General features: G+C 37.5%; 9 protein-coding genes and 1 non-coding gene across 16 annotated transcripts; 5 read left to right on the top strand and 5 right to left on the bottom strand.

The window, feature by feature from the left end:
• The first annotated feature begins 8,518 nt into the window (after positions 1–8,518).
• LOC113760918 (coronatine-insensitive protein 1) lies at positions 8,519–13,931 on the top strand. The gene is made up of 3 exons (XM_027303670.1): positions 8,519–9,317; positions 11,796–12,303; positions 12,787–13,931. The coding sequence occupies exons 1-3, from the start codon at positions 8,836–8,838 to the stop codon at positions 13,606–13,608; spliced, it is 1,812 nt and encodes a 603-aa protein (XP_027159471.1). The 5' UTR covers positions 8,519–8,835; the 3' UTR covers positions 13,609–13,931.
• Positions 13,932–18,896: 4,965 nt separating this feature from the next.
• On the bottom strand, positions 18,897–21,814 carry LOC113762020 (transcription factor DIVARICATA-like). Of its 2 annotated transcripts, XM_027305256.1 has the most exons (4): positions 21,397–21,814; positions 21,055–21,239; positions 20,415–20,812; positions 18,897–19,873 (listed from the first exon to the last, which is right to left on the bottom strand). In XM_027305256.1, the coding sequence occupies exons 3-4, from the start codon at positions 20,798–20,800 to the stop codon at positions 19,423–19,425; spliced, it is 837 nt and encodes a 278-aa protein (XP_027161057.1). In that variant the 5' UTR covers positions 20,801–20,812; positions 21,055–21,239; positions 21,397–21,814; the 3' UTR covers positions 18,897–19,422. The 2 variants fall into 2 exon arrangements, with proteins under 2 accessions (XP_027161057.1, XP_027161056.1); XM_027305255.1 differs by having other exon boundaries at positions 20,415–21,239.
• Positions 21,815–22,299: 485 nt separating this feature from the next.
• Positions 22,300–22,372, top strand: TRNAR-CCU. Its single transcript has one exon. It is a non-coding gene; the product is annotated as a tRNA-Arg (tRNA).
• A 1,127-nt stretch (positions 22,373–23,499) lies between these two features.
• Positions 23,500–27,041, bottom strand: LOC113762280 (laccase-4-like). Its single transcript, XM_027305664.1, has 6 exons — positions 26,911–27,041; positions 26,116–26,267; positions 25,724–25,968; positions 25,507–25,635; positions 24,332–25,249; positions 23,500–23,964 (listed from the first exon to the last, which is right to left on the bottom strand). Exons 1-6 carry the CDS (start codon positions 27,001–27,003, stop codon positions 23,834–23,836), a joined length of 1,668 nt encoding a protein of 555 aa, XP_027161465.1. The 5' UTR covers positions 27,004–27,041; the 3' UTR covers positions 23,500–23,833.
• Positions 27,042–28,939: 1,898 nt separating this feature from the next.
• Positions 28,940–29,679, bottom strand: LOC113755472. Its single transcript, XM_027299480.1, has 2 exons — positions 29,657–29,679; positions 28,940–29,572 (listed from the first exon to the last, which is right to left on the bottom strand). The coding sequence occupies exons 1-2, from the start codon at positions 29,677–29,679 to the stop codon at positions 29,050–29,052; spliced, it is 546 nt and encodes a 181-aa protein (XP_027155281.1). The 3' UTR covers positions 28,940–29,049.
• An 828-nt stretch (positions 29,680–30,507) lies between these two features.
• On the bottom strand, positions 30,508–33,292 carry LOC113763375 (sedoheptulose-1,7-bisphosphatase, chloroplastic). The gene is made up of 8 exons (XM_027307147.1): positions 33,045–33,292; positions 32,810–32,932; positions 32,478–32,663; positions 32,014–32,095; positions 31,695–31,916; positions 31,443–31,543; positions 31,285–31,356; positions 30,508–31,170 (listed from the first exon to the last, which is right to left on the bottom strand). Exons 1-8 carry the CDS (start codon positions 33,156–33,158, stop codon positions 30,889–30,891), a joined length of 1,182 nt encoding a protein of 393 aa, XP_027162948.1. The 5' UTR covers positions 33,159–33,292; the 3' UTR covers positions 30,508–30,888.
• Positions 33,293–37,763: 4,471 nt separating this feature from the next.
• On the top strand, positions 37,764–41,212 carry LOC113762375 (uncharacterized protein At2g39920). Of its 2 annotated transcripts, none has more exons than XM_027305804.1 (5): positions 37,764–37,913; positions 38,441–38,590; positions 39,094–39,541; positions 40,155–40,355; positions 40,622–41,212. In XM_027305804.1, exons 2-5 carry the CDS (start codon positions 38,521–38,523, stop codon positions 40,875–40,877), a joined length of 975 nt encoding a protein of 324 aa, XP_027161605.1. In that variant the 5' UTR covers positions 37,764–37,913; positions 38,441–38,520; the 3' UTR covers positions 40,878–41,212. The 2 variants fall into 2 exon arrangements, with proteins under 2 accessions (XP_027161605.1, XP_027161607.1); XM_027305806.1 differs by having other exon boundaries at positions 39,094–39,529.
• Positions 41,213–42,910: 1,698 nt separating this feature from the next.
• LOC113755483 (glucan endo-1,3-beta-glucosidase GI) lies at positions 42,911–44,125 on the top strand. Its single transcript, XM_027299489.1, has one exon. The coding sequence runs from the start codon at positions 42,911–42,913 to the stop codon at positions 44,123–44,125; it is 1,215 nt and encodes a 404-aa protein (XP_027155290.1).
• Positions 44,126–45,520: 1,395 nt separating this feature from the next.
• Positions 45,521–49,577, bottom strand: LOC113762247 (uncharacterized protein At2g39910). 3 transcript variants are annotated; one of them, XM_027305616.1, is made up of 8 exons: positions 49,390–49,577; positions 48,715–49,240; positions 48,540–48,626; positions 47,826–48,016; positions 47,345–47,450; positions 47,092–47,156; positions 46,006–46,113; positions 45,521–45,883 (listed from the first exon to the last, which is right to left on the bottom strand). In XM_027305616.1, exons 1-8 carry the CDS (start codon positions 49,425–49,427, stop codon positions 45,757–45,759), a joined length of 1,248 nt encoding a protein of 415 aa, XP_027161417.1. In that variant the 5' UTR covers positions 49,428–49,577; the 3' UTR covers positions 45,521–45,756. The 3 variants fall into 3 exon arrangements, with proteins under 3 accessions (XP_027161417.1, XP_027161416.1, XP_027161415.1); XM_027305615.1 differs by having other exon boundaries at positions 46,006–46,107; positions 47,255–47,450; XM_027305614.1 differs by having other exon boundaries at positions 47,255–47,450.
• Positions 49,578–50,629: 1,052 nt separating this feature from the next.
• On the top strand, positions 50,630–54,076 carry LOC113762248 (LIM domain-containing protein WLIM2b-like). 3 transcript variants are annotated; one of them, XM_027305618.1, is made up of 6 exons: positions 50,630–51,031; positions 51,252–51,490; positions 51,773–51,872; positions 51,966–52,000; positions 52,121–52,210; positions 53,549–54,076. In XM_027305618.1, exons 2-6 carry the CDS (start codon positions 51,356–51,358, stop codon positions 53,756–53,758), a joined length of 570 nt encoding a protein of 189 aa, XP_027161419.1. In that variant the 5' UTR covers positions 50,630–51,031; positions 51,252–51,355; the 3' UTR covers positions 53,759–54,076. The 3 variants fall into 3 exon arrangements, with proteins under 3 accessions (XP_027161419.1, XP_027161420.1, XP_027161418.1); XM_027305619.1 differs by having other exon boundaries at positions 51,348–51,490; XM_027305617.1 differs by having other exon boundaries at positions 50,631–51,031; positions 51,255–51,490.
• The last annotated feature ends 719 nt before the right edge of the window (positions 54,077–54,795 follow it).

Below are 54,795 nucleotides of genomic sequence, written 5' to 3' on the forward strand. Positions count from 1 at the left end.
TTTTTCCTTCTTATTCCTTTTTTTAAAAATTTTTCGCTAATAAAACTGTAGAACTACCACTATTGCTTCTAATTTCTATATAACCAAATATCGAACTAGTGATTTTTTTTACGAGTTAATTTTATATGTAATCCAACATTTTGATGATCTTTGTTTTCTATTTTTTGGTATTAAAATTAACAATAAATAAAAATAAGCCCAAAAGCACTATTAAATTATGATAATTCCACTACTTAAAAAATTCATAAACTCTAAATGAATTATTTCAAGGGATAATTTCAAAAACCTCTCTTGAGCTTTCAAACAATTTCACTCAGCTCCCCTTAGATTTAAGAAATTACACTTACCTCCCATAACATGGTAAAGTACCTAAAATGCCTTCACTTGGTAGAAAATCCTCAATTTAAAGCAATAGATTTACAAAATTCTATTTTTCTATCTCTTGTCTATTTTTGCTCCTTTCTTTTCTAGTTAATATACTATACCCTTTTTATTATCTTCTATTTTATGGATATTAGCAAATTGGAATTGCAAAATTGACAGAGTGAGTAGATTATGTACCAAACTAGACGGAAATGAAGAGGCTCACATTAATAGATAAATAAATAATGAAATTGATTATTGAAATAGAAAGAAGAACAAAAGATGTGGAATTAGTCATATTTTGCTTATTGTCAATAAATTTTTTTATAGAATGCCAATAATTGCATGAGAATTTCTTTCATTGGATGAGAAATTTTTTGTTATGATTTTATTGTGGAGTAAAATTTATTCTCTACTTTTGAGGTATTAATATTTTTAAGGTCATAAGAGAGTTGTAATGGTGGTTTTAGACTAGATGAGCTTGTATTGAATAGGTATTTGGGTATTGAGATTTAATTTTGGGGTATAAAATTGGTTGTCAATGGTATGTGTGTGTATTTTTATTTTTATTTTTTTGCATGGCAAGCATCGATATTGTATATGCAATTTGAGATTTTTTGGACAGATACTTAGGTGGCGTTTGGTAAGAGGGTTTCAGAATGGAGAATTGGAATAAATTCCATAATTATTGTTTGGATTACTACTATTAAAATTGAAATTTTGGAATCATATCTAAAAATTTGAAATTCCCCAATTCCCTAGTAATTTGGAGGATTTTGTACAAAACCCAAGTCTGATTCCCATTTAGAAACAGGGCCCATTCTGCCACTCGTTAAAAAAATTAATATATAATTATACGCATGTATATAATTATATATAATATATATTATAATCATAATATTTAATTATAATTATATATTTTATTGTAATATTAGTATATTATAAAATATATTATTAATTTTTATAATATATTTATAATAATAAATATAATTATAATTATTATATACACATATATAATATATTATAAAAATATATAATATAATTATTTAATTAAATATAATTATATTTATATAATATATATTATAAATTTATTAATATTATATAATAATATATTTATATTCTTTATAAATATAGTTTATTAATAATATATAATAAATATTATATATAATATATAATATACATTATAATTATATAATATATTAGTATAATTAATATATATCATATAATTATATTATTATATTATAATATTTGTATAATTGTATTTAATTATATATAATATTTAATTTAATTAGTTACAAACTTATAATAATGATATTATTAGTTATACGTATTATATAATGTATATTAGTATATGTAATATAATTGATATTATCACTTATATTAATAATTATACATGTTTACTAATAAAAATTGTTAATTAGTTATACTAAATTTACTAATATATTTAGTTAGTGAAAATTTCTTATATCCCATTTCAAAAGAGCCAACGAGCCAAATATCAACTATAGTAATGATATACATTCCTGGTACTAAACCAAACAGTTGTATTGGAATAACTGACTCCATTCCAAATCCAAAATGAATGATCCCAAATCCGAATCCAATTCCAAATTGCGAACCAAACGCCACCTTAGATTTGGAGTTTATGGTTTGATGGTTGTTAGGAATTATGTCTGTCGATTTGTACAAAGTGTGGAAAAAAATGATTGAATATACTATGTTTTTCTTTCTTACTTTTGTAGTAAAGGGCAATTTAGGATTTTTTTAGAGAAAATCTAGTTTGTTGGACCAATATTGTTATATAAATAATAAAATAGGAGAGATATATGTAATTTTTAAAACCTGAAGGAAGCTCTCTGCAATTATTAAAAACCTTAGGGGAGGTTTGCGAAATTATCCCTTATTTCAACACTTTATTTTCTATTTTATAAATCTAAATCCATAATAAAATACCATGAAAAGTATCATATCATAGTAATAAAATTATTATTATAGTTGTTTATCAAATAGTAGATTTTGACATGAAAAATTTGGCATATTTTCCTTATAATTATACTAAATAATTTTATAATTATATAGAAAAATAAATTAAAACTCATTACGCATGGACATTTTGGGGTACTCATTTAAAAATTTGATCAAGTCAGTATTATTTTAAGGTTTTGTTACTGAAACTATCAAATTAAGGAAGGTAAGTTTAATTTTTCAAATCTTAGGAGAGCTCAGTGAAATTGTTAGAAATCTTTCTGAAATTATCCCTTAATTAATTACTAAAACTGTTTTGGGCGGAAAATACATAATACTAGTGTATAGCTTTTGGTAATCCATTTCTTTATCAAACCACCTATGCTATGCAACCAAAAAAAAGAAAGTCGCATACAGTGAAGGATAATAACTAGAAAACTATCAGAGGTCTTCCAGACTAGGATAGGGAGCTTTAATTATTAATTGTCAATGGTCTGGGCTCATTTTGTAATTTGTGGAGTAGTAAAGTTGGAAAGATGGATGGGATTCCATGATCGAGATTAAAGAGCAGATGGGAGGTATAAATTCGTCTTTCTCTTGCTCTGTGGTGTCCCTTTGCTTGTTCTCCTCTGCACTGATTACATTTCTGGTCCCCTGTTTTCACTTCACTTCTTCTTCTTCTTCTACTTCTTCCTCGCCCAAATTATTTCCTCTTCTTTTTAGGGTGGGGCAAACTACTTAGATTCCAATCACTCTTAACGGAGCACTAAGTAAATTTTTGTGGGCTGAGCCATTCATTTTTATTAAATTACTAGTATGCTATCGTACTTTGATGTGGGGAGAGAAAAAGACAAAGAAGAAACAGAAGGCTCCTGGTGTAATGGATCTTGGACGGAGAGTTGGAGACCCGGAATCGCCCCAGCAACGTTGCTCCGAAACACTAGTACTACAACAACAGTAGTATATTTACATTAGTGGACATGCTGAAAATCCGCAGGTCTATGGCCTTGGTGATATCTTTCATTTCACGTCTTTTTTCTGGGCGTGGTTCGCTAAAATCATACTCAAATCAAATACATAGGGAGTGGAGTACTCCTTAGTCTGTTGCCTAGGCAAAACATAAATAGAAAAAGCTCTGCTCCGGTCAGCTAACAAGCTATTTCATCAATTTTGAGCATCATAAAATTCCTGTCCATCAACCAACGGATATGGGTCCCCCTCGGTTAGCTCGGGTGGCCTGTGTAGCCTCATTAGGTGAGACAGGTCTGGGGTTCGACCCTGAGCCTGGGCAACCGGGGTATTTTCCTGAGGATCGGTGGGGCCCGCTCTCCTCGGGGTTGGTAGGATTAGTCGGGGTGAGCCCGGACACCTTCCAACTGAAAAAAAAAAAAAAAAAAACCAACGGATATGGGATACGGGAAAGGGGATAAAGTCTTGCCTCTCATCACTGTGTTACCTCTCATCACTGTGTTACTATATGTGATTTCTTAAAATTCATACGAGTATATAGTGTACTCATCTAATCGAATGGTGATTTAATACTCGTCGGTTCTCCAATTAATTTAGTTGGACCTTCCCTTTCCTATAATAGACTAGAAATAGGGGTAGAAGCCTATGTTGTCGTTTGACCCAAACCCAAAATTTTTTTTTTATTTCCTTGTCCAATAGCATGAGCAGTTCTTGTACCACTATCGCAAGATGTTTTCTGAATGATAGTTTGGGGCTCAAATTCTCGATAGATGTATGTGCTTAGTCCTTGTGACGATTAAATTGTAGATTGTCTCATGAGGAAATATGCTGAAATGGAGCAAGAATGCAGGCCTAGTACGATAATTAGACAACTAGTGATTATTCAATGACTTGAATGCGACGTGCCGGATGACTACGTTCGAACACCTCTCAATTACGTGCTGAAGGATATTGAGGAGGAAATAGAGGGGTATTTTAGGGGCCTGTTCACTTCTTCTAATCCTCAGCTTTTTGACATGGTTTTGGAAGGAATTCCTCAGGTGATTACGAGGCAGATGAATCAAAGACTGGTGAGACCTGTTTCTGAAGAGGAAGTCAGGAAAGCTGTTTTCTCCCTTCATCCAAACAAAGCTCCTGGACCTGATGGTATGACGCCTATTTTCTTTCAACAATTTTGGAATACCATCAAATTTGATCTTATAAATGCTGTCTCTAGCTTTTTTCACTCAGGTAACCTGTTAAGTGCCATTAATAGTACCATGATAACTCTCATTCCAAAAGTTGATAATCCTGTTTGTGTGTCTCAGTTCAGACCAATCAGCCTATGTAATGTGGTTTATAGGATTATCTCTAAGATTCTAGTTAATAGGTTAAAACCTTTGTTGAAGCATTGCATCAGTGATAATCAATCTGCCTTTATACCTGGGAGACAGATCATTGATAATGTCATAATTGCTCATGAGTCAATTCATTGTTTGAACAATATGAGGAGTGGATCTAATGCCTTTATGGCCCTAAAACTAGATATGTCAAAGGCATATGATAGAGTGGAATGGCAGTTTGTGGTGAAAATGATGGAACAAATGGGATTCTGTCAAACTTGGATTAAGTGGATTTTAAAGTGCATGTCTTCTGTGACTTTTTCTTTTAATATAAATGGCGAGAGCAGAGGTTTTGTGAAACCAACTAGAGGAATTAGGCAAGGAGATCCCTTATCTCCTTACCTTTTCCTTCTTGTTACTGAAGGTTTCTCTAACCTGTTGAAAAAGGCAATGCAGGAGCAAAGGTTGACTGGGTTCAGAGTGGCTCGGGCTTGTCCAGCTTTATCTCACCTTTTCTTTGCAGATGATACTCTTATTTTTTGTAAAGCTAATAAGGAGGAGGCTGATGAAGTGATGCAGATTTTGAAGCTATATGGGGAAGCCTCAGGTCAGATTGTAAATGTTGAAAAATCTTCTGTTTTCTTTGGGAAGAATGTAGGAGAGGGTAGGAAAGTGGAGGTACTGAGAGGGCTGGGGGGAATGAAGGTTGCAAGACAGAGCAGATACTTGGGCCTTCCTATGGTGATTGGAAGACCAAAAAGACAGGTGTTTAGTTATATAAAGGATAAAGTTGTGACTAGAATGGGTGGCTGGAAGGAAAAACTTTTAAGTCAGGCAGGTAAAGAAGTGATGTTGAAGTCAGTAATTCTGGCCCTTCCTACCTATGCAATGAGCTGCTGTAAGCTGCCAAAGTCTTTATGTAAGGACATATGTAGAGAAATGGCTAAGTTTTGGTGGGGGGATAGTGAGGAGCAGAAAAAGATTCATTGGATTGAATGGGGGAAGTTGTCTGATGTAAAAGGGAAAGGGGGTTTGGGTTTCAGGGATCTCCAATGCTTTAATAAAGCTATGTTAGCTAAACAGCTTTGGAGAATGTTGACTAATCCTGGATTGCTGGTTAGTAGGGTGATTAAGGGTAGATATTTTAAAGGTTCATCAATTTGGAGAGTGAAGGAAAGGGGTAGGGATTCCTGGATTTGGAAGAGTGTTCTGAGTGCCAGGGATTTGCTAAATACGGGTGTTTGTAAAAGAGTTGGTGATGGAACCTCTGTTAATATATGGAATGATAAATGGATAGTTAATAGTGAGAGTGGAATGGTGCAATCTAGGAAACCAGAAGGGTGTCAGATAGTAAAGGTGCAGGAGCTCATTAGCAATGGTAAGTGGAATATGGACTTGTTACAGACGCTTTTCAATGAGGATGACTGTGCTAGAATAGGGAGCATCCCTCTGAGTACGTGTGGTAGTAAGGATAGATTTGTTTGGCCTAGGTCCAACTCGGGGAAATACACTGTCAAATCTGGTTATGTGCTGGCTAAGGAGATGTCAAGCAGGAAGAGGGGCACACAGGTAGGAGGGGGAGATAGCAGTAGAAATGAGGCAAACTCTGGAGCTTGGAAATTTTTATGGGGTTTGAATATAAAACATAAATTGAAACATTTCATATGGAAGTGCTTAAGGGGAATACTACCAGTAAATGAGGTGCTGAAAAGGAGAACTGGAAAAGGAGATGACAAATGTGTTCAATGTGGAGAACAGACAGAGACATTGGAACACATGCTGTTTTTTTGCAAGAATGCTGAATTTATATGGAAAGCTGCTCCTATTAGGTGGGATGGTTTGCAGGAATTCAGACACAATTTCTGGCATTGGTGGAATGGTCTTATGGAGGCTCAAAAAAGGGTGGAGGGGAGAGACCATATTGCTCTTACTATAAACATCCTGTGGCAGGTGTGGAAGGCAAGGAATGGAGTTCTTTTCAATAGAGAAAAAAGGTGCCCGGGTCAGACTGTAAATAAAGCAGTGCAAGAATGGTTGGAGTACAGGAATATTGGTTCTGAAGCTAATATGAGCAGAGGAACTGGGGATGGTGCAGCTATGGTAGGTGGCAAATGGACTCCTCCTCCCAAAGGTTTTATTTGTATGAATACTGATGCTAGTTTGCACATGCAAGAGAGGAAAGTTGGATGGGGGATAGTGGCAAGGAACGATGATGGTGCCTTGGTGGGGGCCTGGGCAGGGAGTGAAAATAGAATTGGGGATCCGGCTGTGGAAGAGGCTATGGCAATCAGGAAGGCCTTGATCATTGCAAAGCAGAAGGGTTGGGGGAAGATTGTGTTACAGTCGGATTGCAAAGCAATAATTGACAAACTTAACGTAAAGAGTGCAGAATATCTAAGTGTGGGAGTCATTCTGTTTGATATTTTAAAGCTCAGAATGGACTTCATTGAATGTTCCTTCTCCTTTGTCAGAAGGGGAGTGAACTCTGTAGCTCACCATTTGGCTAAATATGCCTTACGAGTGGTAGATGAGAAGGTGTGGCAGGAATCATTTCCTGACTGGCTATGTAGTTTAGCTAGTAAAGATGTAGGAGCACATGCTCCTGTTTTGTAACTTTTGATTTGGCTAATGAAAGTGTTATCGTTTGAGAAAAAAAAAAAAATTGATGTTAACTTTTTGTACCGTTGCTGAAAATGGACTGCATTCGTAATTCCCTCCTACCTCTCGAATTTAAAAAAAAAAAAAGAAAAAGGAAAGGGACTACGTTACCTTTAGTATTGACCAAGGTAGAGAAAAGCCTTTAAATCATTTTGAGTTTTGGTTTAGTGGTCATTAAAAATGGACCATATTCCTCTTTGACCTATAGATTGGGGTCAGAATTTTACTTATAGTGAAAAAAAATTCAAAGAAAGTGCTGAGCATACCCCCTTACACAATTTCTTTAGGACAGATTAGATTATAAAAATATTACTGTTATGGCAAAAAAGAAAAAAAAGGCGCTTCCTATAATACCGCCTCCTAATCCATCTTAATCTAGAAGGATGTGAGAGAAAAAATGTCCCTAAAATATGATAGATTATAGAATAAAATTTCTATAATCTAATCTATTATAATTTAGAAGGAGAGGGACCCAAGAGAAAAACGCCTCCTATAAAAGGATAAATTAGGTTATAACTCCTATAATAGGATAAGCTCCCTATAATAGGATAAATTAGATTATAAGAATGTTATTATTATGTCAAAAAAGAAAAAAAAACCACAGCATGATTTGCTTGCTTCACAAAATCGCTTGTTGTGTTATGACCGTATTTGCTTGCTTATTTAGCAGTAGTACTACTGTTTAGGTACCTAATTCCTTTTCCCCATGAGATGGTCAAAATTATTCTCAACAAAGTAGCTACATGCTCATTTCTTTTAGTATTCCTCAATGTAAATTAACTTTATTACTACTGCTATTATTTATGAATCAAACTACTTAATAATCAAAATAAATAAGGTTAATTTGAAATTGGTTCGTGAAGCAGCTAAATCAACTAAATAATTTTAGTATTAAAGTTTGAAACACTTTACAAAAAAAAAAACTCCGAACTTGAGTCAAATAATAATCAATAAAGCCAAAAAAAAGAGAGAGAGAGAGGGGGGGTGGGGGGAGCATGCACCCATATTTAATGATCCGGAGGCGAACGGGGAACCGCAGCAAAAGAGCCAAGGCTTACACAAACACCCCCGCTTCAACCCCAGGTAAATAGCAGCTCAAATAATAATGCCGGCGCAAACAGAATCTACGGGCAATTAATCCCGAATCTCGTCCCATTTCCCCATTTACCCCCTGCCACCTCATCACTTCACTGTTCTCGCCAATAACTAGTACCAGTGAATATAAAATTCTCCCATTTCCCGGTGCCCCCACCACCATCACTCCTCCCCATCCCCTCTCTCTTGAGTCTTACGTCCACTTCCCCATTGGTTACATTAGCATTTCGTCTTTTTCCTCCACCATTTTTTCTTTCCCCTCCGGCCCCCACCACCTCTTATTCTTTTCTCTTGCCTCTTCAGCCGCACATTCATCCGTCTTAGCCTCACCACCCACCAACCCCCCCGTTTCTTGAAATCGATGTACTAGCATTCCTCCTCCTAGTCTGGAACTAGTGCTCAAGTACTAGCGATTTTCTTTCTAATTTTTTTTCTGACATCTGTTTCTATGTGAATCGTTGGTATGGGGGATCGGAACGCTGCGAGGATGAATATCAGTGCATGCGACACCGTTTACGGGTTAGTCATACCCTATCTCACGGACTCGCGTGACAGGGACGCGGTGTCTCTGGTGTGTAGGAGGTGGTATGAAATTGACGCGATTACACGTAAGCACGTCACCATGGCGCTCTGCTACACGGCCACGCCGGACCAGTTGTCACGCCGCTTCCCTCATCTGGAGTCCTTGAAACTCAAGGGGAAGCCACGCGCCGCCATGTTCAATTTGATTCCCGAGGATTGGGGCGGATACGTCACCCCTTGGGTTAGGGAAATTGCTAGATCTTTTCCAAAGATGAAATCGCTTCACTTTAGGCGAATGATTGTCAGTGATGCGGATCTTGAGCTGCTTGCCACCACTAGAGGTAGGGTTCTGGAGGTTCTTAAGCTGGATAAGTGCTCCGGATTTACTACGCATGGGCTTCTCCATATCGCTCGGTATTGTAGGTAATACCGGTTTTCATCTATTTCTTTTTATACATACATACATACATGCGCGCGCGCGCACACACACCCGCACACTCTGTGTTGTCTGTATTGTAGTTAATGATCTATTTTGACTTCTCAAATGTGTTCTAGTGAATTATTTTCTTGATTGTATGTTTGGGCGAGATTCGGACGTAGTTTTCGGTGGTATTCAGTGTTTGTAGATTTGATTTTTATGTGGTTAATTTAAATTATGTTAATACTTTTTTCTTTGGTGAGTATGTTGTTTCTGAATATTGGGTTAAATTGATTAAAGGATTACCGTATATGTTGATTAATGTCAGGTGCTGAAGTCGTGTAGGACTTCTAGGGGTTAAGGCAGAAGGACTATGTGGGTTAAGTAATTATGCATTTTCTATTAGCCGCAAGTCTGAATAAAGGTGCTGATGAATATGTAAGTTTAGAGAGGAAAAGAAGAAGTGAAAGAAAGATATTCACGCGAAAGTCCAATTTTGGTATCCAAAAGGGATAGCACTTGGCGTCTGCCTATTTGGTTATGGACCTTTTAATCATCAGTCTCCGAGATTTTTCCCTACTCTGGAGCCTGCTATTGGATATATTCGCCTGACTGTTCTGGAGAACTCGTACTTTGCTCTTAGTATCTTATACCAGTAATAGATGGCATAGCATTTTGAGCATGAGAATGTGGACTATAAACCAGCGTGTATATTCAATACCAAAATGATAGTTATTTGCCTTCATATCCTTGATTTTCTAGTCTCATGTACAAAATCAAAATTTCAACTAAGATTACGTAATTTTGAAACTTTTGTTAATCTGAATATGGAATTTAGAGTTTCTCGTCTTTTCTGCTCTCTTAATTTTTTAAACTTGTTTGGAGAGAATAGCCTCTACTTTTCTTGGGTTCATCACTGTCATTTAATTTGTAGAAAATAGCCTATATTATTCTAGCGGTTCATTTGTATATAGGAAGTAGCTTGTATTCCATCTTTTTATGTTCTTGGTGTGGTTACTGCAAGGAAATGGACAATAAAACTTGACGCTTAGGCCAGTCAAATAACTTGGAACACGCTAAATTGAGAGTGGCTGGTTCCCTCTTGAGAAGGTATGCAATATGAATCGAAGAGAATGCATGCTTAGGACTAGTCAGTCTTTGTAGACCCTTTCCTTCGAGGGTTGATTTTATGAGCCATTTTTTTCAAATTGCCCTTGCCTTCCTTAGTGGCCGATATTTTTTCAAGTCTAACTCTTTACACTGTCTTGTTAATACGACTTCCTGTGTCCAGCAAATCTTGAAATTAACTTGAATATATGCTGCTAAGCAGCTTGTCGAGCAACAATAGAGAAATCTCTGTCATGCATTTTCATTATCAACATATCAGCATGCACGCATCATAAATGTCTGTCAGAGTGTTTGGGCTCGTGAATGTTGACCAGCATCTAGTGTGGTCAGCTTTAAGTGTTGACCCTTTTTTGTGCACCTCTGGTACTTGCAATTTGGTGTATTTTAGGAGAGTAAGGTGCAGACATAATGCATGGCGTCATTTAAAGTGAGTGTATCATTGAACAGTGAAGTTGACCTGAGTTCAGTAGACCCCAGGCCTCATTTGGCATAGACTGCAGCCCTTCGTCGAGAAGAATAGACATGCATGTTGCAGTCTAGCTTCATTTCAGAAGAGGTATTGAACTGATATGAGCAGACACTGGCATTTTATGTGAGCTATCTATCTTTATGCACTAGCTACAGTCTGGTGCTATGCAGGGTGTGGAAACTGCAGTTGTCGTATCCTGACATCCAGCAAGAGAGCTACATTTTAGTCTGGGACTTTGATGTAAATTTAATGCAAATTGGCCATAAGTTTGTGGCTGATACTTGCGTATCTAAATGTGGAGTTAGCACACTGTCTATGCTTAAACCCTAAGCTGAAGGACCTCATGGCTTAGGAACTTGGAAGATAATTCTATGACTGATTTTGGACTAATGGTCTAAACAATCAATTTACAGGCACTAATGAAGGAAAAAATTGATATTGCTGGCTTCTTGTTGGCTATGTTTGCCTTGTTTGCCATAAACTGCTTCCTCTCTTTCTTGGTCATTATGCTTTCTTTCCTTTTATGTATGAACTGTAGGAAAAGACTTGGATTTGGTGGCATTGTAGTGTGAGTTCCCCTTGTAGTTTGTTCAGTCCATAATCGGCGCCTGAGATGGTAAAAAAGGATGGCTTCTGTTTGGGAAAAGACCCTGAAATTTACTCTTGTGCTTAAAAGTGATAATTTAACAAGTGAACAGACGAGTTAGTTACGAGTGAACAATTCTTTTGGTTTTACCTTCAAAGCATTTTTCCATGCACTTGTAATGGTATTTGTTTATAGAATATCTTGAGTTTACTTGTCTATGATTGTATGGGTTTTCTTCTCATATCTTTCCCTGTGCTTACCCTCATGTTCCTTTTTCCAATTGCCTTTCTGTCTTTGCAGGAATTTAAAGACCTTGTTTTTGGAAGAGAGCACCATCATAAAGGAGCATGATGGTCAGTGGCTCCATGAAATTGCATTGAATCACACAGGTCTTGAACATTTGAACTTCTACATGACAGATCTTGACAAAGTTGAATTTCAAGACCTTGAGCTAATTGCCAGAAGGTGTCCTCTAGTCTGTTTAAAGATTAGTGATTGTGATATTTTAGATCTTGTTGGCTTCTTTCGAGCTGCAGTTACCCTTGAAGAGTTTGCCGGTGGTTCCTTTAATGCTCAACCAGAACTGAATGGTGATGGTGATTCGAATGACCAACTAGGAAGATACTCTGCTGTGACATTTCCTCAAAGATTATGCCAGTTGGGTCTGACATACCTGGGAAATGGTGAAATGCCAATTGTATTTCCTATTGCTGCCCGCCTTAGAAAATTGGATCTTCTTTATGCTTTTCTTGACACAGAAGGCCACTGTATCTTATTGCAAAGGTGTCCTAAATTGGAAATTCTTGAGGTAAAACTGAAAGTTCTGCCACTGCTCCCACTATAAGTAGTTTTACCTTTTTTTTTTTTCAATGAAAAAGATAATGTAGGAATCTGTATGTAACAAGTTCTCATATCTGGTTCTTCATGTAGGATTGGCACTTTCATTGATCTATATGCAATTTTTTTGCATATAAATTGATCTTAGCTGTTCCGTAATTGATGGAATTGTTTGTGATCTGTTACTTTTAGTCCCAGACCCAAATAAACAATTGATTTGAAAAGTATTAGCTTTTTATGTACAGCTTAATGGAAGGTGGCTTGGTGCATTAGATTTAAGTACCCTGGGATACAATATATGTTTTAAAGAGTAATGAACTTGCTTTCAATTTTTACCGGTGGTAAAAATGCTTTTACTAATGTTTGTGGTAGAAAGTGGAAGCTTGATGTACTGAACTACTTAAGCGTACCGAACTACTTATGATATTTCTCTCTCTGTCTTCTGTGTGGACAGACGAGGAATGTGATTGGAGATAGAGGATTGGAGGTTCTTGCTCATTATTGCAAGAGGTTAAAAAGGCTGAGGATTGAAAGAGGTGCTGATGAACAAGAAATGGAGGATGAAGAAGGTATTGTTTCACAAAGAGGATTAATAGTCCTTGCTCAGGGATGCACTGAACTGGAATATTTGGCTGTATATGTTTCTGATATTACAAATGAGGCTCTGGAGTGTATGGGGAGATACTTGCAGAACCTTTGTGATTTTCGCTTGGTATTGCTGGATGGAGAAGAAAAGATAACTGATCTTCCACTTGACAATGGAGTTCGATCTCTGTTAATTGGTTGCTCTAGGCTTAAAAGGTTTGCTCTGTATCTTAGGGCTGGGGGTCTCACTGATGTTGGTCTCAGTTATATTGGGCAGTACAGCCCAAATGTAAGATGGATGCTTCTTGGTTGTGTAGGGGAATCAGACGCTGGTCTTCTGTCATTTTCTAGAGGCTGTCCTTGCCTGCAAAAGCTGGAAATGAGGGGCTGTTGCTTCAGCGAACAAGCACTTGCTCTCGCTGTATTGCAGTTAAATTCCCTGAGGTATTTGTGGGTGCAAGGTTATAGGGCATCATCTGTGAATGGGCAGGATCTATTAGCCATGGTGCGCCACTACTGGAACATTGAATTGATTCCTGCAAGGGGTGTTCTTGTTAATAATCCAAATGGTGAAGATGTTGTACATGATCATCCTGCTCATATACTTGCGTATTATTCACTTGCCGGACAGAGAACTGATTTTCCGGAAACTGTTGTACCTTTGGAGCCAGCAGCTTTTCTTGCTATATGAACTTGTATATACACCACCATCTCGGAGATTTTGTTGTTCTTTCAGTTGAGTCTTCTTGGTTAAGCCTGCTGTTCATAAATTCAAGGTTTTTTTTTCTGGGGGACAAGTTTTTCCTCTATTCATTTCAATATTCCTGTACGTTTTTGTTCCCTTGTAATAAGCAAGCTTTCTGGTGATCACAAGGTGACTTTACTTCCTGACTCGCTATACTTAGCCGTTACTTAAAAAGTTTCAGGAGATGACGAGTTGTTGCGGCCTTGTAGCAGTTTCAGCTGTCACACATATGTGTTCAGTTTGTGTGGGAAGTAGGCAAATTTTTTCGATCCCGTGCCAAATTTTGAACGAAAATTTGAATATGGACGATCATTCGGGTCCAATAAGCTTTTACCTATCTGCCTTAAGCTTATTGTCATCCAGGAAATGGTTCAAACTCTGGCTTTTTTCCATCAGACTCTTAAGACCATTTGCCATTTGTCGGAATAAATGAATGATCCAGTAAGTAGGTGCCATGTATACTCGCTCCTTCGCAAACGATGGGGAATTGACCTGCGTTGCATTCTATTAGTATTTGAGTTGACATTCTCATATTTATTGCAAAACGATGCGTTGCAGGGTTCCTATATTCCGATAAGATGCCATTGACTTCGCCGGCCACCGATGTTAACATGTGACTTGATCTAAAATCTAGTTGTATCCAACAGCAACGATCCATGCAATTATCAGGAGAAAAAAAAAGGAAGAAATAGAAGCAACGATACTGACAGTAAATTTGAAGCCAAAGTAGACAAGGGGGGATTGATTCCCGAATATATGATACGATATTGATTCCGAATATATGTGCATTATTTTGATTCGCAAACATGAAAATAAATCAATGTCCCCTTTAGAATTTGATTTCACGCTCCCCAGCCTTCGGAAGAGATTAATAAGCATTTTTAATTCAAAAATATGCTTCTATGGAGCTTTGCCACAGGTCTTGTGTTAGAGAACAGATAATCCCAATTAAATTTTCTGCAACCTAACGACCCGACCGGCGTTACTGATTTTCTCGTGTGAAGTTTTATTTTTCTTTTCAATAAAGGGAAAAGTAAGTTTTTTTGTGTGTGTGTAAAGTCTTTGTTGACCTACTGGAAAAAATAAAAGTTCACTAGAATTGGGAAATGTTTTAAAGAACGGCAAATGAACATTCTCAATTTTAGTTCGAGATTTTTTTTTTTTCCTGATTAACAAAAATATCCCTATTAAGTCACTTTATGATGGTACCGTGTTTAGGTTGAGTTGAGGAGAGCAATTTTAATATTTTTATCAAAAATTACTGTTACACTAAAATTTACTAGTGTTAAAAAAGATTGTCGTTGATTCGCCAACTTTACCTCAAATTAATACGAGACACTAAATCAATAACTACACACCACACCACTATCGGACTCATTAAGTACATGAATGTGCATGAATCACAATGCGGACTCGAACTCGAGTAGGTCACTACGCTATTCGAGTTCGACTCAAATTTGACCAGCTTTTAAAAGTTGAACTTGAGATCGAACTCGATTTTAATTTATCTTGCTTGAATTTGAATTTAATTAAATGTAATCGAGTCTAATCAATCTTAATTGAACCTATTCGAGTCTAATCGAGCCCATATAATAAAAACTAACATATAATTTTAAATAAAGGATATAATTGACATTTCATAATAACAAATACAAAAATAAAAACATATATTATAAAAAGCTCAATTAGGCTCGCTGAGCCTTCGAGTACAAGAATTTTGATCTCAAACGAGCAGTTCAAACTGGACCTTGAGCAAGGTTAAAGCACGCTCAAATTTAGCTATTGACTGAATAGCTTGTAAGTTCGAATCGAGTTATTTGGTTTAGCATCACTTCTACCTTTTTCATTACCTAAATATGAAAACTTCTACCTTTTCCCTTACCAATTTTTTCTTTTAATAGCGAGAGATTCTTTTAATAGCATATTGATATTATTAGATTATTCATGAATGGTCTTTCGGCTGTTTCGTTTAGCTCATTTTTCAAATGCAGTCTTTTTTTTTTTTTTTCATTTTTGGATACAGCAATTTTCTTCCCCAAAAAAAAAAGTTGGTTATAAGTAGGAGGACTAAGAACTTTTGGTGCTAAACTGTTGCGTCATTTTTCAATTTTTAGAATCTCATTTGTGTCTTCATTAAATATCTATTCTACTAAGAATAAACCATTCAACTCAAAATAACTTCCATCTTTTTCCTGTGTCAAAATTCTCCATTAACTTGTACACGCTTCTGCGTTTTCCACTAGTACTTGACAATAAGAAGCCTTGAACTTCAACCTCTTTCCTTATCCTAGTTGATCTTCAGGAGAAAATAGGAAAATGGAAGGCTCCTCCAATTTGCTTGCAAAGATTTCGTAAAAAGGTAGCACTATCGTAAAAGAAAATGCTGAGGAAAAGGAAGATGATAACGAATAACAGCGGTAATGACGAGAGATTTTTCAACAGCGGATGAGGATTGAGGGATGACAAAATTAAACCATGATTTGGAAATGACGCGATGGAACGTAGGAAAAAGTTGCAGTACTCAAGCATGAAATAGAAAAAGCTTAAAAAATAAAAAAAAGATATCTTTTCAAGGGTTGGATCCCGAGTAAGATCTACTTTTCCTTGCCACGCTATAAAGTTGTATCCTACTGTATTCTCTGGTGATAGGATTTGCAGGGCTGGTGGGACGAACAAATGCAGCATCCAGATTCATATCTTTAAATGGCCCATCAGAATGAGTCCTGAAGCTTTAATGATATGAGAACTAAACTACATATGCAATTTATAACAGTCAAGAAACTATAGATATTGACGCAAATGAAAAACCTTGCTCATCAAATCAAGAGCAACATTTCTCACGTCTCAGGCGCAGCCCGCAGTGGCTTTTGTGCTGTAATATATGCTTTCGTGAATCGTCTTTCATGTACATCTGCAGTGATTATAAAAATTTTGGACATGCGATCCATGAAAGTGGCATTTATAAAAATAGAGTAAGAAAGTTAAATTATTTCAAGGTGAGCTACTTTGTGGTTCATGCATGCATTTTACCAATAATTTTAGTTTCGTCCTTCACTTTAAAAAGGCTTGAACAACTGTGTATATAATAGCAAAAACGTATGCAAGTTGCCTTTGAACTTTCTATTACTAAAGTTGGAGAGATGGTCGTTCTTCTTCTGCTTCTTGCCATTTTTTACTTTTTAGCTGCAAGGCTGCGGCAAGAGTTGAGGGCAGCAAGTACCGAGCACTATTCTATACGCGGGCTAGCTAGATATAATCACAAGACGACATTTTAGGAAGCACCATATTTGTCTGCTTCATTTCTCTTTGCGGAAAGCCAACCACTTGCAGTTTTAGTGATCAGTCCACTTAATTTCCAGTCCCCATAAAACCCTCCTTCGTACCAGATGAACTCACTATGTCATAGCTAGCTCGTATATCATTTTGAAAAGAAATATATATATAAAGGAAGAAAAAGCTTCAAGCTATATATTGGTATCTCACTTTTCACAAGAATTTGATGAAACTGTTACCCTGTCAGTATAACATTAATCATTGGTTCGAGGAGCATCCAAAAGCGGGACAAGTTAAAAAGTAAAATTTGGCCTATGGAGCCAATTTGTAAAATCAAGGTTCACATCGCACCATATTATTCATTATTAGGTTGAGTTTATTTCCTGTTTGGCATCTCATTACATAATGCCTTCAGATACGTAGTGCCATTAAATCAACTTTACCTAGTATTATTGTCGAAAAGAAAGGCTAATTTCTAACATGTCATGAAGGGTTCGATCAAAACATTCAAGAAAATAATGATAGAGCACAATCTGATGATATGTTTAGTGGTTGAATACAGAATGTACGTATCTCCCTATTTGCAATGTGGACTAGGCTAGTAACTACTAACTACAAGTAGAAAACTATAAATAATTGAGACATCTTGTGGGCACCCCTCTCTTCCGGGGCTTTGTGAATTGTGATCAGTAACTCTAAGCGATATGGTTTTTCTTGGGTTTTTTTTTGGTTGGGGTGGGGTGGGGTGGTTTGCTGTTCTGGGTTGCATTGATATGATTTGCCAATTTCGTCCCGCTTTCTTGAGAAAGCTTTAGTATGAGATCCCAAATTTTGAGAGAGTGAAACCCATCTTTTCAGAAAAGGGAAAAAAGAAGAACAGGAAAAGCAACAAAGCTTAAAGCTTACTTAGCTTCCCATATTTGATTTAACAAGAAGAAGGTTATCAGGTAAAATGCCATAACATGGATTCGCATTTAGCACATCATGACTGGAGAAATAGTGGCTGGCAAACACAGGATAATAACTTGGCTCATACGGTCAAATAAATTCAAATTTTACAATTTATTTTTAACCAGACACCCACTTTAGAACCAGATGAACAAAATGATGGCTTCAAAGAAAAACTTGGAAGAACCATTCATGCTAGCCAAATTAGCTAATAGCTAGGAGGAGCCCAAGGTCAAAGGAGAGACAGGATTTTATTCTGTTTAAATCATCATGCTATTCTACATTCGATGCGAGTGTGAAAGCTAAATCTCAAAAGGATTTTATTAGATGTTTTTCTTTTGTTTAAAAAAAAAAAAGAAAATTTTGGGGGGGGGGGGGGGTTGGCAAAAGTGTGATTCCAGATTCTGAAAAGCTAATGATATCTCTAAAGACTTGAAAGAGAAGCTCAACCTGTGCCGCTAAATAGGAAAGCCACAGACGACCAATGGCTTGAAAAAGAGAAAAGATGCAATTTGGACCCAATAAATAAACCAAGAGAATTAAATCAAACGCCACATTACACACATCACATGGATCTTTTCTTTTCTCTTCTCTGTGTTCTACATTGAATTAAAGTAGAAGATGCGTTTTTTAAGTAGTGGAATGCAGAGTCAGCTCGACAAAAAGTGATGGTGATGGAGCTGAGTCAACTTGGCCAAAGTGAACAGTCTTGAGCATGGCGGAAAGCGGCCAAGGTGAAATTAAAACGAGCAATCGCCAATCAGACGCTGTGGAATTCCAGAGTGCTGCCTGAGTCATCTAATTCGCCTACAGACTCCATCTGACTGGGCAAATCACAAATATAGGCTTATGGTTATGGGGGTTGTGATTGAACATAACATAATGGTCGTGATGCAACTGTTCCACAAGTAAAACCACAATGCAAATTTCATAAATTATCACGAACCTTCCTGAGAGGAAATGCCAGCTTTCCCGATTAACTTACCAGAGCCACAAAAAAACAAAAAAAAAAAGAGCCTAAAAAAAGCTATCAGCTTCTTTTTCCTGTATTTGTAGGCAATAATATCACGTGCTTACATCATCAATGATAAGATTCGCTAATGAAACCATAAGGAAGCTACTGGTCTAGTCCCGAAGGAATTAGAGGAACCACTGTGATAAATGAAATGATTATATGATGAAATGGAAATTGAACTGTTAGCTACATCCTTAGCTGCAATGTGATGTACAGATCTTTCTTTTGTTGGACATTGGTGCTGTGCCTGAGAGATGGCCGGCCGTCGTCTACTTCATGATTATACACTAGCTTGGAAAATGAAAGGACAATTATGCAAAATGATTGATCCACTCGAATTTTCAGGAAGTGGAACTTACAGACTCTTCACCTACAGTCTCAAGTATGAAAGATACCTAGCAGGATAATGCCCTTTTCTAGATGTCATGGATTTACAAGAATACATGAAGAAGGCATAGTCCTTAATACGAGAATGAATTCAAGTTTTGCACTTGATTTCATTGACCGGAGTGGCATTTTGTCCTTCACCCAAGTACATACTTCGTTGGTTGGATGTGGAACTTCGAATTGGCAGAACGGATCCCAGCAGCATAACGACCTTGTGTAGCAATATCAAATAGAGATCCTAAGGACTCATTAGGGTCCAACGAGTCAAAAACCATCAACACTCCATCATTTGAGTTGTTCCAGTCAAACAACATGTTGGATGCATTGGTGGATTTCTGCACAGGTGAAAGCCCGGACTTGTCTGGAGAAGGCGATTTGTTATCCTCAGATGGAGTCTTATTTGGAAGTTGAACTGTTGTTATGTCATGGATGCTTGGTCTCTTCTTGTCTTTCCCTCCTGAAAGCTGCCTTAGAAAGTATTTCTGAGCATGGCTGGCAACTTGGGTTGGAGTCTTGGATATCACAAAATTCCTGGATATGTTCCTCCAGTCCCCCTTACCATGAGCTTGAAGCCCCATTAGAAACCTCCTATTTTGGTTGCCACAAAGAAGAATGTCAACATATCTAGCCCAAAAATAAGTTCTTGAAGCTCAACACGGAAAACTATTGGGTTGACCTACTAAGAAGAGTAAAGATTTGAAAAAAAAATATTTTTTTTAGAAGCATCAGCCCTTAAGAAAAATTCATCTAGTAATATTTGCTGATCTTAGTTCTGAGCTCCTATGTGGCTTGAACTTGCACCTTGATCAGTTTTCTAGTTTTGTAGAGTCACACTGCTAGTTATAAAACAGCATCGTTTATAAAATTTCCACGCTTGTTACTACATAAAAAGTGAAAGCAAAGCCACATACATCACCAACAAAGTTCATACTAATAGATGATAAGATCAAGTGCTCGTAACTAAAAGTTTTCTCCTATTTTGTGGCTACAGTGTTGGTCCAAACTGACGCTTTAACCATTCTTTCGTTTGTCAAGCAGCGAATTACGGTATTTATGCAACAGAGATGACCATAGAAATTGCTTCCAATAAGAAAAAGTAAAGGAAAAAAACAGAGTTTCGAAGATTCACCTATGCTCCTCTTCTGTCCAGGGTATCCCTTTCTTTCTTTCTTGATCAATAGATCTTCCTCTTTTCCTAAACGTGGCAAAGCCGCCTCGATTATCCATCAATTCCAGAGTGAAAGAAGAGGCCAAGTACCCAGGAACTGGAACCAAACCAGCTTCTATATCATTAACATCTGCCACCAATTCCTGGTACTGATTAATCACATCGCACACCGACTTTCCAGGGATCATAGCTGCCACCCTATACCATCTATCTGGAGATTTCTCATCAATCATTGCCAGAGCACTTTCAAATCTTTTGTTCTCCTCTTTAGTCCATTTTGTGCTCTTAAGCTCTTTCAGCAACAAGTCTGAATTCACTATGTAGGAAGCTGGATACAAGGTTTCCATAGCTAGCAATATCTGAAAGCCTTCTTCAATTAACCACAAGCATATTTTTGAAGATATATATTCCAAGAAGACAGATAAAAGTTGGAATTTTTTCAGTGAACCAAAAGGCACTATTTCAGAATCACTTATCGAGAATCAGAATAAGCCCTTTTCAATAAACAGCACAAAACGAAGAATCTAGCAGAAGAATTCCCCCCACCTTTACAGAATCAATGGAATCTTGGAAAAAGTACAAGTTGGCCAACTGATCTTACCTCTTAGAACCCTCAACAATTCCAATGTCAAGTCACTCAGCCACTAAACACAATCCACAAATAAGCAATCCCTTGAAAAATGAAAACCCTTGCTTTTTCCGTTTCTTAACCAGAGTACAAGTACCAAGGGGGAAAAACTAGAAGAATAAACAGCGGTGAAAGAGTCCCTTGATACTCTGCTCAATCTGCAAGAAAAACCAAACCCAGAAGAGAAATGAGAATAATTCTGAAAAATCGAGTGAGGATGGAGCGGGAAAATTCGTAACGGGTCAAAGAAGAGAGAAAGAAGTAAAGGAAAACAGGTACAGTAAAGAGGGAAGGGAATCAAAACAGCGATAGTACCTAGTAGTAGGCGGTGGGAGCAGTGGTAGAGAAGCGTAGATGGGGGTGGTGATGATCGTGAATGAAAGCAAAAGAAAGCAGAATGAGAAAGAGGAAAGGTGACATCAAAACTATGTACGAACGTTGGTTGAAATTGAAAGCTATCAATCTCAAACTCTTCAGGTCTGAATACGAAAGACGAGACAATCCATGATAGTTGCGGTTGATCAAAACTGTTGCAGTCTGGTGTCGTTTATATAGTGCTGGGACTGCTCTGCTACTTGGCAGTTATTACTTAGTAGTAGCGATCTGGTCTGGTCTACATGCTCAGCTTAGGTTGGCCCGGCGGCTCTCAGATGGAAATGGATATGGATCATGATTCAGAACTAGCGGCAATGGCACAAGTTTTTTATGCTACCCACCACCCATTTCACCTCGTGGTGGGCATCCGACACCAAATAATTATGAATTTCCTTCTTAGGCTTTTCAAATCTCTTTTATTCTGTTCTTTTGTAAGATTTAGAATTTTTATTCCAAACACTAACCCGCGTTTGTTTATTTTGGACAAAGTATATATATATATATATATATATATATATATATATATATATACAAATGAGAGCTATTGAATGTATTTTGTATCAAGTAAGAATAATGCATTCGAATCGAGTCGAACTCGAACAGTGTCATATTTATAATTCTTTTTATTTTACTAGCAAACTCCAGCCGTTGCTCCAATTTATATGTCTTCTGAGTACACGAGAGATCAAATAATTCAGATCCACAATGGGAGCTTATTGGTATAAATGTTTCTGTTTTGGTTGCATTTATCAAAATCATTTCAAATGCGACCATGAGATATGTAGATTATTTTATGTATATGATTTAGATATGTTAGTCAGCCAGAGGTCGGTCAGTACATCTGCGCCTGTAGCTCAGTGGATAGAGCGTCTGTTTCCTAAGCAGAAAGTCGTAGGTTCGACCCCTACCTGGCGCGCTGGTATTGGATCTTTGGAACCACCTTTTGCCCTTTTTATTTTCAACATCTTAAGAGTAGAGCCCCTCTTTCTGCCCATTGGCCACTGGGCAAGTACTACTCTGTTGGCAAATTTTCATTTCATAATTGGACTTTCGACTACTTAAGGAGGCCGTTTGAATTGCCCTTTTTGAAATTTTTGTAGAAAAATATATTAAAAAAATTTGATGTATATGAGATTGTGAGATAAAAAAGGTAATTAAAAAATATATTTTATGAAAAATGTAAAATTTTTTTAACAAAAAATGGCAATTAAGCACCGAGTCGATAGACCCCCCACCCCTCTTTTTGGTTAATTCCATTTTGTGCCCTCGAGAATTCAACTATACTTTAATCCTCACTTAAGTTCTAAAACTCTAAATTGGAACACTTTAAATCCTAAACTACATCTGCTTTTATTTTGGTCCTTAAGCTTCAATTAAGGACAATTTTATTCCTAAATTGTACCATATTTTCAATTTGGATCCCCCAAGATCCTTTCTTCCCTCTAATTTTGAAATTTTTTATGGTTATTGTTTAATGAGAATTGAGATGTAGTAAAAGGGTGCAAAAGGGGAAGTAACCCCATTTTTCCCCTAGAAAGTACAACGTGATTGTTTTTTTTTTTGTTTTTGTCTACATAGGGGTGTCCGGGTCAATCCTTACGGGACCCGACTAATCCCCTGCGACCCGGCCAGGCGCCCCAACCCAGCCCAAGCCCGATATGTGCGCGGAGGAAGTACAACGTGATTGCTTGATGAATGCTTTTACTAACTAAAAAATTTGTTTCCAAACCAGTCATTTTCTCTTCTCCTGTTCTATTGTATGGCCAGTGGACCAAGACTACTTTGTCGGCAAAATTTCATTAGTCAATTGGGCTTTTGGCACACTTCATTTCGCAAAAGGAAGCAATTGGTGTGATCAGATCTTTATGAAGCTCGAAAGTTTCATCTGAGTGCGTATCCACTATTTTGGACTGATTAGCCGAACAAATGCATACGCGCAACGATTTTATCTTTCACGGGGGAATTATACTGGAGAGATAAGTACTAAGTACTTAATTATTTATTATGACAAAAAATTGCTCAATAAGAAATGTGCTTAGGACGTGATTTTCAATGGGTTTTATAGAATAAATTTTATCAAACCTTCCACAAAATGCATCAATTTTACATACATACTTCACGGGCAAAACAACAAGTGCAGGACAGAACTAAATATAACGGCGGGAGATTATTAATTAGGTGTTTCTTGATTGATTGAACTCGCTACTTTAAAAAAAAAAAAAAATCAAATTTCTAGCCATTTATTCCCTGAGTCCATAATTTAGTCGTCTTTATGTGCATCTTGGACCAATATGTACTCCTCTCGTACTCTTTGAGAAAATAATAGCAGATAAACAGCCCCTCTAATGGCGTCCTTGAGCCAGGCGGTTCCGGATGATTAGCATTTTGGAAGGTCAGTTGGAGGGGGTAAGATGGATTCATTAGGGCCATTACCATTCTCCACCAGAAATGCCATCTTAAGCCCCCATGTCGTGTGTACTTCTAGATGACAGTGCATAAACCAAATACCTGCAGAAACCAAATTTGTAGCACAAATCAGGACAAAGTCGATTCAAAATATTCTTCCCATCATATATATATATTAAAAAAAAAACTCCGAAACACTGATTGCTTTCTAAGGGTCTTGCTTGAGGTAGAATCTATATTTGAAAAGGCTCCGTGCCACTTCAAATCTATATTTGCTTTCAGGAACTACTGAGAAATTTGAAAGGCCTTGTGGTGCACTCTCATCTTCATGAAGTACACCACCGCTTACTTAGTCCTTACCGTACATTTAACTCGACGGCTATTCAATCTTAAGCATAAAAATTTCTAACATCACAGAATCATGGTAAAAATCGGAAAGTAGGAATACAAATGAGCTTTGAGATTTTACCTGGATTATCCGCCCTGAATCTGATTGCGGTCCATCCACCAGTTGGTACACTGATGGTGTTCCTCTCAACAGGATCAACTAGATTAAATTTTTTTGGATCAGTATTCGGATTAAAATTGCCTAATCCCTTTCCAACCACAAAAAAATTAAAGCCATGAAGGTGAGTTGGATGGCTTTCTGGTGCGACAATACTGTTGCCTTGGATTACTACCTGAACGGTAGAATTGAAGGCCAATTTGAAAACTTTGGTGCCATTTGTTGTCTGTATATTTGTTGGTGGAGTACCAGTGTAATTGTATGGTGTAGGAGGGTTTCCTGGAAAATCTTCTGTATAAACTCCGCTTATTCCATAGTAATGTGCTTGAAGTAGAGCCGTCGTTGGCAAAACAAAGGTTACGTTATTGATAGCTGCCACAACCCGGCTTCCATTTTGGCATGTAGCACAAGGGTTGATACCAATTCCAATAGTGAACAGTAATGAATGATCGATTTCCAAGGGGACATTGGTAGGATACTCTTTTGAATTAAGCGATCGAAGAGATTCCATAAAACTGTTACTTACTGGAGTTGCATTTCTTGGAGGAATGGTGGTGAGAGCAGTGGGGGAAAAAGCAGCAGTGCTTTTGTAGCGAATTACACCCGTTGCAGTTTGGTTGTCAGTGGCCACAGTGGTGTCCATGAAGGGAGATATGGCTATCAGATATTTTCCAGCATCCTGATCTGCGGTTAAGATTGCAGTTGTAGTTTGACCTGGACCGATGAATACGGTATCTGTCTTAAAGGGCTTGACATAACTAGCATCAACTTCCACAATGGTCAGTTGGTGCCCTGCAATCTTGAAAAAGAGTTCTTCATTTAGTGCTGCATTAACTATCCGGAGCAAATAAGTCTTTCCGCTTTCAACATGTAAGGTGTAACCTGCAAATTTATCAATATCAAGTTAGAGAACGAGATGCAGAGTGGAATGGATAAACATTTCCCTTTATATTCAGTATTCAACCTTATCGCTAGTAAATCTCTATGCTATTATTGTTTGTGGTAAATTTATGATTTCAGTATAAGATTAATTTAGCCAGAGGGGTGTAAATTGCTTGAACTTTCAAAGCACTTTCTTGCCGGGCAAATTTCTTATTTTTTATGCGTCGTGGAATTTTAAAGATTCTCCAATCAAGTACCATTCGAAGAGCAATTTGGAGCAGGTCCAGGAAGGCCATTAATAGTGTGCGCATCTGATACATTAGGTGCCACACCTAACTGCAAAGACTGGTTGATCACAGCTTCTACATCTGACTTCCACCATTCCCCTGCATTTTTGGATCTTGAAGATCAGACTTTGAACTCAGTTTTCAAGTACAGTTGCAATATCAAATCAAACAATATTTTTTGGCTCACCTAATACTATGATTTCCTCCTTGTCAGGTTTGGGAAATGGATAAGGAACACCCCTTTTGGGGAGGATGACAATGGCACCATGAGCTGTTGCCCTTAGCCAGTTAACATGTCCATGCCAAAGAAGTGTACCTCGTTGCCCTGTGAGGGTGAAGTTGTAGGTATAGCTCTGCCCCGACTGTATAGGGCATTGGGTGATGTATGCAGGTCCATCTGACCAGCCTGTCCTAAGTTGTCTGACTCCATGCCTGTAAATTTGCAATATGAAATTATGAACTTAGTAATAGATCAAACAATGTTCTAATTATTTAGTGTTTGCTCTTCTCTTGCATATAAAAAAAGTCCCGAAATGTATGAAATAACTTGAGAATTCAGATGGGAAATTCAAATCATACCAGTGAATTGTTACGTTTTCTTGAACATGATTGACGACCTTCACAACAAGTCTGTCATCCTCCCTTGCGTAGACGGTGGGACCTGGAAACTTCCCATTGACAGTGACAATGGACTTAGTTGCACAAAGTCTTGTTTTTTTCCTCTGCACCACCTGCATCGAAAACGGTATTGCTCAACAAGTGTGAAAGAATTCCATGATGCTATCAACAATCAAGCCTCTGTATGGAGTCAGTTTTGCTTCTGTAGTGGTAACCCTCTCTCCGTCACCACACCGGAAAGTGTGATTGAAGAAAGGTTGAAGGGTTAAAGTGAGTAGACAAGTGTTGTGAACTACGCCAAGAACAAGTGCGATTTTTGAGGAAACAAACAAGTAGAAACGCCAATGTGATCATAGCTCAGAAAGGGGAAAAGAACTATTTAATGCATGGGAATTATTTCCCTTACATGACTTTCTGAATGGCAACACCCCCAATTCTTCAGATGTATATATTAATCCCAGTCCACGGCCTAGAAAAGGCTCTAATGTTATCTTTCCCTTGTGCGTGTGTATAGTCAGCCGTAAACTAATGGCAGAAAGCTCCAATGTCAAACGTTTTGTCTCTTTTTATCAAGTAGACCATGTCTGAGATAGCTTAGATCAAATGTGCCAAAACTATTAGTTAACAAGTTTAGAATTTCCTGCATTTCCTACGTAGTATTAGTTAACCAGTACATAATGTCTGCCTACATCTTTTAATGATATGCATGGTAATCGCAGGTATTTAGAACCTTCAAAAGAAACCGAAAGAACTCACATTGAACTTGTAGTGGCGAGTCACTGACTCCACCGATACGGGAAAGAGTACTAGAGCTGACAGCACCACCACTGCCTGAAGCCAAGATGCCATCCTCTGAGTGTGTGTTTGTGTGTGTGTGTGTGTGTTTTTTGTTTGGCAATTCCAAGTGCTGCTTTCTTTTATACAACTACGAATCATTGATATATATCCGTAGCATTATAAGAGGAAGGGATTGTCCTGTTGATGCTATGTCGTTTTACCTGGTTAGGTGAGCATAGGAAACCAGCCATGCATTTTCAAGAGTTTCCTTGCAAAATACATAAAGTAGTTATGTGTCGACTGTCCACAAGTGTGGATGAAAATATACCTCTTCGCCATTCTAACCTTCTACACTGACTGCAACTGATGTTCAGTATCCGGGCTGCTTGAAACGTACTTCTGCTCTGCATCCCTCTCTTGACTATTGAGTTTTTTCTTATATATGGTCATGCCAACATACATGATGAATCAATTAGTCTTGGACCATGAAACTAGTTTCTAGAAGAGATTAATCTGTAAGATGAGCGGGTGCTTTCTTGCTTGAATTGCCAGAAAACAGCATTTTATTTTGTGGTAGCAGCTTTATTTACCAACTTACGGTTGCATTTGGAGATGATAGAACATTGGGCTGGGTTAATTAAGAAAGATTACCAAGTTTGTTGGGTCATTGATCATTAGAGCTATGATACATCAATAAGCAGGGAAATTAAGGAGATTCACTTATCATCATTCCTGTAATGCAACTGGAAGAGTGCAGCGTATCTCTAAGTAGGGAGTTTTTTGGGAAAAAAAACCAGCATTCTTCCAGAAGAGTATGCCCAAAACCTACCCAAGGAACATGGTCATGCATGATGATATTTTCCACATGGTGTTTGGAAGGGCTTAAGTCGTTAGTTGATGAATAATTTTCAATGATGGGAAAATCAAGGTAGAAACGCCACCTCAATGACTTAAAAAAGGGATTAGATGTACAATTAGATGAGGGTTAGTGGTAGTAATAGCTCATCGCTCCCACCAATTCCCGATTTGGGCAATCAAAATCACATGGGACAAGTCCATAGCTAAATCGTCATAAATGTTGGTGATTTAATTACAGGAAAAGGATTTAAATCTAGGGAACCAATGGTATTTAAAGAATCCAACCTATAAATACCAAATAAGTTATAATCCTATACTTTTTTCCTTTTAAAGATAGTTACCTTGTCGGTTTATTAATATGTCCATCTTTAATAATATCCACTGTTATCAACAAGTATACTACTCTATTTGCTAATTATTCTAGTTGGAAGAATAAATATGATACTAAAAGCAATGTTGAATCTTCCATTGCAAAGTAAAAAGAACAGTAAGGGAGTTTTAGGCCTATCTTTATATGAGGGAGGAAGGGAGTTTTAGGCAAATGGCAGATACTGAAAAGATTCAGGATTTGCACTGTTCAAGTACTGAAAAAACTCCCGGACGGGTATCTTCCAAGTCAAGTGCTTTTAACTTTTTCCGTTGAAAGAACCACTCCTTAGAACGGGGGTCGTGCTGGCTTCTTAGTCTGGAAGAATTAGTTGAAGCCGCTTTTCTGTCATCCAGTAAGTGAAGGCATTATTGTTACCAGTCGCTCAAGGATGACGAGAAATCACTAGGCTGCTGCGTTTTCTCGACGAATTGCTGAAAACTGAGAACAACAAACCATTGTTGGTTTGGTTTTTGAAAAGAGACAGACTTTTATATCAGAAAACCTCGTTAATTACAATAGTTTGAGCAACATTTCTTCCCTGACTACATTCACTAGCCAAACAGGAGGAAAAAAATTCCCTCCATGAGGTTTTCTTATACGAGTTTAAGGTAAATTTTGCCAAAATAGACTAGTGACTGACGCAGTTGTGTAATTCCTTCTGATAAAAGAAACCTCTCGAGATATCCCCCAGCACTGTGCCTTGCCTATCCATTTGTTTGGACGACTTTAGTTGGTATTCTTGTATGTAACGAAATTCTGTGATTTAGATGAGTTTTTCTTTTTTCTGCATTTTTAAGGTCTAAAATGCTTCACAATGCCATTAGTAATACACATCACAAATGTTAGGTGCGGGGTCCGAGATACAATGGGTGTGCACCTGACGGTGGGATCTACTTGCTATTTCCATCCGAGGTTTCTATGGCACCAACAATCCTCTTGATACAAGATTTATAAAGGAAAGCTAAATAATCTATGGTATAATCCTCGGAGGCACCCTCCACGGGATCAATCTCGAAGGACCAGTCAACAAGGGTGGAATCCTCCCCATACTCCACAAGTTTTAATGAATTTATAGACCCATCCAAGCCCACATTGCTAGCTTCCATCTGATAAACGTAGCTGTAGGATGAAGGGTTGATGGCCAGCAGCCTTTCTTTAATCCAGGACCTATCTCCGTCTTCTTGGGGAAACATGAAGCCTGAAACCAGTCTGACGTAGCCTGGAACGCCTTCCTCGCCACCCAAATCTGTGCATCTTTCAACCATCGGCATCCAGTCCTGCAGCCTACAACTTCGAGATACGACTGCCCACACTTTATTTATGGGCGCATCAACTAGCCCTCCGACTGATCCACGCCATTTCTTCTTGTTTTTCAGGTCATCTTTTTTCTGTAATTTTGAAGGATTAGAGTAACTTCATTACTGAAGAGCTTTACCGCATAACTTGGGTGGTGAACTGATCACTACTGTGAAAAATTCCATGGCAAACACCGTAAACCTTAATTTGAGAATGTGTATCATCTCTGTGACAAATATTTATTGCGCTATATTTTCTTGCCCCAAGAGGGATTGCTACAAATATTATGCATGTACGCACTTTATTGCATAGAACACAAGTTTTTGATGCATAGTTTGCAGTAAACTGGCTTAGTTACTCTTTGTGAATGGCAAGAGACGCGACTGTGAAAGGAGAATAACATCTGTCGACTTCTATCAAGCTCTTTTATTTTCTTTGTTCTTTTAATTTCTTGGTATCAGGCAAGAGCCAATATAAGATTAGTGTTCTGCAGCGTAAAGTGGTGCAGTTAGAACGGAAGATGCATAGTCGCAGCAATTCATTAAGAATACCAAAGTGCAAACCAAAAGGTGAACACGTACCCTTTCCGTGTTTTCCATATAGTTTACGCTAGTTCTTCTGCAGGAAAATCAGCAAATCCTTCCGCCTTAATGGAGTGTTTTATAGGGAAAGTATATTTGTGGAATGGCAACTCTCCAGAATAATAACTAGTTGGAACAGAGTTTGTAGTGAAAAACCTGTTTATAGCTTGTAAAATTGTTATCATGCTTTTTTTAACAAGATCCTATGTAACAAAGGAAATCTCGGGATATGCCCCGGAAAGACGAGGTCCGCTGATTACAAGATAACTAGCTGGACAAAATTCTTAGGTTTCTCCTATGTTGAAAAGGATATAATGGATGACTCTGCATAATTCATTTAAAGGGAAAAAAAAGTAATAATAAATGACTCTGTGTGATTCATTTCAAGAAAAAAAGAAAAAGAAAAAAGATTTTATCAATGACATCTATAGAAACCAATTGAGCTTTTGCACGTCTGTGTGAAATGGGGACTTACGAAATCATCATCAGGACTATTATTTGGTTCACATCATAATTTCGTAGAATTCGGTCTGATACGATGCTTGAGTTTGCCACGATGAATTATACAGAATTGCCTTGGTTTTGAGCAATTCGTGTTTGATGATATAAATTTCAGGAAGAAAATTAAGCCAACGAAGAAGCTACGCCCAGACTTTTTTTTTTTTTTTACGTTCCCGGGACTGCAGAAAGCCCACAAAACCTACCTTTCTGAAGCGTCTACATAATCAAGAACTTAATTAACTATTGTATGTTTGACCCCAAAAAAAAAAACTTTTGTATAAAGGTCAAAAGCACCTTGGTGTTGCCCTGGAAGAAAGGAAAAGACACGATCTCATTTGGGTTTGGCGTTGCTCAAGCAGCAGCTCCAACTGGCTCTGGAGCCTTGAGCCTGGAGGAACCATATAGCGTTTCCTCAAATCGAATGATCTCATTTTTGGACCCGTAAGCCACTTGAGTTCTGTCGTCAAGACTGTTGATAACCTTGTCCAGCACCGACTTGTTTCCATCGCTGCTGTATCCACCAGCTTTCTCGATCAAGAACCCCAATGGAGCCACTTCGAATAGCAATCTCAACTTAGCTTTGGCAGATGGGGATGCCACATTTGTGAATATGCCCTTTTCTTTCACAATTATCTGCAAGTTTTAGCATGAATATTAACATCTGAAACTTCCACACAGTAATTACATGTTAATCTATCATAAAATAGAGTATCTGTTCGTGTGAAGATCAGCAATTATGAGTTAGACCTGGTTGACATCAGGCACCATTCCTCCTGTGTACCGCAAGGTATATTTCTCTCTGACATAGTAGTCGATTAGCTGACATTGAGAATTAAAAACCCATGATTCATTACACTGTCAATCAATATAATATACTATAAGGAAAGTTCAGAGGATAGTGAAACCTTGGCGTAGTCAGGGTTGTCAGATGTAGCCCTCAAGTTTCCAGGGGAGAACATTTTTCCTTCTCCGATTTCTGTTGTATCTTTGACATGTTGCCATTTTCCTGTCCATCAGATAAGATAAAATCAAGAGGCAGAACATCAGAACGATATTCTTATTCTTTTGTTTGGTCAGAGATCAGAGAGCTGCCTATAAAGAATGCAAATGATATGGGCAATGAGGCAGTTATACAGACGTGTGATGGCCATGCATACCTTCATCAAGGAGGAGAAATTCATGGGTTCCTGGAAGGTCTTTAAGAGCAAGAACATATGTTGTTCGAGGTCCAAAGATCCCCATGGCTGCAGCAACTTGATCTCTTCCAGTTACACCTGTCAGCTTATCTCCAGGCCATACTCCGAAAATTGTACCCACTGTGAAGTTTGTATCAACAATGCTGGAACCATCCAGTGGGTCAAAAGCGACGCTGAATCCACCTGGTTACATTTTTTGAGCAAATATAATCATGATGATGCTTTCTTTTTCACGGCGAAAACAATCACTAATTTCTTGATCAGTAATCGTATATGTAACCTTCAGCTGGGCCTTCCATGTCTTGGAGCTCGGGAACTTCCTCCGAGCAACCATATTTGACAATGTGCGAGTACTTCAAGGCCTAAAGCATTGGGGAAATGGGGAAAAAAATTTAAGCTGCGAATATTGGGGATGATAGAGTAAATTTTGAATCATAAATCCGTTTTGATCGATTCAAAAATCTAGAAGGTACAAAAAATTTCTAGATAAATGAGTTTCACACAATTGGAGGTTGAGGTCCAGAGGAACCAACTGCTTCCCCTGCCCCTGCCCCCCTTTCTCCTCTGGAGTTACATTCCAATTGCAGATATACCGCTCTTAAGTTTAGATTTGTAGTTTATCGAACAATAAAATGATCAGCATCAAAATTCTGGTAATTAAAAAGTAGCATTCTCAACATGCACCAAACAGTTGGCCCATAAGCTCAATCCTGAAGAAAAAGGCTCACAAGTTGACGTCTTTACCTCAAATAGAACATTGTTGGCAAGTAAATCAACTGCAAGCTGCTCATCACCGAAAGAGTTAACACAGGCCGTTCCTCCACAAGAAGCTGTTCTCACTTTAAAGGAAATTGTTCTCAAAGCTTCTCCCATGCACATCATCAGCCTAATCAGGCCCTTGTCCGGCGTGGCTTTTGTAAGAAACTCCTCCTAAAAAATTTAATATTCTCAATTAAGCTAATATAAGCCAAACTATCCCTTCTCAGAAATTGCACTGCCACCTTATCCGTCCCGTGATGTACTTAGAGAGCTAATTTGCTGCAGTTCAATCTCAATTGTTCTTCAGATGAACTTACCAGGCTATCACCAATCTCGCACTTAGTCACAAGTGATGAGTTTTTTGACTTGGAAGCCTTGAGTGATGATCTTGGTGGCATGATGCGCGAGGATTCCCCGAATAATGAGCTTGATTTCAGACTCTGCAAGCAACTTTATTTAATGAATCAAGAATGTTGGATAACCGCACTCAAATAAAGTCAGCAGCAGGCTAATTTTTATCAGTGCAAGATATAAATACAAAATAAAACATACCCTGGAGCTGAATGATGGAGAAACTGAACGTGGAGATACTAGTCCAGTTGAATGCTGAGAAGAAACATTTGGCAGGAGTGCTCCACGAGCACAGCAAGCAATCCCGGTCTCCATAATCGTTTAATTTTGCGGAATTCAAGTTAGAAAGTTCGATGAGGAAGGAAGCTATGCAAGAGCTTTAGGCTGATGGTCGTAGATAGTGTATCAGCCTCTAACTGATTCATGGGCATGGACACTGAACTGAAGATAAGCAGTTAACTGGGTTTCTGCCACGTGGCGTCTGATAAATAGATAGGCTAATATAGTGGACTGGACAAGTTAATTGCCATCGTTCATATATTTGTGGCTCGCATATTTATGCCTTGTGATACCTAAGAGATATGGCTCGGAATGGCCCCCATGATTTTGTTTTGCTTCGATTGGCAACTTAGCTTCTATGTTTTCAGATTCGGACCGGGCATTGACTCGGTCGAGCTCAGGGGTCAGGGGTCAAACGGTTCGATCGAGATTGAATCGAATAACGCCATAAATAAAAATTATTTAAAAATTAAAATATTGTATGTAAAATACTTAAAAACATGTTAATATTAATAAATTTATATTCATTTATATTTGATGTTTCAAATATATTTAACAAGAAAATACAAAGAAATTAGAATAATCAAGCAGCAATTTATATTATTCAATGAACATTAACAAGTTTAGAATTAAATTATGGATTTGATTGAAAAATAACACCAAACTTTAGGAAAATATTTATAAAATATAAAATATTTGAGATATATTAATAATTTTTAACAACTTAGGGGCCAAAACATAATATTGAAAATGCTTTGACCTTAAAAAAAAAAAATTGGGCGGCAGGACTGAGGCTGAGGTCTCCAACTCTGCTGTGCATGCCATGTCAAGTATCTGCTTCAATTAAGAAGGCCACCATTATATCTTTCCATCGGGCCCACCGGCCTTGTTTGAAATGCAAATTTTCCTCTTAGCGGACTGGAAGCTTTGATATCAAACCGGTTCATCCAATTTGCCGGTCAAATCTGGTCAAGTCCGATTTTTGATCGGACTTGACCAAGTTTTATACATCCAGTTTTTTAGAGTAATTTGGACCGGACACTTGGCCGGTTTCTGGTTTGACGGCCGGTCCGATTCGAGTTTAAAAACACAGGTTACCTTACAACTAACAAATCTCTCCATACATGAGCAATCAAAAATTTTTGTTAAGTTGATGTCAACTAGGAAACGAGCAACATTATATTCACAATTTAACATCTAGGAAAGAAGTTTTGGAAAATCATTACAATTAATGTTACACTTCTTTTATCACCACAATGAGAGAAATACATTTGATTAAGAAGTATAATGTTACAATTAATGTTACACAATTGATTTTATACTTCTTTGACATGGTTTAAATTAAGTGAACACATTTTCCAATCATTTTTTTACCTCATATATATCAAATCGCGAGAATACATTTTCTATAAAAAAAAAAAAACTCCAGAATATTGCAATCCAAACATGACTTAATTGGAAATACAAACCAACAGTAAAATAATGCGTAGATAATAAACTAAGTAGGCGTCTATAGGTTGTGTTCATTTTCATGCATGTTTGCATGAAGTGTGGCCGACTGAGAGTAGGGTATGTTGGTCGAGAGGCGTAATTGGAACATGCTGCTAAAGTCACGCCATCACCCTGCGGGTATCTAAAGACGTGAGTTAGACTATAATAATTTGTAGGACTGTCAATGGAATCGGATCAGTCCGAGTTTGACTTGATTAGCCCCAGAAAAAAGGCCGATGAGCCAATTTTTCAGTGAACTGGTCTGAGATTGACTCTAAAAATTAGGTCCGAATTAAATATGAGTCGAGTTTGGATCTCATTAGTTTCAAATCCGATATAAACCCGACCCTTAAATTACCGATATATGTAATGATATATATATAATATTTATATTTTAATATTATATATAATTATATATCCAAATATATTATTACGAAATATTAAATATATACAAATTACAAAATACAAAAATACATTTGAAAACTCTTCCACTAACTTTCTTTAGAGCCAATATTGGTAATGCATAACTGAAATTTTAATTTTTCTTATTGTTTGAGTAAATTTTTGTGTTTGTATAATATTAGTTAATTTATTTGTGGTTTAGAAATACAAATTATCAAACATGTTTGGATTCAAGTCACAAAACTATGAAGAAGTTCCAACCTTTGAAGATGTATTGACTTGTAACCGCATGTTTTATTACTATTTTTCATATATTTTAAACGAATTAGATATAAATATTGTCGAAAATTTCTTGGTTTGGATACTTTTTAAAACCTATTACTTGTTTATGTTTAGTTTTAATGTTGTAATCCTATGAATGTTAAATTAGTTTTACAACTTAATAGTTATAGTAATTATATTAAAAAAATTGAGGAGCAATAAATGAGTTTGGGTTAAACTCGAATAAGACTCAAAACTCGAATATTTTGTGAGTTGAATATGATCATCACATTTATTAACTCGAAACTCACGGATCAAAATCGAAAGTATTACAAATTAAATAAATTAAACCTGAACTTATGAAAACCTGACTCGTGTGACTCGATTGACAGCCGCAATGATTTGGCACCCAGAGTACATCATTGAAGCAGGGATCCAAGGCGTGACTTTTGTGCTGCCACCATACATTAGGGTCAGGCTAGGCAAAGTGGAAGGGCGGATTCGGTGGAAGTTGCTTTACCCATTGACAACTCCATTTGGGTGAAGAAGGTCAATTGCCCGTTACATCAAAGGATAGAGTATCCTAAATTTCCTAAATTCCTATATTCATGCATCTGGTGTATCCTACCATGTTATGTTATTCAGAAATTTGCATCCTCCCAATTTTTGAGGGGTAATGGCAAATTTTTTAATCAAAGAATTTCAACTTATTAATGCAAGCGTATTGTTGAAATTTAAATCAAACAGACAATAATTCAGCATTTGCTTAAGCATGTTTAACATTGTCCTAAAAATGTTCATAGCTTTGGCTTAAGCATCTTTAACTTTTTCCTAAATATGTTTATCGTTTTTATGATGGCTTCAACTACGGATAAAATGTCAAAATATTCTATAGATTTAATTCCCCATTTTAATTCGTTTGGAGGGCAAGATTATAAAAAATGTACAATTTAGAGTATGCCTTTAGATTTTTCTAATAAAACTTTAAAGACGAGGCACAAACTCTAATTCTTATAAAGATGTACCAAAACATTCTTAATATTTTGAGTGGGTACAAAAGAATCTTTGAAATCACTTATGGAGCTGCCACTAGGGACAAATAATACGTGGGCAGATAAATGTAGAAATATAAATGGGGAGACGTAATCCCACGAGATGAAATAGGGATAAGAAAAAAATAGAGAAATTTTATAGTATTTTTTTGGATACCACATACTATTATGTATCAATTCACTATTAAATGTATAAAAAGAGATATCAACTCTAAGATAATTTTAAAAGTTTAATTATTAAATGATGTAATAAAAGTTTATTAGATTACAATCATAGATATGATAGTAAAAAAGGACCGAAAATTTTCTCAAAAAAGTATCTCAAATAATTCTTGAATACGTTCAAATGTGAGTCCAATCAACATCTACAAATTACTATTATAAAGGTGGGTCCAATCAACGTCTACGAATTATTGTATGACATAGTTATCTAGTAGCATTATTTAGGGGGTTAGATGCAAAAAATGCTTAGAACTGTTGCACTAGTTGCACTTTACACCCTAAAGAATTTTAATGAGCATTCTGCACCCATGCACAACTAAAAAATAATATAAAAATTAATTTTATTTAAGTAATTGATGAAATGACCAATTTATCCTCCAATAAAAACTTAAGAGGCAAAAATACCATTTTGATGGGAAAAATTACTACTTTAAATCGACTAATACTCACTTTATAACAAAAAGTCTAATTGTTAACACATAAAAAAAAAATGTAGTGCGTTGCTTTGAACGATAATTAGACTATTGGGGTTAAAATGAGGAACGATTATTGCTGTAATTTTTAAAATCTTATAATTTTCTTCGATGCATTATAATGCCATAACTTCAAATAATCAGCAAAAATTCACTTGAAATCTTCATAAGAATAAAATTGGAGTAGAATCCAAAATTATGAATTTAACACAATAATTGCAATAAAGATTGAATACCAAACCAAAATTAAAACCCACATATTAGTAAATAAAATATTGGACTTAGAAGTTAAAATAAATCACCTAAATTATTTATTGTTCCTTAATCACAATCTTTTTTTACATAGGCTAACTTGACATATGTATTAAAATAGGGTTGCTGGGATTTTTGAATTGAATTTATTCCATTTTTTCTTTTTTCCTACTTCTTTTTTTTATTTGTCAATCATATATTTTATCATTATATGTTTTCAAGAATTTTATTTTGAAGTGAAAAGGTATTTTTGTCTCTTACAAGCTATTAATGGAGGATAAATTGATTATTTCATCAATTATTTGGATGGAGTTAATTTTCTTATTATTTTCTTGTTAACTAAGGGTGTAAAGTGACTATTAAAATAGTTTAGCGTGCAAAGTGTAACTGGTGCAATAGTTCATGGGGTTTTTTGCATTTAACCGTTATTTAGACTCGTATCAGAATTGCCTGGACAGCACACAAGTGTCCCTGTCTGTGGAGAGGATTGTCATAGGAGTCTCGCCGTCGCGAAGATTCGCTTCAATTTCAATGTCGAAGAACCCAATCGGTATAGAATTGCAAAACGGCTGAAACATTAGTTGATTTCTAGAACTGGGATGGTCCCTTATTGTTCTGATAGTATCTTGATAACGCTGGTAACTCTCTCTTCCAGCTCCTGCAATATATGAACATATTAGGCCATTACTAATCACAATGGAATAAGGTTTTAAAATGATTTTTCCTTTTTTTTTCGAATTTTTGGATCCATATCACTTTAATAAGAACAACATCTTGATTGTGTATCTGCTGTTTCCTCATCAAGATTACCATTTTTTCTCCTTTTTGGCACTTTGTGATTTATTTTTGGAATGTCTTTGGTGGTAATTTTATTGGATCATTGATTGATGGGCTGATAATCATGGTATTAATGTTTCAGTTGAAGGAACAGGTTAACATGTTAAATTTGGTTGGAACAGAAGTTTAAGATTCATCATATTTCCAAAAGATTATTACTTTGAATTGATTGCAATCAAGTTTTAATTTAAGGTGAAAGAGGATATGATACTGATTTGATTGTTAGAGTCGTTCTCTTTTATTGGTTACAAAGTTCTGGATATATTACCAGATTTTCTCTGGTTGGCATTATCAGTCGATGGTGGTGAGATGTTGTTTGCTAATGTAGCCAAGTCATTGACTATATGGTGGATATGTATATGAGAACGACTGATCGCGTGAGATTTAGCTGATCGTGCTGATCCTACAATGTCGGCTTATGGCCATCAGATGGAGCGGGAATATTCTGCTCAGAGTCTTCTAAGGAGAAGTGCCTCAGGTTTGCATTTCCGCTTTCAACATCTTATTCTGTCTTGTTGAAGTTCTTATTCTAGTTTATGATTGGAAAATTAAAGATGGTGTCTAAAGTTAAGTCATGGAATCGCAGCATGAAGCAACATCGTAATTCCTTTTTTTTTTTTTTTACTTTTATGTTAGTAAACCGTTACTGTTAAACATGGCCAAATAATAATTGTAGTTAAACAGAAATCTAACTAGAGTTCAGACATCTACACTGGATGAAGTTCCTGCAACATGCTCTAAAGCATGAAAAAGGGATGAACAAGGAGATGTATAATGTCAAGAGGGACATTGTGTTTCTGAAGTTAATGTGTCACGGTATTTGGTTCAGCTCAATGGACAATAACCTTTTGCACCTGTAGGATTCTTTCATTCCTTTTGTCTTAATAACCATAAACCTAGACTGACTTAGGTAGATTATGCGGACAGACTATCGCCTCTAGACAAATTAAACTATTGACCTATACTTTTACATCTGTGCAGAAAGTGAAAGCCATTATACCATGGAGACAGGAATATATATGTCATCATTTGCAGCTACAGTCTTCGTTGCTGGACTTGTAACGGTTGGAGTCTCACTGATGACACTGCTGATTGCTTTGACTGTAATGTTGCAAAACTGTCAGAGGCAAAATGCTGGTGTTGTGGAGATGCAGAAACCTAGTGATGATTATGAGTTTTGTAGGATTTTAGCTCTACATATAGAGATCAACCATTTGGATTCAGATTCTTTTCCTTTAGTTTGCAAAGAATTAGCATTTCAGTTCATTGGAGATGGTCAGTACATTAGAGAATTAAATGCTACTTTGAGGGTGGTTGAGAATTACTTCAGTAGCATTAGACCAGGAGAAGATGGGCGAGATGTGGTGCTGATGGATGCAGATGATTTGTTACCATCAGACTATGACTCCCTTGATCAGTTAATGCACCGGTATTTTCTGTCTTTTTTTATGAGCTTCTGGCTTAGGTCCTTTCTCTGATTAGCCCTTGTGCTTTTGCAAAGTTTACTAAGATCGTGAGTACTGTTTCTTTTCAATGTGATAAGTAGTGTTCTTTTGTTTGCATCTACTAGTGTGTATGGTTTTGTTGTATTTTGCTCTGTCTTGCTTTTGTTTTCCTCTAAGAAAAAGTTAAGTAGGATATTATTGCTCACATGAAGATTTGTTATTCTGGAGGTTATGGTTACGTGACGCCTGCTTTATTCTGAAAGTGTAGGAAGTTTGAATGTTTAGATTTTGTCATAACCATGGTGTCACATATTTCATTCTCACAGGCTTGATTGCCTTGTCATGGTTGATGTTTTTTGCGTGCTCATCTTTGATGGGAAAGTTAGATTATTACCTATATTCACATGATGTGTTTGTGCCAACTTTGACCTTGAAAAACAATGTGCAAGGTAGTCAATTCTATCAAATGTTTAAACATTTAGTTACCCCATTTTATATTTAATTCCTTAAATAGACATCAAGAGTGTATAGCTGTCAAGATTCCCAATACACAGCAGAAGCTGTTTAAATAAAGATCTTGGTGTCTTTCTGGTGCAGATTCAATGAATATAATTGCAGTAATTGTCACAAAGATGCAAGACAGCTTAAATGGATCCTTGTTCGTGAACTGTATGTGAAACTTCAAAATGGTGGGTGGCCAATGATTTTGTTATCAAGGAAACCTGAGAGATTACGTAAAACCACTGTTGGGTACCTTAACTCAGTTGGATGTGGCGGTTGGTCATCATTGATCATGAGGCATGTGTAATTCTTAATTTCCCTCATATCCTGAGTCACTAAAAGACTGGTTTTCAGGGATAGGAAAACCTTTATGTTTTTGTATAATGTTAAGGTTGTCGCTCACATTTGCAGGAGATGCGAGGCTTCGCCGCCACGTGTGTTACTTTTAAGATTAATTTGGTCTTGTCTAATCAGCTAGTTTAAGTAATTTGCCTCTGATATCATGTGAAATGACAATAAACAGAGCAGTTTTAATCTCATATGATGGCTTGTATTTATCGCAGAGAGGACAATGAATTCGATATGGATAACGAAGAGTATCTTACCAGGAGGAGGACGGTAATCAAAGGACAAGGTTTGCGTACAGTAGCTGCAATCAGCAGCCAGTTGGATTTTCTAACGGGCTCAAAAACTGGGGGACTCAGTTTCAAGATTCCCAATGTTTTTACTGATAAGATGAACAATCATCCTGAAAACCCAGACTCTCTGAAGTCTCAGATAGGGTTGAATTTGCCTAGAAAAAGAGTTTTATACTCTTAATAATATCAGGCACATTCAACGGCACAGGTGATTTCTCTCCTGTGTACATATTCACCCCTGAGAAACGTCATCAGTCCATCTCCTGCTGGAGTGATTTTGGGACGGACTTCCAAGAACCAATGCATGTGGTTCGTTGGCTGTTAAATTGTTGGCGGAGACTGGAAAGGATTTGAATGTTCGTAAACTATGCCGTTTGTGATCTCACCTTGACGACACTCCTTTTAATTGAGACTGCATAGGTAAAAGTGAAAAAAAAAAGGACCTTTTTATTTGTTTGAGATTGTTATAGTAGTTAATAAGGGGGAAAAAGAATCAACATGTTGTTGTTATTCTTCCTTCTTCTTCTTCTTTTTTTAACAGAAACTAACGGATACCCAAGGCAGTTATGGCGCGCAGCAGCAATTAGTGTTAAAAATTTAAAAGCAGAAGCACTTAACTAACTTCCGTGACTATAACTTTGTTGATTTAAGTGGTGAAGTAATGAGGAGCAATAAATGGTGATTGGTGACCAATTATGAAAACGACCAATTTAATAGGTAAAACACTGCCAAGCGTTGTATATATCCTCAATCAAACGAGTGTTGTCAGAACTGAATTTAAAGCAGCCAGCCCTACGTGGACATCTCACCAAACAAAATGCTCAATAGATATTAATTAATCTGATTTACGTATTAACGCTTCCATTTTTTTTTTATTTTGTGTTTTTGTTCCCTCTCCTGAATGCTTCTAGCTGCTGAAAAACCCTTTTACTGCATAGCCCTTTTTATCTTACTGCTTATGCTGATTTTACTGCATTATCTTACTGCATCTGTAATTATGTTTTGGTAGACAAAGAAGTATGGTAGGGAAGAAAATATAAGAAAAGAAATCTCGAGGGCGATTCGAATCGAGACATTTCCCTGATGCTCAATTTGATTGATGAACCAACAAGTTAATAAAAAAAGAAAAAAAAAAAGCTAAAGTTGTGGATAAATTGCCAGGCCTTAAAAGGGGAAACATGATTTAGCAAAATATAGCCATTTAAATAGAGTAACAAAATGGGGGTAACAATCAATTTTGAAGCTTAGGAAACCAGCTTTGAGCCCAACATTCCGGCATGCTCAAATTTCAGACTGTAATCGGACAAACAAACAATAATGCTGAATAATAGTAGTAAATACTTTTGACGGTTTTACCGTAGATAGAATTAAAATCTGGTGAGTAGAAAAGAAAAGAATTTAAATTAAGGCTAAAAGACATGCTCCATGAAATTTAACAAACGATGATTAACAATCAATTGCTAACAATAATCAGAAATTGCAGATGAATTTATTACACAGCTCTCAGCCATGCAATAAATAGTCTTCTGGCTGCACTCCAAAGATTAGAAAACCACTCTGCATTCCAAAGATTTGTTGTCCCTTGTTTTTTAAATCAATAACAGAGGAAGAAAAAGGATATCATCATCATTTTGGAACTACAAATAGCAAATATTTTTCTGCTGCCTGTCTGTGTCATCATTTTTGTGAGTCTCTGAGTTCTAAACCAAACGATGGCTGGGCTGTTGCCGCCAGCCATGAACTACACCACTACCAGCAGCCACTATCCCAGATGGCGCGCGAATTTTTTTTCAAAAAAAAAACACACGCTCACTGACACACACACCCTGAAATCCTCTTGTTCCCGAAGGAGTTCTTTTTTCCCCCTCCGTAACCGTCACCCCACCGGACCTCCAATTCAGTTTCACGCACACACACAGTGGGTTGGGGAGAGCGCAGCTGCATAACTAACTTGAACTCCCTCTCTCTCGCTCACTCGTCCCGGGCAGGCACAGGCACAGCTGCCATAACTAACTAATAACCAACCAAACTCGCCGCCCAAATTTGGCCATTCTTCATCTGCTACTCCCTCAGTCTACTTCTATCTAGATGAGACGACCACCCCCACTACTACTAGTACTAGTAAAATGTGGTAAAACCCATTCTCTAGCAATTCCACCATACAAAGCTTGTCCTCCAAGAAAGAAAGCGAGAAACAACCAAACCTGCACCGTCATGCCGCCGCCTTTCTCTTTCACCATTCTCGTTCTCTCTTTCCTCTCCCTCCTCACCGCCACCGCCACCGCCACCACCACCATTGGCGTCGTCTACACCCCCTCCAACTTCCCTACCCCCGAACGCGTCGCCTCCACTCTCACCTCCCTCCGCATCCCCTCCGTCCACATCCTCCACCCCACTCCCGCCGCCATCCGGGCCTTCGCCTACTCCAACATCTCCCTCATCCTCTCCGTCCCTAACTCCCTCCTCCCCTCCTTCGCCGCCAACGTCTCCTTCGCCTCCGAATGGCTCTTCTACCACGTCCTCCCTTTCCACCCCCGCGCCCACATCTCCCTCATCTCCGTCGGAACGGACGTCGTCTCTTCTTCCTCCATCTTAGCCCCTACTTCCGACCCCTCCACCTTCCTCCTCCCCGCCATGCGCAACCTCCACCTCTCCCTCCTCGACCTCGGCATCAAGACCATCTCCGTCTCCACCTCCTTCTCCTTCATCAACACCGTCTCCCAAGCCTTCCCCCCCTCTTCCGCCGAATTCCACCCAGCTATCAACCCCCTCCTCGTCAAGCCCATCCTTCAGTTCTTGGCCGAAACCAACTCCTCTCTCCTCATCGATCTCTACCCTTACACCGTCTACAAGGTCCAACCCGCAATCCCGCTTGGCTTCGCTCTCTTCCGGGAAGATCCCTTCAACTTCCGGGATGACCCCATCACCGCGGCCCGGTACCGGAACCTGTTCGACGTGATGGTGGACGCGGTCGTCACGGCATTGGCCATCACGGGGCATGAGAACATGAAGCTGATCCTCTCCCAGACAGGGTGGCCGTCTTCCTCCTCCGGCGAAAATGAGGAGGCCACTCCCGCCTACGCTCAGATGTATCTGAAGGGGTTGATATCGCATTTGAAGAGTGGGCTGGGGACTCCGCTGAAGAAAGATGGGGTGGCTGAAGTTTACATATATGAGTTGTTCGATGGTGATGATGAGGAAGCAAATAACCCTATGGAGATGGTGAATAACAGCAGTGCTAGCAGCAGTACAAGTGATAGAGCAGATGACCAGCACCAGCGTTGGGGGATTCTGTACCCTAACATGACTATGAAATTCAATCTTGACTTCTCAGGTTCAGAGAAACTTTCTGCGATGCCTGCTGCATGGTTGGTGGAGCTTGCTCTGGGGATCATTTCCCATGTAGTAGTATATTTTTTGCTGCTCTAGGCTAGCTGGTTAGAACAGTAATGCTCAATATTTTTGGTTAACTACTAGTACTGATCTGCAGTGTCTTAGATCCTAATCATCATCGCTCTCTTCATTTCAGTATTTTGTCAATATCAGCAGTCAAAACTCATAATGCAGGTATTAGTTTGTTAATTGAGATGTAGCTATTTGGAATAGATACATTTGAGGTTCAGTGAGGTTGTGAATTGTTGTAATTCTGTTCCAGAAGAAAACACAGTGAATGTTCATTTGATTTGTGCTGATGATCTTTAGATGAACCGAAATTACATTTCAGTTATTTCCCATGCTAAGCAGTAGTGACACATTTCAGCTCAACAATCTTCTAGCAGTTTCTTTATTTTTGCTGGGGTCTCCATGTAATTGCATGGGGCAGTCTCTGGTTTCCCTTTTGGATTGTTTTCAATTAATTGTGTGATCATATGCCATTTATTGAATCCATCAGCGGATTCTCGTACTCAGCTTGTCAAAGCTAATGCAGCAAACAGGGAAATGTAGAGTTGCGGGATGTACTTCACTCCCTTGGTACTTCACTGAGAGGCGTGAGGAGATTTCAGAGTGAAGATATTCAGTTCATAAGATCAACGCCTTCACTTTTCCGTGTGCATTGTCACCAGACCAAAATATGCATCCCTTCCCAGTTTTCCTCCGTTATATGAAAAAGCCGCGTGAATTCAGAATCGACGGACATTATTTAGTCGTTTGAAGTGACTGCAGACTAATCATTGTTTGCACCAAAATCAAGGAGGACTATGATGCAGAGCTTCCAAGTAATTACCGTTAGGCATGGAATCCGTGAAGCAAATTGATGTGCGGATTTATTTTTTTTTTTTTTTGGGGCAAAAATAGGCACTGAAGCTTCTGAAGAATTTGTTTTGTTTCCTTGTCACCCTTGTGTCCATGTCCAGTCATTTGTATGATGATCGTACGGGGTTCTGTTTACTCCGGCTTGTAAAGATTTAAACTTTTTATTTATATTTCCCTATTTCTACCAAAATAAATAAATAAAGTATCGGTTAACTCTTTAATCCAACCAGGGTAAAGTTGCTTTCCTACTTGTCGCAAAATGGGGAAGGAAAACGTGCAGGCACATGACCTGTTGTGGTCGGTTAAGTTAGATATACGTACGGGAAGAGAGCCACCATGGTGACAGCAACAGGAAGTGTATCTGCTGTATAGAAAGGAAAAGCAATAAAAAAAAAAATCCTTTTTCTTGCATCTCTAAGCAAATCTACAAATCTGACAATCTTCAGATAAACCTAGGAATGTACACAGGAGGTTTGTCATTGGAATTCAAGTAGTACTGCATCTTTAATGTATACCATCTTAAAAGTCACAGGAATATGTCAGCGCTGTTTAATACCAAAAAAAAAAAAATGTAGGGCAGAACTTAACTATACTCCATATCACAAGCAAATAGATATACCTGAGTCGCATTTGTACACCGTAGACAAATCTGTAACCTGACCTCAACAAGCTACTGCAAACAAAATCTCTATGGGAACCCTAAGTTAACATTAACTATTCGCTGCAAACTGCTCCTTACGGAAGCTGCTACTTCACAATAAAATACAGAAATTCCAAGTATATTCAGCCACAGTTGTTCATTAGTGTCATGCAGCAGAGGATGAGAACTGAACCAATGCAACATCCTTTCTGGTAAAAAGTTCACGAACTGCAGTCAAGTCAGGATCCTCCTTGTGCTTGTTCCACAGTGCTTCAAACTGTGAACCCCTGGATCTTATTTGCCAGAGAGGAAGCAGAAAAGAAGAAAGACAAGAAGACCAAGTATTAGCCGGACAGAAGAATTGCAATAGGATAATCCTTTGGACACTATTATAACAAAAAATTATGATACTTACTGCTGGATTAAGATTAGTATGTCAAGAATAAGTGTTCTAATATCTTCACGAGCAACTCTCAGTGCAGCCTCCCTGTGCAGGGTGACAAGCTCATCCACCAACCTGGAGCTAAAATTCATAAATCGTCTAGACATTATAGTGCATCAGATATAGGAAACATCAGGTTGTTTAAATGGAAAGAGGGGCACAGAAGCAGATAAGATAATGGCTGAGATAAGAACTATGCCCAAGCAAATTCAGGCTCAAACTTGAAACATTTAATGTTCTATCTCAAAGTGAAAAACTCAAATGCAGAAAACAGAAGTTCTATCTCAAGAATGATACATGAATCTATGGTTCTGCAACTACATTACTTTGTGCAAATGCCATCATTCTGAGAAACCACCATTCGGCAGATGCCAAAGGAACTCAAATTTTGCACTCGGGATAAAATGAGTGCCTGCAGCAACCTCAGAAAGCAAAAATATTCTTGAAGAAAAAGCACTCTTGTAGCACAAATGAGATTGTGTAAATTTTCCAAATTCATGAATGTTCATGCATGTGATTTTCTTTATTACCTAATTTGACATGATAGTATCGCCGGGATATAAAGGGGGGCAAAAAAAGAGCAACAAGGATCATGACAAAAAATTCATGACCCACACATGCCTCCCTCTTCAGATGGACTATTAAAATCAGAGACCAAAACCTTTTGCTGCATCGAGGTCCTATATCATGATATTACTTAGGCCCAATCTTAAGGACAATGTCATGTCAATCTGTACTGTAAAGAAGATAACAGCCAATGTTTTCAGCAGTTTGTGTGAAACCAAAGCAAAATTAGACAAGATAATCAAGCAATTACGGCTAAAGATTTTGAATTGTGTACACAGTTCTCTTCTTTAAGATGATGATATTTTTCCCAAGAAATTTTTAAAATCCATAATTACCACTAGACTGTTGTGAAGAAATTGGAAACAACTCAATTTATGTGAACAAAATTAGAACTGATACTTCTAGCAATCTCGTCCTTTCTTGGGTAGGAATGTCGCATTTCAGTGCCTACTTTCATGTCCTGTACAAGAATCAAAAGAATAATCAACTAACCTCTCAGTATATGGTGAACTCCTGACCCAAGTTAATCTCAGAATTGTCTTGATCCGTTTCAGAACCTACATCCAGAGGAGAAAGCATCAACATCAAGCGCCAGAATCTTAGCTGAATGCTAGAAACATCTATCTAAAACTAAAGTCTTAACAGTATGGATTACCAATAACACGGTATCATCATCATCAGCATGCATCCATCGAAAGAAAAGAGGGAAAATACGTCGAAAGTGGGCTAGTAGTATGAGGCCCACACTGTTAAAAAGTGGCTCAATGTGCTTAAGCCACACCACACGGCGCTCCACATTTCTTGGTTGTCTTTCTAAGTGATTTAACATCTCATTGAGCAGCTTCTCATACCTATATGCATAGATAATGCTGAGAAAAAAATATCAATGGGAAATAACATGTGACCAACAGCACATAGGAAACACCCTAAAAGGGCTTAATAACATATTCTCACTTAAGCTATATACCCTGGGAAGTATACATCACGATACCAAAATCATAAAGTACAACACCAAGTAGTCGAGTGTTTGCTTAATTCAGCAACCAAATTACAAAAATAACGAATGAAACATCAAGTTTACAAAGCATAGAATAATTCGTAACAAGCAAAAATCATCATCAATGAAATGGAGTATTAGTCTAAGCATCATATTCAGTGAATATACCAACAAAGTAACTGAGTCTAGAGAATCTGCCAAGTTCTAGATATATAAGGACACACTGTACCATGGGCTACGAGGATTACTTCGTTGTGTGAAAGTCACCAGAAGTACTGACATCTCAACCACATCCTGCCATATCTCTTCGCTAGAAGCAATATTTTGGCAACAAGCATCAAGAATAACATCTTCATACCAACCAATTTCCGCAGCATTTACATTTTTCGCCAGATGAATGAAGCTAAGCATGCCCTGCCCCTGAAATTATAAGAAAGAAGTTCATCTATAATGTGAAGGACATTACCAATAAGATTAACAAAAACAATCACAAATATCCACAAATTGGACATGAAAATAGACGAAAAAACACCTAGTGTCAATATTTCTGTTGCCTAAAGCAGGGAACGTTGGATCCCATGGGCGCATAACTTGGACAGATTAATTCTTCAAATTCTATTAAAAGTTGTTTAGTTATAAGTGCATTTCAGATTAACGTCTCTTACTCGTAAATTTGGACTATAATCTTCACAGAAGTACACCATGAGTGTGGCTATATTTTATCAGAAGAAGCATTTACCAAAGGAAATGACATAATAAGCTCCAAAAGAAGCTTCAACATACATTTCCACAAGTCAACAGCATGCCTGTCTAAAGTCCGCAGGAAGATTATCAGACAGCAAAGCAAAACGAACAAAAATAAAGCCCAGCGTTTTGCTGAGAAGAAGGCAATATGATGTGAAAAATGAATTAAACCAAGAAAGATTGCACTATTGGGACGCACTTTGACTTGAGGGGACCAGTGGTCAAGAGCTGTCAATGCACTAGGAATCACCAAAGCACAAAGCCTTCCTAAATAAGGATAATCCACCTGCAACCAACATATAAACGTATTATTATTATTATTGACAAATTGATTTAAAAGAAAAAGAGTGGGGCGGGGTGAAGGGGCCAAAAACCTGGGTGACAAGCCACCGGAGTTGATAAGCAGCCACAATAGCATAAGCCACGGGGACCCCAGCAGAGGCAGCCGATATATCATCCGCCGTACCAATTGAACTCTCCTTAATTTTATCTTTCAACAAGGGTAAAACCTGAGGCATAAATTCAACCACCAATCTCTTCTCCTTGGGAACAAACTTCAAATCTAGCTCCAATTCACCACCAATCTTCACCGTCTCATCCCCGCCATGAAAAGAATCATAATAAGCAACGGCTAAGTCCTTGAGGGCCGAGGTGGCGGTAGAAGAGAGGGAACTAGGTATCCATGAGAGCTGGTCGTAGGCGGAGTCGAGGGCTGATGCCAAAGCCCCGCAGCATAAAATGAAGTCTCTGGTTTTGGCTTTGATGACGTCAGTTTCGGAAGAAAATTCAGCATTTGAGGTGAGAAGAGAGAAGAGAAGGGATTTGATGGAGACATTGGAGGCTTGGGGTGGCGGAGTGTAGTGAGCTTCCGATAGCTCGTTTCCAATTGATTCCGATAATCTGCGCATTTACATATAAGCAAAAAAAAAAAAAAAAGCCTAAATCGCATATTCACAAAGTAGACAATCATCTCCATTTTCGTGTTTTGTTATTTTCAGGGCGTGAGCGTGTGATAATTGTGCGAGAGAGAGAGAGAAGGAAGTGTTTACAGAGCGAGGCTTTGGAGAAGAGCAGATGACTTCGACATATTCCAGAACCAGAATCCAGGCCGCGCGAGGCCGGGACGAACGAAGATGGATACTATGGCAAGTGTACCATTACAGATGATTAGTGGGCTTATTAGTTTCTAAGTATTATTCAAGACCATCGCTCTGTTAAGCTTTAGGCCTATTTTATCTGATTGTGAGAGTAACAAGTATACGCATCAGTGTATTGACAGGCCCAATTTATTTTAAAGTCAAAAGTTTATCCAATTTGTCCATTGGGAAAAATTGCTAAAAGGCGGCCCTTCCACATCTTGCAATTTTTTTCTTTTTTTTTTTTGGACTTTTCCCCCATTTCACTTTTAAAGTGACACCGGAAACATCTACGTCCTTTGCAGAAGCAAACAAATCATTTGGATCCGATACCATTACTCATAGAATTAGATCATTCTTCAACGTCTTGTTTGTTTGTTTGTTTGTTGTTGTCTATTCACATTTAGACACGAGAACAAATTGTTAAAAACAGCTATAAATAGTTTAGATTAATCTTTCTTATATTGACAGCGTTGGATGGATGAATGATAACTATGCAAAATTTGAATTTGAGATTCAACTTTTACACATATGCGATGAATTTAACGGTAATATTGTATACGCTATCAGTGTATATAAAATTTACTCGAATATATGTATTTTCGTGAAATGCAATGAACGCCTAAGCTTCTTTTATTTGGCTAGGAGAAATTTTAAAGAAAACATGTAGTATTGCAATTTCTAATATCCGTCAAATTATCCTGAATAATAATTATCTTCTTTCCTTACAAAATAATGATGAAAATTTTGCAAAACCCAAAATTGCCAAAAAGAAATGCATCAAGAACGCAAGTAGTAGTAACTAGTAAGCACAAAATAGCATAACAAAGGAAACATAATAAGTACGCAGTAAACAAAAGGATAAGCATCAAACCTCTTCTCATCGGTCTTAAAAAAAACAAACAATTCTTTAATCTTTCAAGTTAGAATTTGCGACCCAGATAGATAGAGAAAGAAAATATTTTTAGGAAAAACAATAAATGGATTGGGTGGGAGTGGGAGTGGGAGGGCCTTGAAAGATTTATCTCTGAAAAAACAAGAAGATACGCGTAAATACTTTTCTTCACTTTTTATTATTAACTCGTATATAAACCAAAGGCCTCGTTATTATACTGTACTAATAGTCCGAAAAGGAATAATCAAATCGGGGACAAATGCATTATATTTGTCTGGCTCCCTCTCTCTTTCTTCTCTTTCTGTCTATCAATTGAATTGAATTAATTACCCGTAATCATTCTCCATTTCTAAACCCCCCCAACCCCACCAAAACCAGGAAGCCCACCACCACCACCACCACCATCAACCTTTCCATCCACTTCTCGCTGCATGCGCCCCTCCTCTTCTGCCTTCTCTCCACTTCCCCCTTGTCTATACATATTCGCATAGGCAGAACTACGTGTTTCTTGGACACTGAAATATATTGAAGTTCTCCAATTGGTCACTGCATTTTGGCTGAGCTGCAAGGAGTTTGCAAATTTTGAATTTCATATCGAGTAATACATCTTCATTCAAGCTCTTAGATCAAGACCCTCCAGATTTTCTTTCTGCCCAAGAGGTAAGCATTTCAGATTGTTAACTCATGTCTCTTTGGGTCAATGGGAGTACTGAATGTAAAAATGTGATCTTTTTTCATTTATCAGTTAGCAGCCTTTGGATTTCTGTGCAAACTAATTGTACATCAGATCGGTTGTTATGAGTTAACTGTGGGATATTACCCCAGTAAGCAACTGATTTGCATGCAATGCAACACACTATAATTAGTTTTAATTTTTGAGTAGAGTTGAATCGGACCCTTGAACCAGTGAATAGCTTGACGGTCCAAAGTGAACAGATCTAGCAATAACGTAGCTTGTAGCATTCCGTTTTTGAAGCTGAAGCTATGTCTTTCATTGGGACCCAACAAAAATGCAAGGCCTGTGTGAAGACTGTGTATCCTGTGGAGCTTTTGTCTGCTGATGGAGTTAGCTATCACAAATCTTGCTTCAAATGCTCCCATTGCAAGGGCACCCTCAAGGTATCTAATCATATTCCCACCTGATTACACAGACTTTTCTGTGATGGATAGTTGCACTTTTTGTTCCCATTTTTTTTTTCTTTTAAAGCTGAAAACCCCTTTGGTTTTTGCTGGAAATGCATTCAAGATTTAGCACTTTAGGCCACCCTGGTTAATCTATTCTTATGCATCACTGAGATTTGCTCTGGGATCATTAACACCATACTGTAAGTCGTGATTATTTTGGTCCTCTACATGTGTTGTGATCAGTTTTTCTGCTTAGACTTTACCTTCTCTTTTCAGCTGAGTAATTACTCTTCGATGGAAGGTGTTTTGTATTGCAAGCCTCACTATGAGCAGCTCTTCAAGGAGACTGGCAGTTTCAACAAGAGCTTTCAATCTCGTATGTCTTCCCTTTCAATCAAGACTTTTCTTCAGTTTATCATCATTTATAGCTATATCACTCTAAATTGCAATTCTTCTTTTTATCTAACAGCTGCAAAGTCAGCTGAGAAGTTAACTCCGGAGCTGGCAAGTTTTCCTCCTTACCTGTGTCTTGCTGAAGACAAATTAGTAGAGAAAAATATTTTCGTGAGATATTGCGTTTTGAATACTTCTGATTATTATTTTTCTGTGGGATCCAATTTACAGACGAGATCACCTAGCAAAGCTGCTGGCATGTTTTCTGGGACACAAGACAAGTGTGCCACTTGTGGCAAAACTGCGTACCCCTTGGAAAAGGTATGAATTCGAGATTGATAAAAGTCACCTTCACATAACATTTAGCAAAAATTGTTATTTGGCTAGTAGTTACATTTTTTGATTGGTATGCATTGTGTAGGTTTCTCTAATTAGACTATAAATATACTTGTATTTAATTTCCTTTCAGTGTACATGTTCTAAGTCTCTGCATTCTACCAGATGTGCACTTTACTTCCAAAAGGGCGGTGTAATTTACTTTTTACCATTTTTCAGGATGTAGAGGGTATATTTTGAATCATTACGACCATAATGCAAAAGATGGGCTGACAAAAGATTGTTCTCCCATAATGCTTTTGCTCCTATATTGCTCACAGAAATTCAGACATATTTCCTCCTGGAAAGTAGAAGCAATTTTAGGCAATGAACTTTAGTCCCAAGTCTGCATATACATCTGCTTATGTTGTTGCAATTGTACACCTTGTGCTATTCTATCACCCATTACGTTGTCTAACTTTTATGGTATGCATGTGATGGTTTGGAAAGATAAACTGTCTTGATCTACTTCAGTATTTGATTTAGCAGAGTGTCAACAGCGATGTACATATTGTGACGGAAGGTTGACAAATGCAAGCTACAACTGCTTATTTTCTGGAGATAAATCCCATGCCATTATTTAATTATCTGATAATTTGACGGCTATCTTTCATAAGAGGAGAGGAAGAGGCAACCCCCGTTAGCTCTGCATTGCACCACAATTTATTTTAAAAAGAATGACATAGGTTATAATGATTTACCTTTTATAGTAATAAATTTATGTAATTCCTTAGTATAAATTATTTTTAGTGTTCTTTCATTTATCTGAACCATGTGTCACTTTCCCCTTTCGTATTTGAGATAATTTATTCTTTTAATAACAAAAGAGATGCAGCTAAATAACTGAGAAGAACATTTCAAAATGTATCAGTCAAGAGAACACCTCTAATGCGCAAGAAGAGCTAACATACTCTAGCTAATTCGTGTCTATATGCACACATGCCGAATTATTGGTACCTCTATTACTGGACGGTTGATGATCTAGGTGAAGCCGTTTCACAGTAACTAAATGTGGAGGTATCCATTAGATTTGGATGTCTCGAGTCATGCCGACTGTTCTTGTCCTAGATATGTGCTTGTATGTTGTATGTTTAACTTCTTGTTAATCAGCTTATGTAATAGATTACAGCTATTGTTGCCATTGTTATTTCTCATAATGTTATACTAATACTAGAGATGCATTTATGTTACATTGACGCTGCTCGAACTGTCTTGTTTAGTTTAGCTTAAGCAATGTGACATAATTTTATTATATAGAATTGATTTTGGCACGAAACTTTTCAGGTTACAGTGGAGAACCAAAGCTATCACAAGTCATGTTTCAAGTGTTCTCATGGTGGGTGTTCTCTGTCTCCCTCAAATTATGCTGCACTGGATGGTATTTTGTACTGCAAACCTCATTTCTCGCAGCTTTTCAAGGAGAAAGGCAGCTACAACCATTTAATTAAGTCTGCATCAATCAAGCGGCCAGCTACAGCTGTTCCAGATGCTTAGCACATTTTCCCTCTCTTGGATACTATCTATCTATGTGGGATTGCTTGCCCCGGGTGTGTTACAACTTTACATTTTCCTTTCTGTTTGATTGCAGTCAATGAAATGAATTAATTGTAAACCAGCCCACAGGGCCATTTTAGTATTCCTCATTATTGTTGATCTGTGGGATGTAATATTCTCACATCCCTAGATTTTATTTTGGGCAGGTTTTACTCAGTTTGCCTTAATTCCTGTTGGAATTGCTGTGGCTTGTTATTTAACGAACCCAACTGAACAACTTTCTTCTTCTTTAAATGCTTGTCTGCTTCTAAGTTCTAATTTGCTGCTTCTTTCTTTAAATGCAAAGAAAGTTCCTTTGGGTCTGCATTTGTTTTGCCATCTTAACAAAATTCAAATGTATGCCTTAGCCCATTGACGTACTTAACTATCAATTGCAATTGAATTCCTATAGTTGATGAAGCGCAGGAATGGTAGAGGTAATGAATCAAAGAAGATTTGTTGTTTCCTTCGCCATTGCCTATAGATTGAGACGATTTGCGAACGATTTCAGTAATTCTATTCAACCAAATCTTTTGATCATGTGTCAATGTATTTATTACACTTAGCAGCGAAGGCACAACAATTATTTTCTTTCACGGGTATGACTACCTATTTTACTAAAATTTTGGCATATTTCTTTCTTCCTCTATTAAAGTATAGGACAAAAAAAAAACTGAATTTATTGTTCGACTTTTAGCTATCCAATTATTAAGTGTATATATTTGCCCCTCGAGGTTGGTTGTAAAGGGATACATTTTTCACCCTTTTTGCTAGAGATAATTTCAAAAACCTTCCTTCCGTGAGGTTTATGATAATATCACTTGACATCTTTGAAATTTTAAAATATCACTTAACTTCTATATTAATGAGGTAGGACTATTAATCACTATCATAGCACACAATTCACAAAATTATTTTCATTACTTTAATAATTTTTAGGTAAAATATAATAGAAATGAAAACTTTTAGACAAAACATATAAATCTTATATTATAATC

This window comes from Coffea eugenioides, chromosome 2, assembly GCF_003713205.1.
Source record: "Coffea eugenioides isolate CCC68of chromosome 2, Ceug_1.0, whole genome shotgun sequence".
NCBI classification, from domain to species: domain Eukaryota; kingdom Viridiplantae; phylum Streptophyta; class Magnoliopsida; order Gentianales; family Rubiaceae; genus Coffea; species Coffea eugenioides.

Excerpts from the sequence above, each read along its gene's own strand:
- LOC113755472 (XM_027299480.1), bottom strand. The coding sequence starts at position 29,679 with ATGATACACATTCTCAAATTAAG. Across the intron at positions 29,573-29,656 it reads ATACACATTCTCAAATTAAG|TTACTCTAATCCTTCAAAAT; the intron begins GTTTACGGTGTT and ends TCAGTAATGAAG.
- LOC113762020 (XM_027305256.1), bottom strand. The coding sequence starts at position 20,800 with ATGGAAACCTTGTATCCAGCTTCCTACATAGTGAATTCAGACTTGTTG. Across the intron at positions 19,874-20,414 it reads TGGACAGAAGAGGAGCATAG|GAGGTTTCTAATGGGGCTTC; the intron begins GTGAATCTTCGA and ends CAACCAAAATAG.
- LOC113762280 (XM_027305664.1), bottom strand. The coding sequence starts at position 27,003 with ATGGCATCTTGGCTTCAGGCAGTGGTGGTGCTGTCAGCTCTAGTACTC. Across the intron at positions 25,969-26,115 it reads GAAAACGTAACAATTCACTG|GCATGGAGTCAGACAACTTA; the intron begins GTATGATTTGAA and ends GCAAATTTACAG. Across the intron at positions 25,250-25,506 it reads TCCAAATTGCTCTTCGAATG|GTTACACCTTACATGTTGAA; the intron begins GTACTTGATTGG and ends ATAAATTTGCAG.
- LOC113755483 (XM_027299489.1), top strand. The coding sequence starts at position 42,911 with ATGCCGCCGCCTTTCTCTTTCACCATTCTCGTTCTCTCTTTCCTCTCC.
- LOC113762375 (XM_027305804.1), top strand. The coding sequence starts at position 38,521 with ATGTCGGCTTATGGCCATCAGATGGAGCGGGAATATTCTGCTCAGAGT. Across the intron at positions 39,542-40,154 it reads CTTGATCAGTTAATGCACCG|ATTCAATGAATATAATTGCA; the intron begins GTATTTTCTGTC and ends TTTCTGGTGCAG. Across the intron at positions 40,356-40,621 it reads TGGTCATCATTGATCATGAG|AGAGGACAATGAATTCGATA; the intron begins GCATGTGTAATT and ends TATTTATCGCAG.
- LOC113762248 (XM_027305618.1), top strand. The coding sequence starts at position 51,356 with ATGTCTTTCATTGGGACCCAACAAAAATGCAAGGCCTGTGTGAAGACT. Across the intron at positions 51,491-51,772 it reads ATTGCAAGGGCACCCTCAAG|CTGAGTAATTACTCTTCGAT; the intron begins GTATCTAATCAT and ends TTCTCTTTTCAG. Across the intron at positions 51,873-51,965 it reads CAACAAGAGCTTTCAATCTC|CTGCAAAGTCAGCTGAGAAG; the intron begins GTATGTCTTCCC and ends TTTATCTAACAG.
- LOC113763375 (XM_027307147.1), bottom strand. The coding sequence starts at position 33,158 with ATGGAGACCGGGATTGCTTGCTGTGCTCGTGGAGCACTCCTGCCAAAT. Across the intron at positions 32,664-32,809 it reads GCGAGATTGGTGATAGCCTG|GAGGAGTTTCTTACAAAAGC; the intron begins GTAAGTTCATCT and ends TAAATTTTTTAG. Across the intron at positions 31,357-31,442 it reads ACAACCCTGACTACGCCAAG|CTAATCGACTACTATGTCAG; the intron begins GTTTCACTATCC and ends TCTCAATGTCAG.
- LOC113760918 (XM_027303670.1), top strand. The coding sequence starts at position 8,836 with ATGGGGGATCGGAACGCTGCGAGGATGAATATCAGTGCATGCGACACC. Across the intron at positions 9,318-11,795 it reads CATATCGCTCGGTATTGTAG|GAATTTAAAGACCTTGTTTT; the intron begins GTAATACCGGTT and ends CTGTCTTTGCAG. Across the intron at positions 12,304-12,786 it reads CTAAATTGGAAATTCTTGAG|ACGAGGAATGTGATTGGAGA; the intron begins GTAAAACTGAAA and ends CTGTGTGGACAG.
- LOC113762247 (XM_027305614.1), bottom strand. The coding sequence starts at position 49,427 with ATGTCGAAGTCATCTGCTCTTCTCCAAAGCCTCGCTCT. Across the intron at positions 49,241-49,389 it reads CTTCTCCAAAGCCTCGCTCT|ATTATCGGAATCAATTGGAA; the intron begins GTAAACACTTCC and ends GTAAATGCGCAG. Across the intron at positions 47,157-47,254 it reads ATGATGATACCGTGTTATTG|GTTCTGAAACGGATCAAGAC; the intron begins GTAATCCATACT and ends CTCTGGATGTAG.